At 44.7% G+C, this 72,089-nt stretch overlaps 1 protein-coding gene and 1 pseudogene across 2 annotated transcripts; one reads left to right on the forward strand and one right to left on the reverse strand.

Annotated features, from left to right (window-relative positions):
- Positions 1–13,967: 13,967 nt before the first annotated feature.
- On the reverse strand, positions 13,968–23,811 carry LOC143161184 (quinone oxidoreductase-like). 2 transcript variants are annotated; one of them, XM_076339894.1, is made up of 9 exons: positions 23,755–23,811; positions 21,047–21,171; positions 20,557–20,709; positions 18,674–18,837; positions 17,799–17,850; positions 15,566–15,715; positions 15,047–15,148; positions 14,858–14,953; positions 13,968–14,596 (listed from the first exon to the last, which is right to left on the reverse strand). In XM_076339894.1, the coding sequence occupies exons 2-9, from the start codon at positions 21,155–21,157 to the stop codon at positions 14,435–14,437; spliced, it is 990 nt and encodes a 329-aa protein (XP_076196009.1). In that variant the 5' UTR covers positions 21,158–21,171; positions 23,755–23,811; the 3' UTR covers positions 13,968–14,434. The 2 variants fall into 2 exon arrangements, with proteins under 2 accessions (XP_076196009.1, XP_076196008.1); XM_076339893.1 differs by lacking the exon at positions 23,755–23,811 and adding an exon at positions 23,297–23,363.
- A 155-nt stretch (positions 23,812–23,966) lies between these two features.
- Positions 23,967–36,636, forward strand: LOC143161185 (tRNA wybutosine-synthesizing protein 3 homolog; annotated as a pseudogene).
- The last annotated feature ends 35,453 nt before the right edge of the window (positions 36,637–72,089 follow it).

Genomic DNA, 72,089 nt, shown 5'->3' on the forward strand with positions numbered 1-72,089 from the left:
TTGTGCTCCCTTGCGCCAACAGATGACTATGGCACAGACGCGTGCAGTGTTGGGAAAAGGGCACCAGCAGCACCCTCTCGTGTTCCCCCCATTCTGCAGCCCAAGCGCTACTTCCTTTCGGTCTTTGCTGACTCACAGATCATGCCTGGAGATGAAATTCGGAATGCTGCTTACAAATGACAAGGGTGAAACAGACAGGAAGATGATTCAGACAGATGCGGTCACAGAACTGCTGCAACACAGATTTGGGTTCATTGTTTGCTTCACAGAATAATGCAACCTCTAACTTCTGGGGCGTTTCCCTTACAGCAAGTTATCTGAGAAATGTCATGAATTACCGAACTTGAGGACTGTCGGAAACAAGCTCTTCAGCAAAGCAGACCATTCAACAAAAGGATAATAGAAGTTCATGTCTGAGAAGTTTTCTCCAGAGATTTAAATATTTAAGAGCTATATACAAATGTCACCTCCAAATCCCCTACAACACATAGAGGTGCAGAACTGACAAAAATGCGTGTTAGAAAAACATACAGCAAAGGAAAAGCATCAGTCTTAAACAGTACTATACAAAATGTTCATTACAGTCATATCACACTAAGTCCAAAAAGTCCATTTTTCTGGATATTTCTGGGACTCCTTTTTCTCTGCCTGCTTATCCTGTTTATTCTTCTCGCTACAACTTCCAGTTTTTTATTAGAATTGCAGACAATTTTCCTGGCACAGAAGCTAGACTGACTGATGTGTAGTTTCTGGGACTAGTTTTGAAGCTCTTCTCAAAATTAATATCATATTTGTTTCTTCAGTATCACAGCCAGTGACTGCACATCACTGTTAGTGCAGTAATTTCATACTTAAGGATATTTAGAATGCTTGGATGTACACAGTTTGTTCCTGGAGGGTTTTTTTTAATTAATTTGCTCAAAATCCTCCCTCAGTTGCATCTAAATTTGAGCCAAGTTCCCCAAATTCATGCCCAATCAAGACTGATTCAAGTGAAGCAACCTCCTCAAATTCTTCAACGGTGATGTTCCAGACACAGGACTTTTACTACAGAGTCACTGAGAAACAGTAGCATCCTATTTTAACAATAACTTTTCAATGGACGTCCACTTTTTTTAAACAAATATTCTTTATCTTACTTACTATCAGAGATGAGAATACAGTTTACATTATACTAGACATCACATTTTTCAAATCCCTAAAAGCAAAAAGTCAACCGTCAAAAATCTCTCTGCTTCTCACCTGACCAGAATTTTAAAGTGAGGGACCACGTACCATAGGCAAAAGGAGAATTCCCCAACTTACACATACCTTTTATTAACTAGCCAGTTCTACTGACACAGAGCAAACCTCTGGAGCTCAGTTAACACGGATCTGCCAAGGTGGGGAAGATGTGCCAAGGAGCTCTCCCATCACGTGAAGCCAGTCATAATTCTCATCTGTGAAGCCATCTGAACACAAAGACTTTCTGGACCACCAGAAGGGTAGGAAACAGAGCCAGGTAACTTCCTTCCCCAGGGCACACCGCCTATCAAAGACCATCACGTGTGTGGAGTACATGCTTTCTATGGATCCCCTGGAGAAACTCCGCGCCTGAAAGAAGCACCCCAACTCCTGGACCAACCGTGGGACCTGGGAGGCAGGCGTGTCCCATTCCCAGGTCTGGCTGTGCCTCACGTGGGCACCGTGGCCTTCCGTCATTTGAGACAGGCAGCAGTCCGGGTGCTTACCACTCACACTTCAGTATCATTCACAATCCTAGGGTAACACCTTAACTGCTCATTCGGAAAAATAAATTGCTGTCACTGGAGCCAACTCTTCTTTTTTACCCATTAACAAAAGTAACAAATTCATAAAGGCAAGTGCAAATACCCAAATTAACAGGCAGAACAGAGCCACAGAAACCAAAAGAGCCACTATTTATTTTGCTTTAAAAAAATGTATTGAGGGCCAAAGTAAAACACACATCAGTCCAAAACACCCAGGAAGAATTACATTTGCAGCTGCGGGGACTCCAGCTGTGCAGATGACAGAGTACGCAAAACACAAAACATACCAGAGCTGATGAATAGGATTTTAGTAAATTAAGGAACTGTCCACTTGCAACTCAGTATTCTACAGGATTTTCATTGCATTATCATTGTCACTATTATTTATTAACAGTATCTGGTTTTTATCAGCTTATGGCGCACAACACACTGTCTGCAAAGCCAGTGCTGTGTATCACAATGATTTTTAAGACCATTCTTACTCATTTGAAAGGATATCAGGACAAAGTCACAGTAGGCGTCCTACATAAGTTTTGTAAAGCAAATCTTCACAGTTAATAATTTACAGTGCAATTAAATCAGTGACTGCTCACCAAAGAAATAATCTAAGAGAGCACCACAGCTTTAGTTATTGACTGGTAGAGTCACAGGGAATTATAGCCCCCATGTTGTATGTTACAGCTGGAGTTTATTGCCACTTCAGTCAAACAAACAGTCCTGCCCCGATGGAGACCATTCCTCACTCTAACAAGCTAACGGATCTTGCACTGTTTCTGCTGGGGACATAAACAAGAAAGGCTTGTCTAGCTTTCAGTCAGAACAAATCTAACCAGGCTGCCAACCACAAACAGCAAGTTCAACATCCCACAAGGCGGGGGCACCTGTCCAGCACGTTCCGTTTGGGAGAAAAGACTACTCTTAGGAGACTTTCCAGATACCCGGCCGCTGTCTGCCATTCCCTGCCTAAGGAAACTCTTCAGCCACCATGAAGTATATCTCACTTGCAAAAATAATGCTGTCAGGGTCTCCAGAGAGGTAAGCAGATGGTGGCAAAGTGGTTCTCTGCAGAACGGGAATTCAGCATTAAATCCTGAAGGTAAGGACTTTGTGAATGCTAGCTGGGAATGGCCTAACAGGCACACGTGGCCCTAGGAATCCAAAGATGGTACAATTCCACCACAGAGAACGAGATTCTGCCATCTACCCACCAGTACAGGCATTCAGAAGATAACTGCTGCCCTTATGACACTATTCAGCATAAATACTTACTTTGTTTGATGCCTCCAAGCTTAAGCCAAGTGAACATGGCCAGTGACTACGCTGTGCTTGGGTTCCTTTCTCTCTGAGAAAGAGGGCCATCTCTTCAGAAGATGATAAGCCAGGAAAACAATCCCCAGTCTCCACAAAAGGAGGCTCTTGCTTTGTCAGGAGACAGGCCTGTAACACTTGTGGACTGACTCTTCCAACTACAGGCCTTAGACCATGGCCCTCCTCCAACAACGGGAAGCTGCTGCCATGCAGCTGGGTCACTGACCGACCCTCGGCTGCACCACCTCTGGACTTCACCTCGAGGCACAGCTCTGGCTTCTAGGTTTATTAATTTCAAGTACTACTGCCGTGCTTATGAGAAACCATGCTGGAACACAACTACTGAACCAAAACTCACTGAAGTCAGCAGATGACTTGAAATTTTGACGGGACTTTGGATTCTGACAATAATTATTTGGTTTATTCCAAGCCCACAAAACCTTTAAGCACATGTACAGTTTTACTCAGGTGGTAATCAAGGAAGGAAGAGGCCACGGTCTCTCCAAATCACATTGCATGTCTGCTTAAATATTTGCAGGACCCCTTCAGCCCTGGCCATCTGACCTAATGAGACCACCAGTTGTCTTGCTCCATAGACACACAGGTCACACCCACCTGGGTTTTTGTTTCAAAAGCTTCATGCTGTTTTCTTTACTCTTTGTCTAACCTGAACTATTTAACTGCCAAACCACTGAGGATTCTTTGCCCAGATACTCGGTGAGAATTATTTTATTTTATGAATACTTTGCCCCAGGGGATGATCACCAAGCTCAAAGGCATCCATAGATCGAATGAGCAGATAGAAATGAGCTTGCTCTGCCTGTACCCAAAGGTAGCCATGATGCTCCGGAAGGCAGACAGAGGCTCGCTCAACACTGCCTGAATGCAGTCCAGGACCATTACAAAGTTCAACAAGGACAGATCACAGTCCTGCACCCAGGAAGGAATAACCCCATGCAACAGCACAGGCTGGAGACAGCCGGGCTGGGGAGCAGCTCTGCTGGAAAGGACCGGGTGGTCCGGGGAAGCACAAGCTGAAAGTGAGCCAGCCGAGTGCCCAGGCAGCAAGGACGGCCAGCAGCATCCTGGGCTGAATTAAGAGGAGCACAGCCAGTAGAAGGAGGGAAGCGATCGTCCTCTTTCATTGGCACTCTTCAGACCCCACGTGCACTGCTGTGTCCATCCAGTTCCAGGAAGCCATGGATGCACTGGAGCAAGTTCAGGGAGGTCACCGGGATGGTGAAGCCGGAGCACGTGCCCTGGGACGAGAGGCTGAAGAGGCCGGCGCAGCCTGAGCAGGGGCAGCTCCGGGGTCCCACAGCAGCCTGCCAGGGCCTGGGGGGTGTGCAGAAGACGGAGCCAGAGGAGGGACAGCAGATACAAGTTGAAAGAAGAGGGGCTGAGGCGGGTCTAATGAAAACGTTTTTCCTCATGAGGAGGGCGAGGCAGTGGAGGAGGTGCCCAGCGGGGTGTGCTGTTCCCACCCTCGCAAGTTTTCGGGATCAGTCTGGATAAAGTAACCTGGTCTAATCTCATAGCTGACCCTGTGAGCAGGAGACTGGACTAGAGACCTCCCACAGTCTCTTCCAGAGTGAATTATTTTGTGATCCTATGACTCATTTGGCTGCTGTACTAGGCTAGCACTGTTTGGTGGTTTCCAGAAGGGAAATGGGCTACATCCAGTCTGTGAGGAGCAGGGGCAAACCCCGCATGTGTTGGTCTCTCCCTATCCACTTCAGCAAGCTCTTCCTAAGTCACAGCTCTGTAATTTTCACTGTTTTCCATGTCAGATTGGAGGTATTCCTTGAAATATCTGTCAAGTGAATGCAATCAGCCACGGCATAACTGTTTCCCAAAAACTGAATTAACAAACGCCATCCAAAAGTGCCTTACGTGGTAACTAGAGTGAAACAATCTTCCAAGAATAAGGTTTTAAGTATTTTGTTGGGAGTTCTATGTATTTCTTCATGAAAGATATTGTCACGCACAACACTTTTTCAAAGGTTTTTAAATAATCAAATCATGCTACAGGTTCCAGCCTTGAACACCACTAGATACGGAAATGGGAGGCAAAAGACTCCTGTTCGGCTACTGATTGGTTCTATGACCATGAGCAAGTTATGTCATTATTTCTTTACTCAGAGCATCGCCCACTAAAGCAGGATGTGTCAAATCATGGAGATGGAGATCTGCAGAGGTCCTCGGTTCCTTAGTATTTGTAATTCACATCATCTCGGGGAAGTTTGGATACTCTGAAACTCACAGCCTGCAGATCTGAAGTCGGAGGACGACAAAGGGAAATGCCTGAAGTCAGTGGCCCCGTTCCCTGCGACTCCATCTAGCCGTTCACAGAATAAGGTAATTAACGTGGCGGAGGACTCTGAGATCCAGAGAGGACCTGGGTTAAAAAGCGCCCACCTCTGCACAGGCTGACAGGTACCTCCCAGGTGCACAAGTTGCAAAGGTCAGAGCAGCCTGACTCCACACAAACGTAACATCCAAAACCTCCGTTTTGCCCACGTTGGAGTGCAAGAAAACATCTTTAGGTCTTTCAAGTCGTTTGAGGCACTTAATTCGATGTCATTATTCTTACAGAATTAAAAAGGCAAATAATCATTAAAAAAGAGCAGCCGCCCAGCTCACGTTACCCCAGGTAGGCTGTGGGGCTGCTCGCGAGTGCGGTAACTCCCGAGCAGCCGAGGGGTGAGCCCGTTTGCACAGCGGCGCCGGTGCCCCACCTGCCGCCGCCCCCCGTCTCAGCAGACGGCCGTCTGTCAGACGGACGTCTCAGCAGACGGCAGACGGCTGTCCCTGCCGGGACAGCTCGGGGGGCGGCGGCTCGCTGGGCCCGGAGCCGGTCACCCCGGAGGAAGGCGCGCCGCCCTGCTCGGGGGCGGCTGGACAGCGAGGGACGCGGGGCAACGCCGCGGGGAAGGGACCGGCCCGGACCGGCCCCGAGAGCCCCGCGCCGCCGAGCCCCGCGGGCCCCCGCCGGCCGCCGGCCCCGCGCCCGCCTCCCCACTCACCCCGGCTGCGGGCTGCTCATGGCGCCGGCGGGCCGGGCGGCGGCGACGACGGGCGGCCGCGAGGGGCCTGGCGCCGCTCGCGTCCCCGGCGCTGCCGACCGCGTCCCCGGGCGTCGCTAGGACACGGGGGTGTTCCGCGGGGTTCCTTCAGCGACCAACGGCACCTGCCGTCAGCCCCCGCGTGGAACTGAGGCACGCAGACCCCGCTTGGCCACGCGAAAATGGCGGGGGGGGGAAACACCCTCGCCACAGCTCCGCAGCGCCGGGCCCTGTTCCAGCCCTGCCGCCACACAGCTGCAGCCCGCGGGCTGGCACCGCCTGAGCTCTGAACGGGCAGAAGAGGCTGCAAGATGCTTTTTGCCCTGCAGTAACTGCAAGCTTTCAGGGAAGGGGAAGGGGAAGGGGAAGGGGAAGGGGAAGGGGAAGGGGAAGATGGAGAAGGCATTTTGATACAACACAGACCTATGAACTTAAAAATATAGCACGAGGTGATAGGATGGACAATAATTTCAAATACCCAGCCTGATCTCCATTCTTTCAGTACAAATGACAGGAAAGCTCCATAGTATGCATTTCAGTGATCTCTAGATTTAGTCAGATAAAGGAGATGGAATCACCCTTCCATGCTCCTATTTTTCCCTTCTTCCTTCACCTCTTGTGAGTTCAAGCTGAAGCACAAATACACAGGTAATGCTTTCAGGAGCCACAGTACAACCGAACTGAGTGTAGATCCTCAAGGTGACTAAGAGTAGGGACAGCCTTCCCTCTCTGAGGCCCTTGCTCCAAAATGTTAAAGGACTTCCACTGTCCTCAGGTCTTCTGTGGCATGATCTACCCGCACTTAATATTGAATTGTCTCTTGTAAAGGAAGCAACTATCAAGAACATCAATATCCTCTTGATTTTTTTATCTTCCGAACCCTGTAATTAAAGTCTCGTTAATTTATTGTAGCAGGCTGTGGTACACGAAGAAGTCAGGAATACACACACGGGACCACATGATTACAATGGAGAGGGGATACTTTTAATGACTAGAAGATGCAGGCAACATTTATTTTGGGCACAATGAGATTAACAAATAGCAGCTGCTTTTCAGAACAATTCCACTCTTTTCTGTTTCAGAAACATGTATAGCAGCAGTTTCCAGACCGTGGCATGTGTACACAACTGCACACTTTGAACCCCAAACCTTGCCTGCGTATGCAAAGGCCAGCACAAAAGTGAGAGCCTGTGCAACCTTTCCCACCACCCACGGCAGCACCGAGCAGGCTACCAGTGGGAACCACTGCTTCAGAAACACCATCTGATTAAATCAGGACAAGTTACTCAAAAATAAACAACCTGACAGAATTACTCTGCCTAATTCAATTGCCTATGGTCCTCATCCTCTTCCTCCATCCTTCTCCGCTCTGCCAAGGGGATGGCATGTCCTAACCTAAAAGGAGAGCTGAACCAAGGACTCTCTAGGTTGACAGATTCTCTGGATGGGTGGCTTGCGCAGATCAGATACACCTGAAAGATTAGCCAGAAATGTGACTGCTCTAAGAAATTCAGCTGCTGCAGCAAGCTGAAAAAGTTACCTAGCCAAGATGATTTTCCCTCCACCGGACATTAGTGTCTCTCTAATAGAGAACACAGCCTGGAACACCCATGGACATCTCAACCATTCCCCCTTGCAGATCACAGTGAAGGTGGGTTTGCACTAATAGGCAAGGCTTGGACTACTGTAACCCGAGTCATGGGCAAACCGATGCCCCCCCACCTTCGGCATGACAGCGGTGACGAGATCTTACACTGCTACAACTACACCCACCAGCTAGAGCCCAACCTTATTTCTGCAACAATACCAGCAATACAACCCAAGTCTCTCAAATACGTATCTTCTGCCCGCAGCCCGAAAGCACCCAGTACAGCTCCCTCACTCCTTCCTGCACTTTGTGTTCAGTGCTATGTCATTATTTTTGTTCACACTACTTTTTCCAAAATTAAACCAACTCCTTCCATTTGTATGATACATCAAAAATGGACAAAAGAATTAAATGTTATATTACATTTCTTCACAAAGCAGTCTGAGTTATGCTGTCTTATGCTGCTAGGTTACCTTTGTAGAGAGAAGCCTGCAATGTAATAAAAATAGAAGAACTACTCTGACACCTTCTGGTGAGAAACCCCGTAACAAACACTACCCTTGTTACCAGCAGCGATGCGTACACAGACAAGAAAACTCTGCTCTGAATTTCATCTCTAAGCATTAGCTACAATGCAGAGGCAGCACTAAGTAAGAAAGGAGTCACTGTAAATCATGAGCCTCTCATTCATATAATACCCTCTGACCAAAGGCCAAATTAAAAAGAATTAAATATTTTAAAACATACAATGCATAAAGAAAGCATGTATTTTTAATATGCACATCATCTCCATAATCATATCCATCGTCAACTGTTACTCTTAACCTGCTATTTAGTACTTTAAGAGATGTTTTACTTTTTCTAACAGCGTTGTCAAGTGGAATCGCAGATTCCCTATGTGCCATCACTGCCTCAGACTGCATTCTGCCTGAATGAATAGGAATAATTGGCATCTTTTACCTGAATAATCAGCTAAAAAACTACCTACCCACATCACTTACTTACACTAGGTTAATCATTCTTAAACCTTCAAATTCGGACTAAGCAGAAATGCAGCTCCCTACCCCTATGGAAAGTGCAACATACAAGGAAACCAGCTTCTACCCATTGGGGCATCTGCACAGCCTCGAGGTATGAAGTATCCTACTGCAACTGGGGGGTCTAGGAAGCAGGGTACCAAGTTAATGCGTTACTACAGCTGAGTCTGCCTAATCCTTTCTCTTCCCTAGCAACTATTTTCAAAAGCACTTATTGAAATGTTAGTTTGAAATCATTAACTCCAGAAACACTCGGTCTTCTTCCCTGGCAAAACAATCCGTTTGATGCAATGGTTTTCAGGTTTATGAGAACAAGAAACAACTAAATGACTCGGTATAATAGCAAAACAACCTCACATTCACATTTGCACAGAAGAAACAGTACTTGCTTAAATCCTGCTGAATTAATATTGTTGGGAAAAGTATGTATATCTTTGTATACAGAGATGTGTATCTACTTATGGTGTGTTAAAAAAATTACTCACTTGTAAGTTAAAATTATCACTTGAGTAGCAGTCCCAAACAAAATTAACATGGCATTAAAAGAGATCTTTCCATACCTGAAAAAGCCTGACTTTGCAAACATGAATCTTGAACTTAGAGTGGTCTCCTATCTACTAAGAAGTTAATTTAAAACACAGGAGATGCACGTCCACAGGGACCAACTTGGTGCTGGACAAAGTCTTCCTTACGTTACTTAACCTTGCATTAGAAAAACATTCCTTCCTTATTTGACACTAAGACCTTGCTCTTTTATCATCAGTATTAATTGAATTAGTTTCAAAAGCCTCACTGTAAAGATCATCTTTCCTTTTTTGTGATACGTGCCTGGTTATTGCTCACAAGTTCATCTTCTTGAAAACCGTACTGATTTCCTCCCCAACGCACTACAATTTGCACAACAATATTTGTCTCCAGGATGTCACCTGTCTCAGACCTGAGCCTCCGTTCCCAGCTTAGAGAAATGATGAAAATACTACCCGATGAGACCTCACTAGTGCCTTTAATAAAAACATTAATCTAGGTGTAACTGAAGGACAGATGCCACCTGTCTTTCATCTGACACCGGTCTTTCCTATCATTGATTGCTAACCCAAAAGTGAGTGTGAGCATTAGAATTAATTTTAAAATGTAGAATATGAAAAAGATTAGTATCTATACTCAGTTATTTAGAAAAACTCAATGCTTCTTATTTATCTCACATTCTCTCAAATTAGAAAATAACAACATGCAGCTGGGCAAGGAACAGTTCCCAATAGTCTCATTAACTATGCTAGCTAGATTTGAAGTAGCATGAGCACACGTGCTTCCATGGGTATCCTGGGAAGAATACAAGGACGCTGCCCAGATGTGTAGGGATGGGATTAGGAAAGCTAAGGCACAGTTGGAGCTGAATTTGGCAAGGGATGCAAAAAATAGTAAGAGCCTTTACAGATACATTGGCCAGAAAAGGACGATTAAAGAAACTGTACCACCTCCAGTAAATAAGACAGGAGAGCTGGTGGCAACCAACACGGAGAAGGCTGATGTACTCAACAATCACCTCTCCTATGAAGAAAGGCTGAGAGAGTTGGGGTTGTTCAGCCTGGAGAAGAGAAGGCTCCGGGAAGACCTTATTACAGTCTTTCCATATATAAAGGGGACTTCCAAGAAAGGTGGAGAAAGACTTTTCACTGAGGCCTGTATTAACAGGACAAGGGGAAATGGTTTTAAACTGAAAGAGGGTAGGTTTAGGTTGGACCTAAGGCAGAAATTTTTTACGATGAGGGTGGTGAGACACTGGAAGAGGTTATCCAGAGAAGTTGTGGATGCCCCATCATTGCAAGTGTTCAAGGTCAGGTTGGATGTGGCTTAGAGCAATCTGATCTAGTGAAAGATGCCCCTGCCCGTGGCAGGGGGGTTGGACTAGATGATCTTTACAGGTCCCTTCCAATCCAAACCATTCTACAATTCCATGATACTTCAACTATTGTTATCCAAATCAACTACAATGACACAAAAATAAGTCTTTTTGCTAGAGCTCTAAAGAAAATTCTCTCTGGATTTCCATTCGCTTACCATAAATCATCCACTTTCCGTTAACAAGGTGCCAAAATATTTTCATCCATTTAGCAGTGATAGCACAAGTGACGTGGCTGTTGGAGAAGACCACATGAAGCCCAGGACCCACTTCTGGATCTATTGAGACTGCACTTGGAGAACAGGAGGAAGTAAAGCTGTATTATCTCATTTCCAAGCAAGTATTTTGCATCTCTTTGCATAGCTATGCGCAAGAGAAAAATCAAGCAGAAACACTGGGTATTTTCTGAGACAGGTTTCAAACAAGCTGGCACTGCATCAGTTCTAATGATCCAACTATGCCTGGTCTCCTCCAAGGAGAAGTCATTTGGCAAGAAGGAGGATCTTACAGGTGACAGATGCTATCACCTGCAACGTTTTCTGTGTAAATAAGTCAACAATTTTCTACCACTTTTTTTAGTATACCTAGTATTTATATAGAATCATAGAATCCTTAAGGTTGGAAGAGACCTCTAAGATCATCGAGTCCAACCGTCAACCCAACACCACCATGCCCACTAAACCATGTCCCTAAGCGCCTCATCTACTTGTCTTTTAAATACCTCCAGGGATGGAGACTCAACCACTTCCCTGGGCAGCCTGTTCCAATGTTTCACCACTCTTTCAGTAAAGAAATTTTTCCTCACGTCCAATCTAAACCTCCCCTGGCGCAACTTGAGGCCATTTCCTCTCGTCCTATCGCTTGTTACTTGGGAGAAGAGACCGACACCCACCTCGATACAACCTCCTTTCAGGTAGTTGTAGAGAGCGATGAGGTCTCCCCTCAGCCTCCTTTTCTCCAGGCTAAACAACCCCAGTTCCCTCAGCGGCTCCTCATAAGACTTGTTCTCCAGACCCTTCACCAGCCTCGTTGCCCTTCTCTGGACACACTCTAACACCTCAATGTCCTTCTTGTAGTGAGGGGCCCAAAACTGAACACAGTATTCGAGGTGCGGCCTCACCAGTGCCGAGTACAGGGGCACGATCACTTCCCTACTCCTGCTGGCCACACTAGTTCTGATACAGGCCAGGATGCCATTGGCCTTCTTGGCCACCTGGGCACACTGCCGGCTCATGTTCAGCCGGCTGTCAGCCAACACCCCCAGGTCCTTTTCCGACAGGCAGCTTTCCAGCCACTCTTCCCCAAGCCTGTAGCGCTGCATGGGGTTGTTGTGGCCAAAGTGCAGGACCTGGCACTTGGCCTTGTTGAATCTCATACGGTTGGCCTCGGCCCATCGATCCAGCCTGTCCAGGTCCCTCTGCAGAGCCTTCCTACCCTCGAGCAGATCAACACTCCCGCCCAACTTGGTGTCATCTGCAAACTTACTGAGGGTGCACTCAATCCCCTCATCCAGATCATCGATAAAGATATTAAACAAGACCGGCCCCAAAACTGAGCCCTGAGAACACCACTCGCGACCGGCCGCCAACTGGATGTAACTCCATTCACCACAACTCTCTGGGCCTGGCCGTCCAGCCAGTTTTTGACCCAGCGCAGAGTCCACCTGTCTAAGCCGTGAGCCGCCAGCTTCTCTAGGAGAATGCTGTGGGAGACAGTGTCAAAGGCCTTGCTGAAGTCCAGGTAGACCACATCCACAGCCTTTCCCTCATCCACCAGGCGGGTCACCTGGTCATAGAAGGAGATCAGGTTGGTCAAGCAGGACCTGCCTCTCATGAATCCGTGCTGGCTGGGCCTGATCCCCTGGTTGTCCCGCTCATGCCTTGTGAGCGCCCTCAAGATGAACCGCTCCATAATCTTCCCCGGCACCGAGGTCAGGCTGACAGGCCTGTAGTTCCCCGGATCCTCCTTCCGGCCCTTCTTGTAGATGGGCGTCACATTGGCAAGAGCACATACGCTAACATGTCTACAAGCTTGGAAAATATTTCAATTCCAACTACTCTAATAAAAAAAAACCAAACCAAACACCACTGTGCAAAAACAGAGATCAGGCATAGGTTTTTGTTTTGGTTTAAGTATGTCTGCCAAGTACAATGAAGACACTCAAATGTCAGCAAGAGTTCAACACGAATAGTGTCCAATTTTCTGAAAGGAGCCAATTGTTCCTACAGGACACACAGGTAAAATAACTAATCCATTTCAAGCTCTAGAGACAAGTAGTGCGTCAGGATTTGATTTCTCCCAACCACACACAGAACAATCATGGTCGATTAAGCACTAAAACAAAATGTGAAGATCTGATCGAGAGGCTGGTAAAGAGACAGATTGTGGGCCCCTCTCTTACCTTAATATTTTAACAAGGGATCATAAACATAGAGGAGAAATCCAGGCATTTCAAAAGATTTTGCCCATTATTTCCTTAGTTTAGATTAAGCAAAATGTCAGCAGAAATGAATGCCTGTTCAGAAAAAAATCACAACTTGGAAAATGGTAGTGTGATGAAGTTACTGTACATGGAAACTAACATGTACAGTTACTGAGGAAACTGTACGTGGGTTCAGAGAACGTGTGCTGATTTATGATAGTATGACACCAAACGAATCCAGACCGAATGTTACAAAGCAAGGAACCTTCACAGACAAAAATACTGCTAAAAAGTTTCTGTTTAGTAAGGACTCTCTATTCCTCAAAGGAACAGAAAAGCTCATCCTTGAAGTTGAGAAACTCTTCTGCAAGTGATGAATTCACTGCTCATTAGAGAATTATATCATTAGAAGGATGTGCCTGTAATACCAAACAGTATTTTGAGTGTAAAAACTGCCAACATATCAAAGAAACTGTCCTGCCTTAATTGGACTGTATTTGGAACAAGTCAACAATGTATACACATTCACTTACGAAATAACATGAATTCTCAGTACCCATGAAAGCAGTGCAGCCTCTCTTTTCTCCTCATTGTATCCAGGGATTCAGGTGACTTTAAATTTAATAAAAGTCACAGGAAGAATTGAAATCTTCGCTACCCAGCCATTTACCATCAAGGAATCAGCTGCTTCTGCCAATATGATCACTTACGAAGTAGCAAACATCAGCATGCAGCTTCAGAGTTATGGCCCCTTTGGATTAACCGGGACACTTTCACCTCAGATACTAAGTCAGGCACAGCAAAATGAAACTGCCTCTGCTTCCAAACAGTTCGTATTTGAGAGATTCTTTGGCCATCTTTTGAGCTGGAAAGTGAACTATTTTGGCAGTAAAAGCTTTTATTCCAAGTAAATTATGTGACAAAAGACGAACAAGACAAATTTTGTGGCTAAAGGATTTACAGAGTTCTAGTTATATGCGTATAGGTAGTTACATACATTTGTGTATCTGCTTAAAAAGCAGGCTTCATTTTGCTCTACCTACAGTGGCCTCACTATAACTTCACATAGAGCATGATATCAAATTCCAGCTTAGATATTCGTTTCCCCTGCATCACAAGGCCACACCAGCAAATTTATTATTTCCGCATCAGCCAAAAAAGCTACAAGAATTACTTTAAAGTATATGCATCTCTGCTTACTACAAAAAGAAAACAGATTGTTAATTAATTAATGTAATGCTGTTACTGTCAAACCTGATCAAAAGTATGTTTTATAACATACATTCAGTGAATCACGTAAGCAAATGTGCAGTTAGAACAGCTACAAAAAAAATGGAAAAAGACTTCATGGAAGGAGCACCATCTTTCCTCGAGCACCACTGCTATGAATAATGTCTTCATGAGCCTTAACTACTTTGTCCAGTGGATATTCAGAGCCTACAATTGGTTTCAGCCAGCCAGCTTCTATGCCATCAAGGAGTGCTGTTGCACATTCGTGCCTCTCCTCCTGCGTGTAATAAAGACAGCATTTACCACAAGGTCTCTACATTTTAGAAAAGTGTTGACTATTTATTTAAGTGTTACACCAAATTTCACAACCCAAAAATAATTTATGATGTTCTGAGATTAAATCAAAACATAAAGGAATGAACAAACAAGTTACTTACAGCGAAGTTATGCTTTCATCCCTACAAACGATTTTAACTGGAAATAGAGAGGTGTTGGAATAAGCCAACAAAACATTCTTTAAAATAAAAATATTTCTTACCTCAGTTGCAAGAAACAGACTAACTCCGATTATGCTAGATTCTTTACTCATAGTGTCTCTTGGATTTATCTCAACAGGACCCCTACAGCCCACAACCTGTTACAAACGAGTTACAAGGTAGTTCAAGTTATAACTGTTGAATTGCGTTGCTAAATGCACAAACTAAAGTCAGTGGCAAAAAATACTTACCATCACCCTTCCTGCACAGGACAACAGTTGCAAGTCAGTAGCAAGATTGATGTTAGAGAGCATTTCTATTATTATATCAACTCCTTCCATCCCTGTGTATTCCTATATAGAACACAATATGTTATTTAAATCACTCCAATTAGTGCTTGGGTACCACTGTTTATTTCATATGCTACAGATAACATACATTTTACAGTTTATTGTTTACATTTTAAATACAGCCTTTGTACTAAGGCTGACAGCTAATAACTTTAATTTTAGCATATTTTGATATGCTGAATTATGATATGCTACCATATTGGAATTTGCTGGAATGCAAGAGTTTCTAAATGCCATTGCCTGTGAAGAAAGAGCTCAGCTTTTCCAGCCTGGAAAAGTTTTTCCTTGTGTAGAAATGAAAAAGGCAGTACACTATTGCTCCTACATAAACCTACTTTAAAAAACTTCTGCAAACAACTGTTCACACTTTATTAGTAAGAAAAATACATACTGCATCACCTAGCCCTGATACATGCTTACCTTAATTTTATCAATGTAATTCGCTTCTCTGTGATTAAATGCTTGGTGAGCGCCATTTCTCAGAACCATGTTCATGCCTTCCTCAGTTCCCGCTGTACCCAACACCTTTAAACCACAAGCTCTGGCAATCTGACATGTTGCTATTCCCACCTGAGGGGAAAAAAAAAGGAAAAGAAAAAAAGAGAAAAAGGAGAAAAAAAAAAAAAGTCTTTTTTCTCTTTCTTTCTTAGCATTTTAAATTTTATATATTCTACCAGCAACTTGGACCTTACCCATTTAAAAAGCTGGCCTGGTAACATTTTTTTTTTTGCCATAATAAGTAATTTGGATCTTAAAGATAGCCAAACAGTCTTTTAAAAAAGAAAAGATATTTACAGAGGCATAGTAAAGTTTTGTGGTTTTTTTAATAGCTATCAGCATTTGATATAAATCCATGCAGAATATTGTCTATCTGTTAAAGTTGGGCCATATATATTTGATACAAAGCCAAGGAAATTCGTCTCTTCACAGAACCACCTGCTATTGATACCAGCATTATATATTGCAAAGAAAATCTGCAAGCACAAATTTTATTAACACTACTTTTGCACCTTTCACAAACAGATTAAATGGTATCTTTAGCAACCAAATTCTCCGTGTCTCATACCAGGTTTGCACTCCAGAAGATGTTTAGAGGTGAGGGATGCCTTCACAAAAACCTGATGTTGGAGCCAATGATCACTTGAGGCATACCAATGCCATCTCTTGGTTTTGCTTTGCGTCACAGCAACAGAATGCGAAAGCAAAACGAGGGAACAGCTGACATGTAGAATGCCTCCCTGGGATTCAGTCCCAGCTGGTCAGCTTCCTGAGGCTACAGATTCGGCAGCCCGCTGTACCGACCATACAGATGGATACCTCCTCCAGGATATGTTAAGATACACACGTTTTTATATTTTTTTGGGGGGGAAGGAAACAAACAAACAAATAAATACACAAACAAAGACGACCATAAAAACTCCATTCCGTGGCTCTGCTATTTAAATTTGTATGTATGAATAACACACAAAATAAATGGACAGGCTTCTCGAAAAAATCTACCATGACCATCTGTCTGGCCAGGGTCTACCCAAACTGTTTGCCAAATGTGACCTTGTTTTCTCACCAGCAGATCATCAGTTTTCAACTAAATGAAAAAACAAACACCGTTAATTAAAATACATCATGGCCAGACTGATTTTCAGAGAAAAATTCAAAAGGAGGCACATTTTTAAGAATCATTATGGCAGTCAGCATCACTTGAAAGAAAAGATGCAGCACAAACCATCTTTTCTCTTCAGCATGTGCTTCATACCTATACATATCTCACTGCTTTTACAAGTATTCCTATAACAAAGGTTACAAGTCCACAGAACAACAGATTTGCATTATATGCCTCTGCAAACCAAAGGCAATATATCTTTTCAAGAAACACAAAATAAGTAAGAATAGAAACACTACATTTAGTTTAAGAAGAAAAAAGAGGCTATGATGCTGAATGTCATTCTAGTATCTTAGAATGAGACCTGAATTCCTCCTCATATGAGACTGTCATAATCACCTTTTTGCTGTCTACCAAATAATTAAGGAAACTTTGCCTGTTTATAGCAGCTGCTTGGTGCATCAGCAGAAGCTAAGCAACAAAGTGCAGAGTATGGGGGATAAATTAAACTAGAATGTTGTGTGAAAGAGATCTAAAGTTAGCTTGTCGTGTAAAACCAAAGAAAACTGTATGTTCAGTTTAACGCAGTATTCAGCCATGAATTTATACATTGCAGCATCTCTCCTTGTGCAGCTAGCGCTTAGCTAATAGGTAAAAAGATCCCAGAAATGCATAGTTGCTATGCACCAGTGATTACTACTCAGAGAACTGAGAACAAGTTGTATATATTTTAAAACCACAGCTTTCTGCTATTGGTTTTATCTCAGGAAGACCAGTTATAAAGCTTCCAGACCAACTTCTGACTGCAGCAGTGTGTTTATTATGTGACCCTCTGTACCAGGGGCCTTACACAATCACTCATGCAGTTTCATAGTTGTTTGGAATAACAGGGTTTGCTCTAAGAAAAAAGTATCCTAAAGTGTCTGAAATAAAAACCTAATTTTGTTAATCCATTAATTGATACAAATGTGACCATAAATCATACCACAGACAAAAGCAGGTACAAGGACAGAAAGCAGCATTTCTTATAACTTGCCTTCTCAAAATACTTACTCCCCCACTCGCACCATGCACGAGCACACTTTCCCCTGCTTTGGCACGCCCTCTGAATGGAAAAACAGAAAATATTGGCATTATGATTGCAGTACATGATCATTAAGCATCAGATTGCACATACTGACATCCAATCTCATCTTTCACACAGTATTATTTCCAATCTACGTTATGGCTAAACAGGTATAATCAGCCTCTCTGGGAAAACAAGGAGGCAAAATAAACCATATCATATATGAATTTAAGTAATATGCAATTATGTCAACATGCAACTAGCAGCAAGTAACAGTCTGGTACTGAACCTCAGTTCAAGATCTTCACCTGTTACAGATCTTAAAATAAACCACACTAGTCCTAATCATTTGTTCTATCAAGCTAAACCAGCTTTCCAGTCCTAAACTCTCACCCAGCTGACACGGAAGGAAGTCTGGCTTTTACTCGTTATACTGTCCTATGGCAACAGCCAGGACTGTACACAGTCTCTCTGGCAGACACGCTCACAAAGAAAAGAGGTGGGTCTGCGCTACAGCACATTGTCCGTTTAATTAAGAAATTAGAACTATTCCTGGTTTTCTTCCCTAGCTAAAATACCAATGAGTACTGAAAGAGAGTTACACGTTTTATTACGTGATACTTATCGAAGAAGTCTTTCCAGGTCTGTTCTCTTAAGAAGAAATACTTAACAGGAAAATACAGTCTCTAGCTTCTAGGTAACAATTATCTGGCAATTCCATCAGTATAACAAATTTAACTTAAGTGTTTTAAACATTTCCCACTCATTGATCTCTCCCCATTTTACAGGACAATGAAAATACGGGCTTCAATGTTTTAAATATTCAAAAGCAAAATGCACAAACTTAGATTGGGCACCTTACTTTTGGAAAAGAGCGCGATAAGCAGTGAAGGAGGGTATTCCAATCGCTGCTCCTTGCCTAAAGTCCAATTTATCCGACAAAGGAAAGACTCTATTAGCTGCAGCAACTGCATAATCTGCATATCCTCCAGAGATCGTACCAATGGTAAAAACTCTGTCACCTTTCTAGAAAGGAGGGAAAGAAAATAGAGAAATTAATCATCTCCCTTATTTTTTCCTTAATATACATTAAGAACCAGTTCACAGAAGTTTAGGCTATTTCTAACAGCTCACATTAAAAATAACCAGTTATACTTGTCACAGGGAAGATTTTTATAAATGCTAATACATACAATCAATGCAACACAAACCATATAATGTCATATACTTAGATTTAAGTGTCATAATTATAACCCCCACTCTACAGTGTAACACACAAACCTACTGTCTCATTAGTATTAACATGAATGAACCTGAACACTAAAGAATTCCATCCACAGATTCCAAACGCAAAACCTCAAAAGCTTTTACAAACACAAAAGAACCGTTTCTCAATTATTTTTGTTTAAACGTGGAAAAAAGATGTACTCTTAATATACCCTAAGGTAACTAAATATTGCTGCTGTTCTTCAACAGGGAATACTCAAACCAGCAATTCAGTAGGTGATGCAGGAAATGCACCACCTGGCAGTGTGCTGTATGCGTGTGCGCCTAGGCGCTTCAGTCCTGCCGATGGAGCACAGCGCCAGCTGCGGTGGTCCAGGTCAGCACCCAACCTTGTACAAGCCCGCTCGGAGAACGACAGCAGTATCCGTTAACATTCACAGTTACCGAGCTCTGATTGTTCTACTATTTGTATGTTGATCTCAATAAATATACAGCATGTGGACTGCGTCAGTTTGGTTTGCAGACGTCGGGTATTAACTCCTGTGCAGAGGGCTGCATATCAGCATAGCTGTTTCTCAAGCATTATGAGTATGCAAATGAATGAGCCTGGCTACTCAGCATTTTCAGGATGTCTGTCTGTGGCACGTACTGATCTCATCATCTCTCTCTTTCATGCAAGCAAAGAGCATCACAATTTCCATAAGAAACAAAAAGCACACACAGCAGATATAGCAAACTACTGATAAGAAACTACGAATAAACGTGATTCTTCTCTCTAGATAACCAAATCTCTCATCTCTCCCACAATAGTTACATAAATTCCAAGTCAGGAAATGCCAACACCATTTTAACTACAATTTTTTCTGTTTGTCTGAGACCAACAGCCTAGTGACTTGAAAGGAAGAACAGATTTAAAAACTAGATAAATTTCATAGATATCTTTTAGGAAACTGGTAATTGCCTTCTCGTGTCCCAAGGCCTTCCCCCTGAGAAAATCTAAGTAAAATTACTAGACTGGAATAATAAAGTATTATTTGAACAGTTTTAACAACAAATAAGTAATTTATGGGGTTTTGTAAGTCACTAAAATAAAGGCTATTTCCATTTCCCCCAAAAAAAATTTACAGAAAATTTTTCAGTTCTGCCTGAAATTATTACCTCAAGCAGGAAGCATCCAACTTCAAATATTTCTGCAATGCCATAAAAATAGTTCTGAACCACAACTTTTGTACACCAGATATCATTGCTTTAAGCAGACAAACTGAAGTGCCTCTTCTGAGACCTTTTAACTCTTGGAGGTCAACAGCATTAAAGACTTCCCTACAGTTCTATCTACAGACTGGATTGCCAATATGATCTTGCTGCGTGCTTTTACCAGTCAATGAAGGTGATTTCCGCTCCCCCCCCCCCCCGAACAGATTACATGATTATAAGCAATAAAACCAGGAACAGTAGTATAGCAATCACACAAAGAGGATACAATAAACAATAATGAATTAAAACCCAATGCATAAATACCTTGAATGCAGTCACATGTTCCCCAACACCTTCTATTACACCAGCCACATCTGAGCCCGGAGTATAGGGTACAGCTGGTTTTCTAGCATGATTTCCAGACCGAATATATGTCTCGACAGGATTTACTCCACAGGCATGGACTTTAATTAACACCTAAAAGAAAAGATGCTTCTTAAGCAATAATTAAAAAGATTTAGAACTTGAATTCACAGCACAGTATCATGGCATTTTAACCAAATTCTTAAACAGAGTCAGCAAAAATTCAGTGTTGAACTGAAGCTATTCCATATAAAGGATTTCCTAAAAATATGTAGCCCATATAACAGTAAAAAGCCCACGTTTGTTAAACGTGATGTCTCAGGTAGTATGAATACACTGATCAAAAACTACATGTTCAAGATTAAAAGTTTTGTTTTGTATTCTTCATTCGGTTCTGAGTGTACCTGTATCATTCAGTATCATTATTTCAGTTCACAGAACTCATATATACCTGATTTTCTTTTGGATCAGGAATTAAGACATCTGACTGGAGTTTAAGCACTTCAGGGCCACCAAATTCAAAAACTCTGACAGCTCTCATCACATTTCTTGTGGCTGCCATAGCGATCAGAATATCTGGGGGGAGGGGGGAAACAGTAATATTGTATTGCCTTCGTAATTTATTTTGCATCTTCAAAAGAAAGAAATCAAACAACCGCCTGTCAAGCAACTGAATAAATAGAACCTCACTCCTGATTTACATTTGGGGTTTGTTTGTTTGTTTTGGGGTTTTTTCCCCCAAATCTTGCAAAAGGCAGAAAATTAATCCTACCATTTGCCAGACTTTATGGGTATTAAGAGAATCACATGCAAATAATTTATCCATAGAAGTATTTCTACAGCAGCTCCCATGAACACTGCACTGCTATCACATATGCAGAGATGTACAGAACTTTGGGGAAAAACATTGATAATTTACTATTACATCCTGGTGAAATAGCCTGTCGTACATTGGCTGACTGCGTAATCTAGCCAAGTGACATTCCAGTCACTGCTCCTGCTTACTATTAAACATCTATGCAAAAAAAAAGCAACAAAAAACTACTCATCAGCTATCAAAAACAGAAGATACCATAGGACATTAAAACAAGCCAGGAAAAACTGAAGTGCAGATATTCAAGATTCCAATCCTTAATTCCAGCTGGATTTCACCACTGCAGCTGAAGGTGACAGAGACCATGAACCACAGCCCTCAGCGGCTGCAGCTCAGAGCCTTGTATGCATTAACGGAAGCAATGACAATTTATCAACACGTGAAGCTGTAACTATTCCAACTGCATTCATTTGTGAAGTATTCTAACAGAACACTGCAAGCAAGCTACTCCTACTACTGGAAAAGTTATACACAATTCTTTCAGAAATCTGATCGATTCAGACAGAGGAGCTTTACTGGGTACACAGCAAATAATCACAGGACAGCAAACAGGCATACAGGAACCTTAATGACACCAAGAGATCATGCTTTTGGCCAACTCCAGCTAAAGAACTTTAGGGCTGTAGCCAGAGGTAGGCTTTTTCCCAAAGATGATTACAGCTTTTAAAAGTACCTGACTTAATCACTATTTTTTTCTCCTAGCTAATACAGTCTGTAAGGCTTCACATTTTTGGTTGCCTGTTCAAGTCAGTAAGAGTATTAGTCACAAGGATATACACAACTAACATTTCCCTTGGGACACGACAAAAATCTACACTGCGAAGTAATTTCTGAAGCATAGGTCACTTTTATACGTAGTGATAATAAACCAAATTAAAAGAAGGCTTCTATTCTGCTCAGAAAAAAAACTGGACCTGTAGGTTTTAATAAATGATTCTGCAGTATGATGACTGATCGTTAGGATGAGGCCTTCTCTAGACAACTGGAAGCAGCCCCGATATCCGCTGGAAGGGGCAACGGGTGGGCACAAGCAATCCAGGAGGCTTCCCGAGTGCCTCGGTGACAACGTCCTGGCACAGGCGATCGAGGAGCGGAGAGGAGAGGGGAGGTGTCCTCGTATTCACAAGCAAGGAAGGACTGGAGGGGGACGTGGAGGCTGGGGGCAGCCTTGGCTACAGCGACCAGCAGATGGTGGAGTTCAGGACCCGGGAGGAGGGAGCAGGGCAAGCAGCAGGACCACAGCCTGTCGGTCAGGAGGGCTGGCTCTGCCCCTTCAGGGAATCCCACGGGATTCCGGAGAGCCCCGCGGGGGTGAGGGGGGGCCCAGAGAGCTGGCTGAGAGTCAAAGATCAACCTCCCCAAGCTCGGTGGTCCCTCCGGAGAAGCACACCACCAAACAGGCCCGGGCGGATGCAGGAGCAGCTCCTCAGGCAGAAAGCGGAGCAGGCAACGAGAGGGGACCCGGGAGGCGCCCCCCAAGCAGGCGGGGATGGGGTCGGGAAGGCCACGGCCAGCTGGGGTTGAACTGCAGGGCACCAAGACGGGCTTCCGCGCGTGCCCCGGGAGGCGAGGGGAGGCGAGGGGAGGCGAGGGGAGGCGAGGGGAGGCGAGGGGAGGCGAGGGGAGGCGAGGGGAGGCGAGGGGAGGCGAGGGGAGGCGAGGGACGCGCGGGCGCGGCGGCCCCGAGCTGCGCAGGGTCTCCCCCGCCTCAGAGCAGCCGCCAGGAGCCCGGGCCCCGGGGCGGTCGGGAAGTGGAGCCTGGTCCTCCGTCGCAAGCGGGGGCACAGCCGGCTGAGAGGGGCCTGACCCGGCTCCTGGGAGGCTCACCGGCTGCTCAGGAGGGAAACGGGGCCGCACCGCAGGAACAGCCCGGGCCCGCCGCGGCCCTCGCCCCCGCAGCGCCGGCGGGGAGGCCCCGCCCCAGACACGCCCCTCGTCACCAGGCCCCGCCTCGGACACGCCCCTGCAGTCAGGACGCGCCCCTCGCCGGCAGGCTCCGCCCCCGGACACGCCCCTCGCGGCCAGGCCCCGCCCAGCCAGCCCTCGCAGCAGCAGCCGCCGCCGCCGCCACCGGAGGTCCCGGGGCTCCCGCTGGCAGGGCCGGCCCGGAGCGCCGCGGCCATGTCCGCCTCGGCCTGCGGAGCCCAGCCCCGCGCGCCGGGAACAGCCGGCACGGGCAGCGCGGGACCGCCGCCGGCCCCGCCGCCCTGCAGCGGCCCGCCCCGCTGCCCGAGGCAGAGCCGAGTCCCGGAGACCGCCGGGGAGCCCTCGCGCCCACCGCCTACCTCCGGAGCGCTCCTGCCCCCGCGGCGGAAAGCGGGCCCGGACCGATCGGCGGCGGGGGCGGGGGCAGCCAGGGGGCGGGCGCGGCGACGGGCGTGCCACAGCCCGTCCGGGTCGCCCGCCCCTCGGCCGTCGCGTGTGGAAGTTTGGCCCTCGCGGGCTCCCGTCAGGCTCGCGCGGCGGCCGCCGTAGGTGTGGCACGGAGGTCGCCGTTGCGGCGCCGGGGCCGCCGCCCCCCCCTCATGGCGGCCTTCCGGCAGTGGAAGGCGCAGCGCCTGGCGCGGGCGGACGCCAGCAGGAAGGGCGCCCTGGACGAGCGCGCCGCCGCCGTCGTGCAGCTCCTCAACGGGCGAGCCCAGTTCTGCACCACCAGCTCCTGCTCGGGCCGCCTGGTCCTGGCGCAGCGCAGCGCAGCGCCGCGGTGAGTCCCGCGGCCGCCCGCCGCTGGCACGGGGCTGGGGGGTCCTGGAGATCCCGCCGCTCCCGTCGCGGCAGCAGAAGCCTCGGCTCTCGGGGCCCTTCGAGCTGGCCGGGCCGATGCGGGTCGGCGGGGGCGGCTGCGAGCGGCTCCGGCGGCGCCTCTGCCCGGCCGCGGGCGCGCCGGGCTCCCGCCGCGCTCTTCAGCACCGGTGAGGGCCGCAGGTTTTCTCTGCCAGCGGCCACTTGGGTGAGGCGCGGGAAACTTGTGACTTTTCTCCTGTCGGTGCGGCGCAGACCCTCGATGCCGTGCCCTGCTCGCCTCGGCACGCCGCGGGGAGGCCGCTGGCCGGTGGAGGGGTTCGCGCCCTCGCAGCGCTGGCGAAACCGGGAGCGTGGCACCGGGAGCGCGCTGGGCACGCGGTTTGGGAGCTCGGAAAGCAAATCAGTTTGACGTGGAAGGTTTTGGTGTACGGTGCGGTAGAAGGCTGCTGGCGCTGAAAGCGGCATTCAGTGGTTCGCTGTCTCTGCTCCAGTTTTCCATCTCGATTGCTGGGACATAAACCTCTCTGATGCTAGACCTCAGTTGTACAGCTTCATCTGACTGAGAATGTATGAAAGCATAGATAAGTCAGTTTTAAACTACTTTTATGTAAATATATTTTCCTGCGTTAAGAAAGCATGCTTTTTTAAAAGCAATTTTATTTACTCTGAAGGACCGTTTTTTTATACAAGCACAAGATCAGACATCATCTATCTGTAGTGCTAGTTTAACCGTTTCTCTTCATTACTAGGATACAAACAGCTGTGAGATCCAGAAGAAAAACTGCACGTGGCTCATGGTAACACATGAAATGTGTATCAAAGACGATGTGGTAAGAGGACAATGTGATACAACTTTTATATTTAGTTAATGTAATGTTTCTAATGTCATGGAAAACACGTCATGTGAAATATAAAGAAATTTTTAGGTTTTTTATTTCTGTTACTGAGATGAGTTGACGCTCTAATTTCAAAATGAACTTTTCTCTAGGCGTTCTACTTAATAAATTCTTAAGACGTGTTTTGAAGAGAATGCTTTTAAGCTTAACGCTAAATTCTCTGCGTAGTTGTAAATGCAGCTAATATGAAACTCGAGTAATTTCTTACTGTCTGGAGTCGCATAATCTCCGCATCACGATAGCTCGACAAGAAGTCAGTGATTACTACTGCTTCTGTAGCAGAAGACTGTCTTTCAGAAAACGATTTCTGAAAATCTAAGGTACGGTGATTCTTATTTCTTAAAAACCCTTTCCTTATTCAGAATAAGCAGAAATAATGCTTTTCTAAGCAAGTGTTCTTCCTTTCCTGAAAGATTACTGTTAGTATAACAATGTGTTTTTCATTTCTACAGCTTTTTATCTGCTCTTTGTTCTCCCTTCTTGTTGGATTGCCAGCAAGGTATCAGCTGGAGACTAGATTTGATTTAAAAGCCTTCCTATCCAAAAGTAAAATAAGCTTAATTTCTGTAGAATACTTCCTGGTCTTTGGACAGTGATGCCATAGTCATTAGCAGATGACGCTGGGCTAAATGAAAACAGTACGCTCCTTGTTAATACCGAAGTAACAATTGCTGTATGAAGCTAGGCGTTTGCCTAGTGAAAGTTCTGTGTCAGGCAGCATCTGAGATGATGCTTACTCAAGCAGCAACGTTCCTGCAGGGGACAGATGCAGGATAATGTGGCCTTTATCCCGTTCTCCAACAGTTAGAGCCTGACATACACCTTAATGCAGTAATTGTAATACCTCTGTCAGAATGGGTCAGTTGTGATTAACAAATATTTTGTGTTGTCCTCATTAACCGTTTCATACGTTATGGCCATTCTTGCTTCGTTGTTTGGGTCAGCTGTTCCAGAAGCAACCAAAACGAATTCCTTTGTTTCTGTTAAATGTAGATGCGTTCAGGTAAGCATGCCCTTGGGCGTGTTCATTTTGTATGTAGTAACTCCTTCAAGACAGTTAAAACTGTCTTGAGTTAAAAAAACCTCTTGAATTTAAAACTGTCTTGAGCCCAGCTTGCTGTGCTAACAGCTCTTCATTTACAGACACCTGAAACTAGTGTAACAGTGAATCTCTTATACTGCATTTTTAATTTAGTGTCTTAAAATCCCCTGAAATTATTAAAAAAAAAAAATATATATATATATAAAATGGGGTTTTTTTCAGTATGCTTTCAAAATAGTCTGCTCTCTGCATACATCCCTTTGCTTTGTCTGTCCCAAAAAAGAAGCGGTTAGACCTTACCAGGTCTAAATTCTCTCACTCAATTCATAGCTCACTTTACCGTATGCATACATTCTCACGCATGCACAGAAAAACTCCTCCAAAATATTTGTCTTCATTAGTATTTGTTCTAGCAAAGCAGAGCTTGCTGAAATTTCCATCAGCAGATTTCAGGCTGAGTAGGACACAGTAGGTTGTTGCTGACTCTTATGAGAGGAAATGCTCTGATTTTTCCTGTTCCCTTTAACAGGTAGACGGGATTTTTTTTTAATGCATGAATTGCAAGTGTAAGAAAAATGTCTTTGACTGATTTTTAAACTACTGTACTCCAATGTATGATAAAGCTTTGTGAGTGCGGTATTTAGGAAATGAGAAGGGAAGTCAGGATCTTGTATGCTGTGTGTTGTGCTTTTCGGCTGTCAGATCATTTGACCTCACTGCGTATATTAACCGCAACAATATGAACATAGGATGTTTGTTTTGTAAATTATTTTTATCCCTGTATCCTCTCAATGCTTAGAGAAAAAGCATCGTGTATTACGCAGTACCTCTTTGCAAGGTTATTGATATGACACAAATACGATCTCATAATTACACAACAGTGTAAAACTGAAGCGGTGTACTTTTTTTCCTTGACGCACTATTGGCGTGAATCTCAACCACCTTCCACTTTGGATTTTTGGATGTGTGTACACCAGAATTTGGCCAGCTGCCGTTTAATACTTTAAGAGGTGCATGTGCAGACCGTTTGCTTCTACCAGGACCTGTGCACACATAGTTTTGTCCCCATGTCTGTGTGGACAGACCCGTAAGGTATGCAGTCAGCTGCTGGTTTTGCATATTGCTGACAAACCGTCCAAATGTCTAGCTTGAGTGTCAGTACAGCGTATCTCATGAGTGAGGTGTCATCTCCTCTTCTCGTGAGCGGGCTTTGCCGAATGCAGTGGGCTGTGCACTGCCCTCGTCAGACTGTAACTTCTACCCGAGCTAGTAACATGACTGCAGCTGTGCAGCGCCGTAGTGAAAGTGTTTGCTGTAGTACCGACATACGCTCTTTGTAGAATAAGGGCTGCGTTCTGCGTTACTGTAAACGTGCTGCCGTGGTCAATCGTTAAATGCAGTCAGCTGTTTTCTGCTTCGTATCACTTTGGCGATTGCTCCTGTGTTTGGAATAGAGGGATTTTCATTTGTGTGAGGTTTTTTACATATCACCGGCAGGTACTTTCTGTCATTCTATGACAGCAGTTAGACTTTGACTCTTTAGAGATGAGGGGCCTAATCCTATTCCCACTGGGTGTTTTCCCATCGGCTTCACTGGGAGCAAATCGGGGCCCCAGACCATTAGACTTAATAGAAAATTACTTTCAGTATTTCCCTATTAAACTGAGTTTGCAGGAAATTAATGATTTAGATGCAGTAAGATAATAAAAAACCTTTACTGAAAATATTTTGTTCCATTAATAAGCTTTTTGAGGAAACAAGTATTGTAAGACAGCTTTGGGACAGTGCTAACAGGCATAGATGATTTCAGTCAGCATGACTTTCTTAACTAGTTGTATTCTCGTTGAAAAGCTACCCCTAGAGTATCTGCTAAATTACTTAGCTTTGTCAGAGAAACAGAAACCCTTAAGACACCCTCACTGATATCACACACGCTGATCGCAGCTAGTAATGTGTTCTCTGTTATAATACTTGTCTCAGAGACAAGTCTGTCTAACTTGGCTGCCACAATGGATGCGGATCATTTTGCTGAATGCTCTGTTGGCCAGAACAGAGTTCTCAAACATGGGAAAGCGTCTGAAAAGGGAACATGGAAACGTGCCTGAAAAGGGAACACACGCGTCCATGGCAGGTCCCAGCCTGTGTTACGCACCATGCATGCCGACTGCCGCGTGAATTTGTGTTCCTCCTGAAATCAGCACAGCCCAAGCAGACACTACACGACACTACACAACGCGGCGGCCTCAGGAGTATACACAGCCAGCCTTGTGCTGTGCTGTGGTGCACAGAGAAACCACACGAACTCTGCAGAGCCCAGCTTTGGATAAGGAAGCTGTTTGACCGTGCTAGCCCACTCTCAGGCAGGGTGAATTCACCACAGTGGAGCACTGTGTCAACACAACTCATTTCCAGGCCCAAGCAAATGCTAAATAAGCTAGCTTAGGTATTTCTGTACAGCACTGCATTATGCAATGCTGATCGTTTCTGTTTCTCATCAGCTTTAGCACAGCTGTGGTTACTTGGGCATTTTTTAAAATCTGGCGCACAAATTACAAACTTAGCCATTCAGAAAAACCTGCTTTCAACTTAAAATAAGAATATATATGGAGGAGATGCTGCATAAATACATTTAAATACTTTTCGATGTTTAAAGGAAAGGAGAGAGTGTTACTTCAGCAGTTTTCTTTTATACCATCATGTCTTAAAAAACCATATGAATTTGATTATTTGCTGAAGATTTTATGGAATATTTTCATTTTAAAAGAAAGATGAGAAGGGCTAGACAAAACAACAAAGTATGGGAAAACAGCTGAAATTTCTCGAGTTAACGTAGCAAATTTTTTAGTGCGGTGAATTAAGCAAGTGAAGGCAAACAAGAAGGGGGAGCAAATAGTGCTTATGATTAAATAATCACACAATTGAATAGGTAATATAACTGCCTCAAAGTGACCTTTCTGAATGGAAGAAAGTAATACTGGACCTCAGAGAACTGAGGGGTCTGAAGGAAATCTCTTGAATTTTGTCATTACTGTTACCTCTTTTTTTTTTTCTCGTCTTGTGGGTTTATGCCTCTAATTTCAACCTCTGAATTTTTTATCTTTATAAGTCTTATACAGTAGGCTATGCATTATTATTTAAAGTAGGATTAAAATGTGATCAAGTACATTAGGCCATGAATTTAATCTGCTGAACCCCAGAAAGTTTCTGAAGTTGAGGAAGGTACTTCAGAAACTAAATGTCTTTGATTTTAAAGAACAGTTTAAAAAAAACCCCAAAACTAAAAAAACCTGCTTAGGTTTCATGTGATTGCAGTAAAACAGTCTTCTTCCCTTGCTGTACTGACTGTATCGATCCGTTTGAATGTACAAAGAAATAAACAGGGAAGTGCACTTTTTCAAGTTTTTAAAGTCTACCTTGTGATGAGTTTCTATCAAACCTAATCAGTTTAGCAAACAGAATCATGGAAATCCATGGAATTTCTATGTGCTATAAGCAATGAAAAATCAAAAGCAGCTGAACAAACCTGATTGCTTGGAACTCATTTGCTGCATTGTTAATGCTTGTTTCACACACTGACTAGCTGTTATTTTCTTTTTTTTTTTTTTTTTTTTTTTTGCAGTAACAGTACACACTTGCAGTATTAATATAAATATTTTGGTTTATTTTCCAGATGACAGCACTAGAGAAAGCCACTGGTGACGTTGTGCTCAAGTTTGAGCCATTTGTTCTTCATGTGCTATGTCAAGAGCTGCAAGATGCACAGCTTCTGGTAAAATTACATCAAGTAACAATGTTACATTGTTGTTCTGTTATATTCCTTGCTGTAAAAGTACTGGCTCCTGAGTAAGCTTTAGCACTTAGGAATAGTCCCAGATGTGCTGTGTGTTTAATAACTAGGGTAGTAAAAGTAAGCTGATGAAGAAAACACAGCTTTAAACTTAGTAGAGATTTTGCTGTACTTCTTAGAAAACAAAATTACTCAACTACAATTCAGTGTTGAAGCTGAAGCAGGTTGCCTGGTAAAAAATGTTTTCCCAGTGAGCCTGGGTTGCTTTCACTGGCTGAAAGTGATGGGTTTTTTCAGCTGTCATTTTGCTACCAGCCAGGCCATTTGGCTCCAGTGTTTCAACTAATTGAGTAGTACCTTTGCCTTCTGCTTTTCCAGAATGACTCTGGAGAGTAACGCATGATGGGCTTGTTCCTTCATTAATGTAGAAGAGAGTTGATTAGCTTCTTTTATAGTAGTGCTGCGCTTTCAGCTATAAAAGTGTTGCACGACTGTCTATATGGTTACCAGCTCTTCAAGATGAAATAGTACAGTGCCCAGAGAGACGTTAATGTCCCATCTGCGCTAATGGATTAAGATTAGACAATCAAGATTGACTATAGTTCTTTGAAAACCAACCACAATTTGTGATACGACATGGGTTTGATCTTAAAAACATTTTAGTGTAACTATTATTGCATTAATTTGGGGAGATGGTTTTGAATAAGTTTTTTTTCAAAACTGAGATTATAAACTGCATTGCAACCCATCCATAATTATTTCTTGCTGTGAAAGTGTATAAGACCTGTTTAAGGCATTTATTTGTTCTGCAGCATTCAGTGGCTATTGATTCTGGGTTCAGGAACTCTGGTGTTACAGTTGGCAGAGGAGGAAAAATTATGATGGTAAGGAATTTTCTACTTACCTGTAAGAAATGTAATAAAATCATATCATTACTGTTAACCTTGATTTTTTTACGAGCTAAGATCTGAACTGTAATGTGATTGACAGCTATCACAGGGCATGCTGTAGCAAAGAAATATCTTTCTGCTTTAGTTGACAGCACACTAACCAATTGTGTGGATAAGTGGGTTTTTTTTCCTGTAATGAACTCCCCATGTTATTTAAATAACCTTCATAAAATAAAAATCTTTATTCTAGATAAATCCTTCTGTGGGTGTTTTTAGGCTGTCCGGAGCACTCATTGCTTAGAAGTCCCATTGAGCCACAAGGGGAAATTGATGGTCTCCGAAGAATATATTGAATTTCTGATACATGTAGCTAATCGAAAAATGGAAGAAAACACAAGGAGGATTGACAGGTTTGTAAGAGTACACCAATCCTATTCATGACATCTAAATCCAAAAGCGAGAGAGGTTATGTAAAAAAAAACCCAAAACACAAACCAACCAACCAAAACCAGACACACCCCCCCCCAAAGTCTAAAATACAATTTCAATTAATTTTTTGAGCTCTGAAGACTATAAACTGTTTAAACAAAAACCTATAAACAACATGAGTTTGCAGACTGCTTTGTTACTGAGTAGGGTTTAAGTTTCTTTTTCTAATGCTAACAGCATTTGTTACTCTAACACAGTAACCATTTCAGAAGTATTCCGATTGCAATGCACACTTTAATCCACTAAATGCTTTGTATAGTTTCCAAAACTGATGATTTTATGAAGGCGGTGGAAGATTACACACACTTGGTGTCTTTACATTTGTCTCCCGCTGAGGAACAGAATAGGCAGAAGAGCCGAAAAGCCAAAAAGCATGAGGATCAAAAGGACGCTGGAGAGACGCCTACATGTACTAAGACCAGTTTCTTTTTATATGTCCATTGAAAATCTCTGTAGTTGTTAAAGTTAAAAGTAATTGCTAATAGTAGCAGTCCATCTGATCATTAATGCTATCATTCATCAGACGTTTAACCTGATACCATTTTATAGTTTCTGTAAGATTAACAGGGTCTTAATGGCACATGAGTACATCCACTAATGGATTTCTAACATACAAGCATTACAAAGAGAAGTGGCATGGCACACGCAAGGACGCTTGCTGATATTTCTAATCTTTCTTCCAGCATGGGCTAGAACATTTCAATGTTAGTAACGATTTTCTTCTCTTACACGTTTTGGTTATATTACACAAGCATTAGTTTCTCAGAGTAGTTTTACAGATCCTAAGCAAACCTACAAAAATAATAACTACGCAATTGTTTCTTTCTAGATTCTACAAATGCTTAGAGTTAGCTTTGAAAACTGCTGTCAGTGCAGACAACTCGCCTTCTGAGGAGACGGAGAAGAATCGCTCTGTGTACATTCACAGGAGAAAGAGAAAGACCATCCAAGAACAAGATGTACACACCTCTCCAAAGGATCACAATGAAGAATTGGAGCCTGAGGATGATACAGGAAGCAATCTTGATATTTTTGCTGAAATCATGATATAGACTAAGGCATTTGAAAGCAAATGGCAAACTGAGTAATAATTGCAATGCTCTTTGTAAGAGATATAAATACTGCTCTGTTCTAAGTAGTAACACTCTCATGGACGTTTACCAGAAAAAAAGGTAATTAAACAGAATTGTGAACAGGTTTAATGCCACAGAAGCACAGAGAACAAAACCGTAGAACGTTTTGGGGTTTTTTTTAACAGCACCGTTGAATTAACAATCTTTCACTCTGTCTGTCAGTTATCACAGAAATAACTGGTTTGCTAAAGCCTTTGGCCACGTGCTCTATGGAAGCGTTTCACTTCCAAATGCTGGGTTTAGGCCTTCTGATTTTTGCAGAGCAGAGAAACTCTAAAAACTGGGTTGTTATCCCTGAAGGTTGTTAAACCCTGTAGGACCTCTGCAAAACAGTGTGCACCAATATAGACGGCCCTTTCAAAACAGGCAGCTGAAGAACAGTACCTGATGTGGAGGTTAGAATAGAAAAGTAGAAGTTACGTACTGCTCTATGCCGGCTTCAGCCAGGTGCGTCCAGGATCCTTCCTGTCTCTTGCACCGGGCGGCAAAGTTGATGCCGTTTTCCTGCACTTTACTGTCTTTCAGGCTCCAGACCCACTGTGTTCATGTGTTCCGCTTCCCTTGGCCAGCGGCCATTAAGTGTTATTTTTCTTTGCATCTTTTAGCCAACTCTGTATGCTGATAGTTTGTTAGCTCACTGACATATCATTCTATGTGGCCAGCACCCATCTTCAGTTCCAGCTGTTGGGCAGGAAGTCAGCCAAAGTGTACAGTAACGGGCTTTCTTACCAGGCCATGAGCCACTGACGTGCAATAAATGTTAACTATAAAACAGTGCAATAATTTGTGCATTCCTGTATTGTACTGTTGGAAAAGTCACTCCATACTTGTATTTTTCAGAAAAATGGTGAATTTGTAAACCTTAGCAACAATGGATTCTGAGCCCACCCTTTTATGACTGAGTGATGGCTAACTGCAAAACAAGACCCTTCCTGAAGGAAACGGTTTATTTGGTACAGTAACTCCCAGTTCATATAGGTCATTGTTTCCATTACATAAGCCTATGTCTTGGGGACATTTTAATTCCACTGTAAAAATTTGACATACTAGGTGGCAGCCAAAGGGAAAAGTAATTGGGGGCTTTAAATAGATTCTGGAAGACCTGGTAGGCTGTGCTTCCAGTAGCAGGCATGCCAAAACAAGTAAACTTGAGCCTTTTGTGTTGCTTGTGTTACGAACTTACAGCTTGAACAGTTTGGTGTGCTTGCTTTCATCCTATTTCTGGTGGCTTGAAAGACCTTAGCAGCTGGTTGGGGCATGGGAAAGTGAGAGGCCAACACCTTTCCGTCCTTGCAAGAAGATTGCGGTTGTGTCAAGTGAGTTGCTGGGTGGTTGATGCTGTCCTTGGCTGTTGGCTGTGAGCACATATTGAGCAAATAGCAGAAAGAGCAGGCTCTACTCTTTTCCTCCTTTGTGGAGGGGGCGAGGCACTGGTGACAAATTTTGAACGTTCTTGTTTTCCAAGAACATCAGCTTGTGAGATGACCGAGAACATAAGATGTTGAAATACCACAAGAAACCTTCAAAAGTAATACGCTGCATACGCTGTTCTCAAACCTCGTGTGTATTTGGGTGGACTAATCCTTGTCTAATTCTAACTGAACCGGGGCAGGCGAGGAGGGGGGAGGATCATGTCTAATGCCGAAGAGCTGCTTGGTAGGAGGCATGTAGCAAGCGCCCGCCACCTGGCGGGATCAGAGCGTGTGGCGTGGATGCGGTGGGGCTGCCGCAGCGGGGATGTGGGTGAGCAAAGCCAGAGTCCCACAGCCCGTGTAGCAGCAGGCATGCGGGTGGGAGCAGCCGAGGGTCCCCACGGCAGGCCAAAGTGACAGCAGCTCCTCAGGGCATGGGGATGTGACTTCTGCCGCGCACATTATCAGAGTAGCGCCAGGGCAGGGGGCTTGCTTCAGGCCTTCGCAATCACAAGTTTTTGTAGACCTTCCTTTCCATTCTGAGGCACAGCTGCGTTTCTTTGAACTGAGCTGAACCGAAGCCCCAAAGCTTCCATCAACACAGAGCAACATCTGCTTCAGTGCGGAGGGGCGGGCGGACCTTGCAGGCCAGCTACTCTGGCAAAGCCCTGGTGAACTGCCAGCTGGCCGTCCCTGTCCCCCTTCCCGCTGGTGGGGGTCCCACAGTTGCCGCAGGTACCTCCTCACCACCCGGGGGGCGGCTCCTGTGTGCGAAGGAGGCAGTTGTTGCTTTTAAAAGCAGGGGGGTGGATTTCAGAGAGTTTGCTTAGAACAGTCTGAACCGTCTTCTGCATTTAAAGCAGTCCTAACAAGGTCTGGCTCTGGTCTGTTAGCAGTGACTGCAAGTGACTGTAGATGCTGTTAATGAACGTGAGCAGTTTCCACACGCTTTGCAGTGCTGTTATCTTGCACCACACGTGGAAAGCTAAAATTCAGCACTGAAAAAGCAGAGATGCAAAGAAACCGTATCAGACTTCAACCCCAGCCCAAAGAGTCCATATTTTGGAGACCAGAGGAGGCCTGTTTCAGAATTCAGCGAAGGGTAACTTCCAAGTCCGTACAGTCATGAATGCACCTGTGTAAGGTGGGAGAGGGATCGCAGATACTAATTTTGTGTATAAACCAGGACTTCGGTATGCTTTCAAGGGCAGAGCTGTGGGGCTATGTATTGGGAGGAAAGCGTATCAATGCAACTACTTCATCTTTTAGGAAGCTTCTTTTTTCTTTTTTTTTTGTTAAATGCAATCCAATGCACTACAATAATGGCCCAAATCTTTACAGTATGTAACAGCATGTAGAGGATTTACGTTCTTAGAGATATGGTTTGTCAGAAACTGATGTGTGATATGATCCCACGTTCCTCTGAAAAATGATACCAAATTCAGGAAGGTTTTTTGACAGTCTTAACCGAGAAAGGTTACCCTAACTACTGCCATCTTGTTACTTTATACCTGTTAACTCCAATTCTTGAAGACTGTTAGGGACCTCATACAAAAAACCAAAACAAGACCCTACAACAAGAAAAATAAACAGTTGCCTGACTCTCAGTGAAAGATTAGGGAATCATGTTACTTCAGTGCTTAAAATATTGAACAGTTTTTGTAAGGTTTTTCTGATTTTTTTAACCCCCCTGAAGGTTTCAGAGGGTGATACTGAGGTGGTGTTTCACTGTCCTCCAGCCGTGCCAGGAAGGTGCAGAGCGCCGGCACCACCCTGCTCCACACACCGCTACCCTTATTTGCCCATATACCAGGGGATAATCATGCTTTTCCCCAGTCTTACCCAAGTTTCACAAGTTCCTTTCGAGATTAATTTTATCAAGCTGTGTTTTATTTCCAGCTCCTATAACTAATTCTGTTACGCTTTAAATGCAATATTCAGCTGCAGACTACAGGCATCCCACTGGACAAAAAGGCTACACGCAACAGGAGGCAGCAGCCTTTGGAAAGGTAATTCTGGGGCTCGTGGCGGAAGAAAAAATTACCAATAAGCAATGAGATTCCTAAAATTGGCAAATCTTTACCATTTGTAAGTGTGCTTAGCCACTTAATTAATGAAAGGGTATTTTCAGCCCAATTTTCCTATTTGCTTTTGCTATGTTAAAGTATTGCAACATTTAAAATTACAGTTTCATTCACGTTGCATTCAGTTGTTTCTGGGGAGGCAGATGCATTCATTCACTCTAGTACCTGATCGTCTTTTCTCACCCGTAACATTTAGCATCCATACCAGAAAAACCACTTTAAGTTGTCATTCCTCAAATTAGAGCCAAAGGGTTAGCCAGTTGTGCTCACAAATGGCATCCAGCCGGCACTTCAGCATGAAAGTCACTTGACTGATTCACCAAGATAATTCTTTACATGCAAATCACAGGTGTCACAAGCACAAGTATTTGCTTGAAACAGCTTCTTCCTCTGAAACTTAAGTTCTTAAATCAGTTTACAAGAACGTAACAGTAACAGCATCAGGTTGCAGTGGAAATCATTGTTTTCAAACGGAGTTAAAACTCGGGATAGGACGGCGTACCAGCCACCACTCCTATTAATGCTTTACTTGAATTTGCCTGAGTCTATGCATTCAACAACATGCAATTGTATAAAATTTAGTCTCTTTTTTTTTAAATAACTTTGTACTATTAAATATACCATGCACTGGAGTTTTAGAAGGTCTTCGGTACTTTTGGTTACTGAAAATACACCATTACTTTGCAGTATCTTGTCAATTTGATTTTATATAATGTGATATTAAGGAGGATGTTTAACTTCTGGTCTTCCAAAGTTGAAAATAACACCAGTGCAGCATGCTGTGCATTTTCTAAAAGAACCTTTGAAAGGAAATTCGAGTCTTTCAAAAAACAGATAATCATGTGCCTAAGTTTGCCTAGCTGCCCGCTTAGTATCTTTACAGCCAGAGAAAGTAAAGCCTGTAAGAATTACTGTCTCAAACCTGCTGGCTCTGGTGTGACAACAGCAGACAACTATCTAGACATCAAAAGATCAGGGTATGTTCAGCTCTTTTTTAAAAACAGAACAATATCCAAATTCCACGCAGAAATTACACATAAGCTTTTATTCTTTCTGGATGCAGTTTATTTCTGGTAACTGAGCAGACACAATACTTTGGTCAACTTTATACTGAGGAAAAAACCCATCTTACTTTGTTTCCATTTTCTGCATGACCCCATGAAAAGAGAAATATTTTTCTCAAAACCAACTGAATTTTTATCAAAAAGAACATAATTCCTTTCCTCAGGTAACACTGTAATCAAGTTTTATGGTTATTGTAATTAGATTTTTTGAAGAATCCCAAAAGCTAACAATTCGACTGTTTAGTTGTTAAATCACTTTGTCTCGCTGGCAGACACGCCAATTCCAGCACCTCATCACAGGACCATACATGTCTTAGCTATTCTTCCGTTCAGCAGGCATACATTCGAATGAATGCTAGCGCTGCATCTGCGTAAAGATCAATACGTTACATTCAGTACAGCAGAAAGTGAAAATCTGGCCTCTAGTACACGGTTTTCAGCTGGTGGAAGGTGTCGGAAACAACCTGCACTAGAAGCGTGCGACAATTTATATGCCTATCGGGGTTTGCTCCATACATAAAAGAACAGCCTTTTTCATTTCTCTAAATAAGCACCTTTTAAATACAATCTTACAGGATTTTTAACGTTGTATAGGGAATGCAATAATCCGTACAGTGACGGCTCACAGATGTTTGTTCTGTTCCTTTAGTCGCCGGCAAGTTTTCAAAACTTTCTGGTTTTGCGTTGAAATACAGGGCTACTCGGTAGGAAAAGGCAAGGACCCGCACAGAGCTCTCAACTCCGCGGGTGGGAACGCCGCCGGGGCAGCACCCGGGCGGCTGCTGAAAGGCGCAAACCCGGGGGCTGCCGTGCCCGAGTTCCCCACCCCGCCCGTGCCCGCGGGGAGGCCCTGCGGGGATCCCCCCTCCCCGGACCCGCCCGCCCCGGCGCGACCCTTCCCCGCCGGCGGCGGCTGCGCGCCCCGCGCCCGCCCTGCTGCACCCAAACCGGGCGGGCCGGCGCCGGCCCGGGGGTTCGGCCGGTCGGTCCTTCGACCGGCTCGCAGCGATCCCGCACCCCGGCGGTGCCCGTCACCGGCCCCGCCGCGCTGCCTGCCCGGGCGCAGCGCTGCAGCGGGCAGGAGGCAGGAGCTGGCAGCCCTTCCCTTCCCTTCCTTTCCCTTCCCTTCCCTTCCCTTCCCGTCCCTTCCCTTCCCTTCCCTTCCCTTCCCTTCCCTTCCCTTCCCTTCCCTTCCCGTCCCTTCCCCGCTCGGCTCCCCGGCCGAGGAAGCCCGAAGCGCGGCGCGGCGGGGCGGCTGCCTCCCGGTGGCCCCGAGGCGGTCGGTGTGCTCCCCCGGGCTGAGCCCCCACCCGGGGTGACCCGCCAGGGAACGCAGCCTTGCCAGCAACATTAGCAGTTACGGCTTTAGTTTTGTTGTTATTACAAATTTTAGCAATAACACGTCTGTCCGTGGTATATAAAATGCACAGGCAGCTCCAGAAAATGTAAAGTATCGTGCTTACGGTGCTTGTAATTTTGATACTAGAAATGTCTGCAATCCGATTCCCCATTAAATAGCTTCATAAGTGATACCGGAACCTTAAACTGAGGGCCCCGGCCTCTGTAACTCGCTAACATCTAACTAAACCGACACATTTTTTATTTGGCATATTCCACTGAAACTGCGCTAATTCTCTGGGTTCATTATCCACGGAGCGAGCTGGATGCCATGTTGTCCCTTTCCGTACCCCAAGACGTCCATGGCACAGCCCAGCCTCGCTGCGGACCGGACTGCATCACGCAGAGTCATTTACTGACGTGGTATTTATGGCAAGAGAAAAAGATACCTTTCAAGTTACAGGAGCGGTGAACTCTCAAAGCAGATAAGCAGATTACTGCAGCCTTACTTAGGGCTACCCATAAAACCCGAACGATACAGTACTTCAGGTTCACAGCAAGTCAGTCGCTAGGCTACACTTTTGCTTGACTTGATGTACTCTGGGGTCGCTTTTACTCACACGACTATCTTTGAAGAGAAAAATCAGTTCTTCTGATTTGTCTCACACATGCTGCGTTCTGACAGTAGGAGTCATTTAAACTCCTGAAATACTAAACAGCTGGACTGGAAAAAACTGTTCTCCTTGGAATGACCACCAATTTTCCACTAATAGAGATGTAAATGGATCCCATTGCTCTCTAAGGAGTTTTCCCGTCGGTGATCAATTCCGTACCAATGTTGAACTGGCAGTACTGCCAGTTCAAATATTTAAATATTTTTGCATAACATTGCTGACAAAAATCAAGGAATATTTACAAGTGAAATGCGCCCAGAGTTTATGCGTATAATCTACTTTTTACCATTATTTTGCTTCCCTCAGTGGCATATTTTAGACAGAATTTTCTTCGATTCCACTGAGGCTGAACCTGGTTTTGTTTTCTCTCACTGAAAATACACTCATCTCAGAAATATTGCGGAACTATAGCAGTGATGAGAAAGTAAAATACAGCAGAATTTTATGTAGAGTTCTGTGCAGGATCTACATGTTTTCCCTGCTCCATCATCGCCTCGGAAGGATAGACAGGACCCAGGGACACGCCACTTTTGGAAAATATATGCAGGAACGCCGAGGCTAGTTGTACACGGGATCAGAATTTGGCCCAAAATGTGCAATATTCCAAATGACCGTTTCCCCCTCATTCCTATTACCTAGATATGAAAGTTCAAATTCAAGAATGTGCTTGCAAATCCACAGCACTCCAGGGTAATATGAAATGAACTCCATTTAATAAAACACATTCCAAGTTGTTATTTTGATTGAAGCAGTATACTTTCTGTCTTGCAATAAGTAGTTCAGATTTCACTGGGTCATTGAGAATTTTTGAATCAGTCTCTCTTCAAATCATATTTAAAATACGGACTTAAATAACTGTGGCAACAGATATCTTCACAATACAAACCAGAAATAAGGGATATAATGCTGCATTAAAGCTGTTGCTGCATTTATCTCCTGAGTCAGTGAATGAAATTTTGCCATCCTCCAAAATATACGGATCGTCCCTTTCATAAAACGTATCACGTTCATCCAGGGAAATGACGGCATCCCATTTGGTCCTCGATTCACTAAAATAAGAGGTATTTTGATCACAAATGCCTGCTATTATCAAAACACTGTCACGATTTCAACAGGATTAGCTAACCCAGGTGAAGCTGCGCACAGGCGCCCCTTGGGTTTTTTTGCTCCCCCTTGGGTTTTTTGCTCCGCGTCACATCGCATCTGGTTTTAAACTCTCTGTCATTTAGAACAGAGGCATCAGACAAAATCCCGTGTTCTGACCCAGGGCAACTGCGGCGCTCCCCGGATTCGCGGCTGGAAGGCACATTGTCCGAGTCCTCCGGTTCATGTTTTCCCCCTGGAAAATGCGTCTGTGGAAATCACAACAGCCTTGCAGGAGACGTTGGAATAAATACTTACCTAAACATTGAAATATTCACATACGCGGTTCTCCACGCTTGAAACACGAAAACGAGTGCAATACGTGCAATTAGGGTGTCGGGGTTCTAGGCTAAAATACCTTGCATTTCCCAGCCAGCCAGCCTATCGGTTACACGACGAATACCGTCTCTCGTTACGCTGCCTGCAACGGGGCGGTATAGGTAGGATTAGGACAGCGCAGCGTCGGGCCCCTCGGGCCCCCGGCCGCAGCGGGCGAGCGCCCGGGCGGCTCCCTCGCCGGGCCGGCTGCGCCGCAGCCCCTCCGCGGAGGCAGAGCCCCCCCGCCGCCCGAGCACAGCGGCAGCGCCCCGCCCGCCTGCAAGGGCGCTCCCCCAGCGCCGGGGGCAGCGCTGCCCCTCGCCCGTACGTTCGGGCAGTTTCCGAGGCGGCAGGCTTCCCACCCGAGGCAATTCACCCAAGAGCTGCCGGGTGGGAACCGCGGCCCCGCGCAGCGCAGCCCCTCATCCCGATGCAGGGCTCTGGGCGCTATGCGGTAACGAAGGGAAGGAGCCATTTCATCGCGCTCTCTGCGCCTTCGTATTAACTTTTAACACGCCGAAGCCCTGTGGTCAGAGTACCGCTCTGGGCTTTTCTTTCTTACGTATTTTCACCGTACGTTACTTTCCTTCTAGTATGACGTCAGTGAGAATCAGCGCGGTGGAAGTGGCAGAGCAGCAGCAGGAAAAAAATACCTGACAAACAGCAACGGCCTCCCAACACCCCTTTAAAATAATAACGATTTACCAAATGGTTGGGAAGTTGTTATAATTCCTTTTCCAAATTATTACTCGCCCTTTAGATTAGAAATGAGGCCAGGGTTAGCAATCAGCCATAAACGGTAGGATTTCTGAAGTAGAAGCACTTGTCTGATTGTGAAGTGGAGGCCATTATGGCCTTGATTGAGTCTTTTTTTTTCCTTTTTTTTAAGCTTGCTTGATTTGTGGCTGAGAGCGCACATTCACTACTGCACTAGGAGCAATCACAGCTTTCCCTGCTCTTTTTTGCTCAGCGATTTAGGGTCCACTACTTTGGCACAGCTGCCACCTTTTAGCCTCCATCAAGCAGAGATATTTTTAAGTGAACTGCATTCTGTGTTTTTCTTTTCTCCTCCCGCCCCTTTCCTTCCTCACCCTTTTTCTTTCCTCTCCCCCCCCCCCTTTTTTTTTGCGGGGGGGGGGGGATGAAAATATTGTGTGAACTTTAATTCCAAGTATGAAGTTGAAAGAAGACAGCTGAAGCTGGCTGCGGTGTCATCTGGACTCCACAGCACATAACAAATCTGCAGTTACATGAGAAATAGGGATGAAGTTACTTGCTCAAATGACTGAAGTCAACCAAAAGCACTGACAGGTGTCTAGGTGCTGGAGTTTAGAGTTTTGTTTGCCTGAAAACCAGATTCAAGCCAAGAACTTGTATTTATAGCATTTCTTTCCAGAAATCATCTGTTTTGCTGGCATATCGTATTTTACAGCTCCTCCCAAATTTGCTCTAGAGGTGTGCAGCACAGCTGAGGGGGTCCTGGTGCAAGGGATAAAACGCCTTGCAGACCACCGGGGTTCACCTTGGCACCCCCAGGCTCCTCCAGCCCACAGCCCACGCCATCGCCCCTGCCCGCGCACGGCAGCGGCGAGGCAAAGCCGGCACAGGAAAGGCAGCACAGCCTGCTCCGGGGCCAGCTCCTCTCAGATGCCAACCTGCAGAGCCCACAGGCACTTTGGGTTCAGAAACACATAAGCGCATCTGTAGGAAGCCACAAATACCTACTTTATTTCTTTAATTGCTAGTGCTCTGAAATAGATGAATTTTGCTTCAGAGTACATTTGCAGGCAGAAACTCTATGTCAACTAACCAAATAAGACATACTTCCATGGTCCACTGGCATATCCCTAACACTAGCCATTTAGCATTGAAATGCTACCAAATCCACAACTGCAATGGTGTGACAGGCCCTGGGAGTGCAGAAGCCAGATTGTGCTATGTAATGTAATGCTGCATTAGAAAGGTAGTACTTGCTATTGTGTGTAAAAACAGGAAGAGTAAAAATAACAGAACTAATATTTCCTGGTGCTAGAGACTGCAAATGCAGCAGAACAGATATTTTAGTATAGATTTGTAACTCACTTTCTGTTTAGCAGTCATTTGTTTTCCAAAGCCGTCATTTTGGAGGGTCCAGTATATCAAGGGGAAAATTAGCTACACAACCGGCTCATATTTCAGCCCAGTTAGCAAGCTTATGTGAGTGAGGTAATGGAAGACTCACAAAAAGAAATTACTTTAGAAAAGGGAAGAATCTGTTTCAGCATTATCCAGGAAAAAAACCACGTTAGACTCAGAGGGAATGCACAGCGAAGCCAAAATGCAATGACAGAAATTATTTGCTTTCTTAAACCTGCAGCTACAGTACGTTCTTCTGGAGCACCAACATGCACCTTCCCCTGAAAGCAGTGTCAGGACAGTGGTAGGGGGAGAGTCAATATAACCCGGATGAAATATTCACCCAAGGAAACAGGGTGTTTCTCTTGCCCTTGCTCACGCCAGCGAGCTGCCCAGCGCTCTGCCCAGACTTGTGGGGGGCACCCGGCTATACAGCAACCAGCACTGCCCATCACCGCTCCCCCCAGACCGGGAAGAATCGTCCCACGCAAACGCGTCTCTGCAGCGGCGGTGAACGGCGGCCCAGACACCCACTTTCCCTCCCAAGGCTTGGCAGCCTCGGGTTTGCCCCTCTCTGGCACCTTCCCGCTCGCCGAGCGCACCCCGTCCTCTCCCCGTGCTCCTGCTGCCTCCTTTGCCCCTCGGCCGGACCCTGCCCTTGCCACCCCGCCAGCCCCCAGGCTCCCAGGCAGGGGCTGGAGCTCCCACTGCTCGGGCAATCAAAAAGGCAGCATGCTCTTCTCATTTACAAGGGGTGGACGAGGAGCCCCAAAGACTGCCAGGGGGCAAAGCGGTGCCCTGAGCCCTTGGGAACAACGGGAGACCCAGCTCCGAAAGAGACAGCCGGGTGCATGATTTACCAGTGATGAAAAAAGGCATAATTCTGACCAGGACTTTACATGCAATTAACAAACCACACTTAAAACCAAGATATAGCCTCAGAAAAACTGTGCTGCATTGTATTTACCTTTTTAATAAGTACAAAGAGTCCAGAGTGAACTGCACCAGACTGATTTGTGAAAATACCAAGGTAAGACAAAGACAGAAGAGAGCCTTTGGCTTTAATTCATCCTTCATTTATGCTAGATATCTCTAACATAACTCTACAGGTGACAACTGTTTTATTCCCAGTCGATCCCAGTGCTAAGAACCAAACGCATCCACCCGCTTTCCTTGTACTTAGATAAATGTGCCTAGTTGCACTTGCCCATGTGAGCGGCTCACCTAGTTTGTAACGGGAGCGTTTCCATAATTAATTACATATATTCTGAAGTGCACTGGTTTCCAGGGAGGATGCGAGTACGCTGGGAGGAGTGAGGAGTTTGACCTCACGCCCACGCTTGCTGGTGAGGTTTTTGTGCCCGCTAAGCTGGCAGAGCAGCTGAGCTCCACAGAAGCTCTGGGGATGGAGAGCCAGACCCCACACAGCAGAGCAGAGCCTCGAGCTGCTGCCAGGCTCCCTGATGTGGCTATCTCAGCTATGGGCAAGGGCTCAGGAAACAGACAATGAGCTCTGTCCATTTATCACTAGCTTTGTAAATTGCGCTAATGCATCCATTACAAGCAGGCCAATAGAACCGGAGAAGAAAAAAAGATGCAAAATGATGCAAAACATGACCCAGAAGAATTGCCCTTTGTCCATCTCTCCTGTCTAAGGTAATTAAAATTACAAGCAAGTTTGGCATGACAAAAATAACGCAAGAGCAATCAAAACGTTGAAACATGGTTGGGAAGAAGCCCCAGGCTCGCGACTTTCTCAGTTAGAGGCTTTGCTCAGCAGTTCTGAAAAACCACCGGAGCTGGCTCTGAGCAGCAGGGCCTCCCGGGCTGCCCCTCGGGTGCACCGAGGTGCCTCTGTGACTCCAGGGGTCTGCCTGCCTCAGGCACTGCAGCCGGCCAGGGACGCCCTGCTCCCGGCCACTGCCCTGCCTGCCCAGGGAGTGGGGCGAGTGCTCCCCCAAAAGGCAGCAGGCTTTGCTAAACGCCTTGCAAAACATAAGGGAAACTGGGGTATCCACATCCTACACCTACTTTTGAAAATATTATCCCACATGAGTTGCTCTCATCCTGCACGAGCCCTGCGCCAGCACCGACAGCAGTCACCGTTTGGCCAGGACGGTTCGGTGGCGTGGCCTGGGTTAACCACAACTTTCACTCGCGTACAGAGGGTCCTCAGGAGAAGGGGATGCGCTGACGAGGGCCGCTGCCAGGCCACGCACATGGGGACAGGGACTGCGCTGCCCGGAGGAGCAGTGGGGGACAGACCATGCTGGGGCCGTGGGGCAGAGCCCTGTCCGTCCAGAGGAGGACGGCTCCACCAGCACCACTCAACGCCCCATCTCCCTGCACCTTGTCCTCCTGCTGTCCCCGTGCCCCTGCCAGTCCACCCCTCTCGTGGCCGGCTGCCGCGCTTCCGCCCACGCCACCACCCTGCCCTCCCGTCCCGTGTCCCTTCTCCTCTCTCCAGCCGCTCCGGGATCAGCACTTGGAGGTTTGACCACGTGTGTATTTTCTTTCTCTGTGCACATCTCAGCTCCTCAGCTGATCTGGCTCACCATTTCAACCCTTTGGCTGCAGAGCAAGTCTCTGGTGGAATAAGCTGTTTTATTTGCAAATAAATGTTAAAGTCCTTAATAAACTATTTTGGCCATCCTAAGCAAGTACATTGATGACCCCGTAAAGGTTGCATGCCACAGAAAACTTACTTCAGGACGGCTTAGACTTTTAAAAAGCTGTACTTCAGTGAGTTTTCTCTTTCACGTTGCCTGAGGCAAGATCAGATCCAAGAAGCCAGATAAAAAAAATATAGACAAACATTTTAGAGACTTAATCATGTATAGTATCTTAGGGGGCCCCTGGAGAGAAACAGAGAGAGATTCTGGTTTCTCATCTTCCACAAAACGCAGCTTTCACTTATCTGCCTTTTTCCCGTGGTGTCAAGGCCAGCGAGGGGGATGAGATAATGCTTGGGAAAAGGCATGTTTTTCATAGCATGCACTAGAGATTGGCACACGGCTAAACTTCCCCTTTGCGGATCCCATCCAAGCACAGCTTTAGAGAAATGCGAGTTCTGGGTGGGACAAGGAAGAAATCGCTCTGACAGGTTTGTGGCTCTTTCTAAGAAAAGCCTGCTTGGAGCTGCTGAGCGGACAGGATGCTGAAACAAGCCCTGCGGGGAAGAGGGCAGAGCGCAGCGACAGTTGCATTCACAGACCGTCCCTGCCTTTGCCACCTAACGCCACATTCCTGCAGGGTGTATCTATTCATTTGACAAGAACCTTTCATCAACTGAAAAAACGTTAAATTTTGAACAATCGTTTGGTTAACGTTTCAGCTCAAATGAAACCCTGGGGAAGAAAAAGCAGTTATTTGTCTGGTACAACTATCTATTATTTTTCTAGGGAATTTTTTCAAAATTTATATTTCAGGAAAGGTTTTGCTAAAAACAAACATTGAAAAATGTCAGCTAGTTGCCATCATGCAGCAGCCCACTCAAAGTCTTATCCCGGTGTATTTTGTCAGCTCTGAGAAAAGTTTGCCAGCGTGGTGGCACGCAAGATCCATACGTTTCTCGCGTACGTTAGCTAGTTTTGTGAACTGAAGGATGTTGCTCTGCAGGGACCACAGAGGGAAAGGAAATGATCCATTTCATACATGCGTAGCCATTTTCCTTGACTATAAAACCCCCCTTAACCTCCAGCAAGGCTTTGTGGCTCCAGTTACCATAGTGAGCTGGCCGGCGGAGGACCGGTAAAGCTCTCTTGATCAACCATGAGGTCCATCGCATTAGAGAGGAATGCACGTTTTATTTCCTCCCTGAAGTCTAAAGCTGAACACATTTGACTACAACGGTTCAGAACTGTCACTTAATATTATCAGCTACATCTACTGTATGCCCAAGCAACTCCCCCAAAACGTGGGAGGGGGAGAGCGCACGCTGCAGGGTGGTAGCATGTCACCGGTCCTCTAACGGAGAGGGATAACCATCTCTGTACAAACTTGACATCTATAAATTGATTACATAAGTGGGCAGTGGTGGTCCTTTCAAGTATGCTCCTTTTGTTTCAGCTTTACAGTAAAATTACCAGCAGCAGTTTACAATTAAGGGAAATAATAATAACTGCATATGCTTTCATCTGCACATACAACTACAATAAACTGCATGCTTTAATAGGATTGTGAAAAATCTGTGTTTGACCCATACAAAAAAGTAAACATTCTTGTTCTGGATACTATATCATTATCACAACAAAGGGAAACTCCTGAAATCTGATGATTTAAACATCTGGAGAATGTTAATCACTTCAAAATGACGGATGTTTTTTATTTTAGCTTTTGACAGACACACTCCTTTCATAGATAGATGATTATTTACATAAATTACATCACCAATGTGAAAAAAAATCCAAAATAACTTCAAAGGATAAAGAGCTTAATTAAAAGGAGACTTTTATACTTCTTCTCCTGTAGAACGTCGAATAAATAGAAGAATTTGCAAAGGGAAAAGGTAACTCCATCATTCTAAATATGACGCAGTTGCACTTTAGGATTTTCCCCCCCCACGTGCGTGGGCTTTGGAGGTGCACTTTAAATAGAGCTAAGGTGCAGCAACAAGCAATGCAACAGAGAAACAGGCTAACCCCCCACCTCAATGAGCAGAGTGTATTATGAGACAGGCATGGAGTCACGTTTTAGCTTAGTTTTTTAAGCACATCTGCAAAATGCACAGGTTTTGGTGCCGCTCTGATCAGTGCCTGCAGCCCTGATTGTTCTCTTACCATAAATTTCCTACAATCTAAAGCCACTAACTTCAGCGGAACTATTCTCCATCAACTCATATTTATTTGGTTTTATATATATACGTAAAATAAATAATGTTATATATATAACAAATATATGATGTGTTTTGTATAACATAATGTATTCTATATAACATACATATATATATATATGGAACAGTATCAAGTTCACCAAGATTATGGGATCTGCATCAGGTCCTTTAGTCCTGTCCCCCGATGTTACACATCAGGAAACAAATTCAACATTGCAGCTGTTGTGCAATTATGAGAGCAGATTCAGCTGCAAGGTTTCAGCTCCCAACTATTTGTAAGACAACGATTTCGAAGAAGGTTGCAGGAATGAGTGGGAGGGAAGGTGCAGGGAAAATTGCACCGTGTAACATCTGCAGAGAAACGTGACCACTTTGGACATGGCCAGGTAATTGCTAGGTTTAACACAAGGAGTCCAGGGGACCACTGAGCACGTCAACATTAAGCTGAAAGGAGCGCTATGCTGATCTAATTCATTGTCACCACGCCAGGTAAAATCATCAGACTCAAGGACGGCCTGAATTGGACAAACTACAGCATGACAACATTGGAAAGCCGAAGGGCTCTTGCTGCGCTTTGCCGTGCAGGGAGGGGCTGCACCCCCACGGTGCCTGCTGCTGACCGGCGGCATGCTGCCCAACGCTGCCGGCCAGCCCTGGTGCAATGTAGCTGATCTGCTACAATTTCCTCCTACACGCTGAGCTGATCTGCACGCTGACCTTAGACAATTTGTCTTCTTTCTGGCAGAAATGTCATCCAAAAGGAAGCTATTAAGTCAAGAAGGTAATTCTGCAAGAACAGTCCACTGTATAAACAGAACTTGACCTAGGGTAATTTATTTCTAGTCCTGCACAAAGGAACTTAAGAGAGATGATCAACACATTTCAAGATCTAAATACGTCAATGAAGGCAAGAATGTAAGAAGTTTAGGCAATATTTGTGAGAAGTTGTCTTTAATACTAGAAACTGAGAAACAAGTGTAAAACACAGCCTTTAAAATCTGAAGAGATTTTGTGTCCACATTTCACAGGATAAACATCTGTGGATAGTAGAGTTTGGTCTAAAGTTTTGTTGACCAGCTATCTGTCATTTAATTCCCCCCACAAATACATTAAACTGTGCTGATGCCCCCAACACTTAACACCATTACAAAGGTAGACCATTTACTGCCTTAATTCTTTACCAACTTTAGAGGGTGCTGAAAGTTGGAAATAATTTTAAAAAGGAGACAAAACAGTGAAAAAAATATGAATTCCTGCTTTACAATGTTGAAACAAATGACTTTGGAGTGCAGGAGGAGGCCTGTCTTCCTGATTAATACTGTACTAATATGTTGGTTAGTCCAAACCAAAGTAATTTCCTTATCCAAGACCGGTTCTCAACACATTCATGAACACAAACCATCAGCTTTTTCTTACAGGGAGCGTACTGGGTGCACCACACTGAAACCTAACAGTTGACAGAAACAAGCCAAGTCCCTGCTGAAGGCGGGGAAGCCGCCCCTGCAACGGTTGGTTCTCCCCAGGCACAGCTATAGGGGTCCCTGCCAGGACCACCTCCACCACGGGGCTGGCCAGACACGGTCCCTCTCTGTCCTGCTCAGCAGCCGCCTGCCGGTACATGAAATGAATCTGACACTTTTCTAAGTTGGTTCTAAGAAAGAGTTCAGAGGTATGAAGGCAGGGAACTCACCAAGATGAGTTCTGCAAAGAAACAGCTGGGAACAGCCTCAGGAGCAGGGGGTTTATGCTTTGTAGGCAGAAGACAGTTCAAGCATGGCTTTTGGTAAAACTATAGGCGGGCAATGTTGTCACAGTTTCATGTATCAGCAGTGTATAGAGGTGTAATGCCACAGGTTCTACGCCATTAAAAGCCTCTTCTTGTGTGCAAAGTGTATGAAATGGTTAATTGTATTTATCGTTGAGAAAGCACATGACTTCCCAAGCTATAAAAAGCAGTTCCCTTTCTTGCCTGGTATTTACACTTACATCAAATAACACACTTTCTAGAAGTACCAGCATTTGAAGTTCAAGTAACTTCGCAATATCAAATGTTTCCTTAATGGCTGCACCTGGATCTACATGAGCTCACTGTATACACCTACACCCAAGCTCAAAAGAACTGTCTGTTCTGTTTGTTTTCACCAGTGAAACATGAATATATGTGTCTGACCAACTTAGAATCTGCTTTTTGTTCTTGCTCTTGTCACCCAAAAGAGATTTTATAACATACTGTAGGGTCCTCAAAATCTACTTGGAAATTACTCACGCTAACCGGAATAAAAAGACAACTCAGTTTACTAACTTTTGACCACTACGCTGCTTTTGGGTCCCCCACCATCAGCTGGAAAGACTTCTTCATATTCTGTGCCAGAGAAGTGAGTCTGTTTCTTGGCATTATTTGTACATTCTTCCCTCCTTCCATATTTTCCACTTGAAATCGCAAATTCTTTTCACAAGGGGTTCACTTTGTCTGCTGAAGCCAAAAAAACAGTTTCCTGTCCAAACTTTATTCCTGACACAGTGCAACGAGCTTTTGGTCATTTAGGGTCTATTTCTGGTGGAATGACTCACATCACGCAGATACTTTCGCAGTCTGGCACAGAGCGCAAACCTTCATTTAACAACCAGCATATTGCTGGTGTGCTTTACTGGACCTAGCCCGAGTACTGGACAAGCCAGGTACTGCAAACTCTAACTTCTGGGTGCTTCCCCAGGAAAAAAACTCACATCTTTGCTTCATGGATCTGGCTGCAAGACAACTTTTATATTCTGCCAAACAACCTTTTCGATGGCGCAAGAGCCGATTCCCACCCCGCCTTGCATTCTCTCTCCCCTGCAGTGACTCTGGCGCCTCTTTACATGGAGGGTCAGTGCGTCAAAGGGAGGGACAGAGCGTGATGTCCTGGCCATGCCTGTTCGCTGGCGAGGAGATGCAGGTTGGTGTCTGCAGGTAGGAGAGCTGGCTGCTGGGTCTGCTCCCGCACAGAAGCACTGCCATGCAGGCTGGCTACAACTCAATTTTGGGAAGCGTGCTTCTAAAATACCAGTCAGATCGGACCCCTGACAGCTCATCTGCCTGGCCTGCCCCAGACCCCAGCTGGCTATGGGACTGCCATCCTGATCACGCAGAGCAGGCACTCTGCATTTACACATGCAGCAGGAGCATAGTGCTAGGTAGCTCAGCAGGGATGCAGTGCTATGCGCAGAGCAGGAGCTCTGCAGCTCCTAGACAGCTTCACGTTCCCAAAGGAGATGCCCAGCAAGGTGCCCATCAGAGGGGCTTCCATTTGCACCAATCCAGACCAGAAAAAAAAGTGTTACGCCAGAATCACTCTATTAAAGCTATTATTAACATATTACCCGATTTTTATCATAGTTTACCATGGTTTTAGCAAGTTAAGTGACGTTCTGGGATTTAAAGACATGCCGGCAACAAGAACCAGACCATCACCTCAAGCCTACCAGACAGGGAAGTAGTCCTTTGTTGGTTTGTCCTTGTGCTGTTTTCAACCAGTTTCTGAAGTCTATTTTAAGACTTAAGGCTTTTCTGTGATCCATTTACAGTTCTTGAGATACTCTTCGTTAAAGACATTCCTTCAAATGGTCAGACCTGCCAAATCGATTGTTGTCCTCACTTTTTTCTCCATTGGCAGTGTTCTACATACTAAGGAAGCCCAATCCAGACATTTTTAAGCAACTTTCCATTACGCAATTCATAACAAAAAAATTCACTTGTGCCAGTGTCTAAACATTCAAAGTTCAAAGACATGAGAAGTGACCCAAAAAAATTGTTAAGTAACAAATTTTCTGCCCCCGTTAGACTGAAAATCTGTTTTCCAAACAGCTCTTCCCATTAAGTGTTGCGTTGTCAGGCCAGGAAGGTAAGCAAGGCCCTGATCCTGCTATGCACAGAGGCAGAAATCCCAGGTCTGTGTGAGTACACACAGAGGAGCACGTTGGGAAGAAGTTATCAAGTTCTGCTGCACACTGGGATGATCAGTGCTGCCTGTTGGTCCACAAAACACAAGTCTCTCTTTGTGGGGTTCCACCTTTCTCCAGGACTACAGGATTTCAAGTGGCCACCCAAACTGCATCATGGCAACCCCCAGGATCAGCCTGTGCTCAGCAAGAACGTGCACTGTGCCCATGTTTTCTCCCTTAACCCTCGTTGATTCATTGTGTCATTTGCCAATTTGTTGCCCTCAACCGCAGTAGCTTCCAGTGGGACTCCTCTGGCTGGTATGACTTAGGAAGGTCATTATTCTATCAGTGAGGGTTAGCATTTGAAGAAGTTTGCCCATAATAAGTTATAACAATGTAATTAACATATCAGCGAGGCAGCACTCACACAGGAAGGGTAGAACCACGTCCACAGACACTGAGCACTTGTAACATCTTGGAGCAGGCAGGTTACCCAAGGCCCAAGACTGGAAACCTCACACAAAAGTAAAATCCAAACCAGACAGTGAAAATTCCCCTTGCTGAAAAAAGGTGCCATAAGAAAGGGGGCAAACCGCCCCTGAGCAGACAAGCACTACCAGAGACCGCTCCGTGCCATCACCAGAACGCACATCACTCACAGGGCTGGATGAGAAAGCTTGGCACTAGGATCACTCAGCTCATTTCAGAGGACAACTTACCTACCTGCAGCTGCCAGCACCACAAACATTATTTTCCAGGAAAGGCAGGAGAACAGAGTCAGATGTCCCAGTTTGATATACATGTTTGCACACACCAGTGAACAATCTGGAGAAGATGAAAGAGAAAGGCACGGAGCAGCACACAAGCACACCGCACTCCCCTGCTGATGCCTGGCTCACCTGGGGGCCCTTCATCAAAGGCTCCTCCCTCTCCTCAGGTGCAGGTCTCTCCTCCCAGCCACAGGCACCTGCCAGAGCCCTCCCCTGAGGACAGGAGCCTGCTTTCATCTATCTAGGTTGCACTCCTTTCTCAGCCTGGAGGTGCTTGGTCTCCCAGGTTATCCCCAGCAGACAAATACCAGTGTCATCTCTGGCCTGAGGAGTTTAAGTGCATGTGAACTCCTGGTGAGTTCACAAAGTCCCGACACGTTTCTCTGTGACTTGGGACTGCCTGACCCCCACTACTAAGCTGTAGTGCCAAAAGGCAGCGTGTGGGCTTTTAGGCACACGCTCTAAAGAGGGAAAGCGATGGCACTGAATCACACATTGACAAGGTCCGTGCGAGAGTCTTTTTGGCAGTCACCATGGGGAAGTAAGGGCTGCACCCCAGTCTCTGACAACACGGTCACAGCACAGGACTGAATTCAAGATAATTACTGTCACAGAGGTTAGATGTGGCAGCATCTGTTCAGCCATGCAGCCTTTTAACAAGTTCAAAACCAAAGGAGTATGTTTTCCCCTTTGAATAGGGGTCTTGGCGAGGAGTGCGCATTGGCATTAACGAGGGTTGGTATTGAACATTTGATTCTTTGAGCACCTGCAGGCAGAGCTCAAACAGCTGGAACCTGCACAGCAGCAGAAAGTTTCCTTAGGAAGAAGGGCCACAAAGTGTTTTAAGAAGGAAGCAAGAACACAGATTAGTCTCATATTTTGTACCATTGAATGTATTGGCCATTTCCAGCTTCAATAAATAACATGTGAAAAAAGTCTAGAGTGTATTTTCCTTTAATATGATAGCTTTACTTTGGCACTACACATAGTTGGCAAAGCATGAGACTGTTGACTCTCACCTTCAAATACCCTAACTCTTCTGGTAGCATCCACAATCCCTGTTGAAAAATAGGTCTCCAAATAGCTAGCAAAGTGTCAAGCCGGAGAATAGGTGAAAGCAATGAGCTCTTCGAGGATCAATCTGTCACCACGTATTTCTGTGTGGACTTAAACAAACTTCTAACGTAATATGTAGTGGCATGTAATGCCATCTGGAGTTAACTTGAGCTTAAAAAAAGAACTAGCAACTCTGAATCACTTTTCCGCTCTGATTTAACAAGAAGGTTCAGGATATCAAATGAACAGAAGTTACTGATCACAACAAACTGACCAATCCACAGGGAGTTAAAACATAAGCAAACACGAATCTTTGCTTTTGAGACTTTGAGAAGATCCATTCTCTCACCTTTGGTTTCAGCTTTTCTGGTTAATATCAGACTGAAAAAGTAACTGTTTGCTATCTTGCATCCTTCCAAAAGAACATGCACCAAGTAAGGCTGAAAATTCCTTGTAATGGTTACAGGTTATCCTAGTGAGTAGACCTTTATGATGCTAACTAAAGCGCTCTAATAAACACATTGCCTGAGTGCCTTTACAGTCGCTGCCTACACAGGTCTGAGAAAGTAATATAAGATAGGAACATGTATGCCTTAGCCAACCATGTAACATCAATGATGTTGTTAATCACAGGTGTCTACAATTGCATGTCATATTCTTGTTCATTGGGCTTCCTACAGACACAAGGAATTACTGGTATCACTAAAAGCCAGTTGCTGAAATTCCATTATTGGTGGAACAGGAGGTAAGGAGGCATGTCGCTACAAAAACGAGCTGATGTGCACAGGTCTCCTAAAAGATTTTGCTTTATTATCATCCAGTTCAATGTAAAAACTTGCAAAAGTGCTGGACAGCTTGTGGCAACTTTGCAATCTTACAGAAAAGCACAGGCATGACTGAAAACTAAGCTCTTAAAACTCTGTGATTGCCATGAATGTTGCACGGATGCTGCCAGTATTTGAAGAGCCATTCTGAATAACTCACTTTGGATGCTCGCTCTTCGTCTGCAGCTGAAGGACTGAACCCTGTGGTATTATCAGGCATAACTCCCTGTCAGGGTCGGGAGCAGGGACCTGATGCAAGAGAAACGTAACAGGACGAGGTACTCTGAGCAGCCGCCCTTGCTGCTCCCTGACACTCCCATCCACAGAAGTTACTCCTTGGAGCGACACACCAGTTGTAATTGCTGACTTCATCAGGAGCTTTGTGTCATTGGAAGCCACACAATTTGATTGTTTCCTTTGAGCTGCTAATGCCTAATCATAAACATTCCTAGGGTCACATGTTCCTTTGCATTATATTGACATAGCTGTGATAAAATCATTGTGATTATACCAGCATACCACAGGAAACCTGGCCCAATTCTTTAATTGCACAGCACTCACAGCACATAGTAATGAACCCTCATTCAATAATTTTGGATTTACTGTTCTAGGTCACTCCCCTTGAATCTGTGATTTACTGTTGCATTACCCTTCTTTTTCCACTTTCGCTAATTTTCAAGGGTCTGCAACATATCATTGTGGAGTTCTCCAGCCTCTTTGCAGAGTTGAATAAAAAACATTTTTAATGCAGAGTTGTTTAGGAATAGGATGTATAGCTACTCCATATCAAGAGTGTTCAGAGGGTTATATAAATGGCTTGCACTATTTTAGAGCTGGAACCAATAAAAAATTCAGGGTAGACATTTCAGACAGTCGGAAAGTGCCAGACGTTCTTATATATCTTTATAAATCTCTCAGCTAAGGTTATCATTCACTGAAGTTAATCTAAACAGCATAGCTTCTTCAAGTATGTCAATAGCAGACTCATTTCAGCCTAGTTCCCCCAAACATCTTCCCTCATCCTTCACTCTGTTTTAATCTAACTAGATTCTTATACAGCACAGGCATTGAGAGATCCTGGGACTTCCATACCATCTAATTGTTCATTGCCATTGAATTTAACCATTCTGGGAAAGAAGATGGAGTTTTTCAGCCCCCTGACTCTGGAATTACCTTCTGTTATTGACTGATGGGGATCCGGGTCTGTTGATCTTCAGGGCACACAGTAAAACCTATTTCCTCAGCCATTTTCCAAGAAGAAATCTTTGTACTGAGTTTGAACTTTCTGTCATGGAAAATTTCTAGCACGTGGGTTTTCTGTGGTCAGAAAGTAGTAAGGTGGAAACTTTAAAAAAAATGAAGAGGCAAACAATAAAGATAAATCAATCAAAGTGGCATATGGAGATATAAAACCTATCTCCAAAACTGAGCTAAAAAAAAAGCAAACAACCTTGCCGTGCCCTAAACACGCCAGCTAATTCTATCACTGCACAGCAAAGCTGTCTCAGCTCCAAACCCCAAATTCTTAATATTGACAGAAATAAATGGTTGAAAAGAAAGAAAAACAGCTTGATAGATGTCATTATTTGTCTTCACTATCTGCAGCCTATGTCATTTGATTTTAATTAATAAACAAAGCAATTGTGTGAGCATCCCCAGTTCACACAGTTATGTCCACAGTAGCTTCAGGAATGGGCTCTAAGGAAACATGGAAAGGACTAGCAGATTATTTTTCAGGAAAGGCAACACAGGAGAGATCTGAGCAAAAGCAGAAGCAGAGGGAGTAATTTGGGTTCTGGTAACTGCAGCTCATTCCACAGAAGTAAAACAGCTGAGGCTGTTGACATTGCAATTCAGACATCCGAGTCCCAGTGCACACTGAGAATGCTGTTAGTAGTTTTAAACAAAAACGTGCAATATTATTAACCTTGGGTAGAAATGACGTCAAGAAAATCAGTGGTCCTGGCAGCAGCACAGCGCTGTGACTCTGGAAAGTGTAACTATTCCACATTAAAAAAATGAGAACGGAGAGGCAGAAGTTGAGATCTCCCCTTCTCCCTGGGGCTCGTGGCTCTGCCTTTGCGCCGGTTATCTTGGCTGTGCACTATGAGAACTAGCCCAAAGCACAGCATCAGCTAACTTTTCACCACGGTAGCAAAGAGCTTTAGTGATGATAATTAAAATACTTCATAAAATTCTAACTTCACTTTTTGTTTAAAGTGAATCAGGCTGTCATCATGCCCTGAGGATCAACGTACTCCCACTCTAGCAACCTGACAGGGAGGAAACTCCAGAACGACAGCCAAGGATCAGAGTGGTAGAACTGTATAGTGGGGTTTTACCTTTCCAATATTAGACATGAATGTGTTTTTCCTCCAGAAATTAGCTGCAATTTCTCCCTTTGAACAGTAACCACTGTTGAGTAACACACTGTAAAGTAACGCACAGTCAAGTAACTACACAGACAGCCAAGTTCCAAGGCAATTTTTTCTGGAGTGGCTAGCCCACCATTCCCTTCCCCTTACCCCTCCCCAGATGTTTGGTTCTGAACTCAGGCTCCCTCCTTGTCTGCAGCATCATAAGCAGTTTATTCGCTATGTTTTACAGTCACATCAGTCCCTGTGTCATTTCATAAGACTAAATCAGCAGCCCATATCTCACCACTTTCTCTCAGCATATCACCAGGTGAGTACAGTGCTCACCTTATGCTGTCCAGCGATCTCAGGCTCATCTCCACCACGTGGCCTTAGACTGCAGACCCCACCACACCTGTCCAATAACGTTTCCCCAGTGCCTTTGTGCTGAACTGCAACTGGGATTCGTATGCCCAAATGCATGCCTTCTCACCCTGCCAACTCAGGAGACATCTTCAGTCAGTCTTCCTTATCTTGGGAAACGATAGAGTGAGAGCTGATCTCCAAAATCCCGGTGCCTCTGGTCAACCATGTCAGGTCTTTATAGTTCTCACCAGTGTTTGAAGTAAGTGCACCAAAAAAATCAAGGTGGGGTGCCCACCACTACTGGCACAGCACTCAACCTGCCTCACCTGCCCAGCTCCAGAAGGGAAGGTGCATTCCTGTGAAGACCGAAGACTGAATGCCCTCCCGGGCAGAAGGCCCCAGCAGCCACAGGCAGGGGACCTGCCAGTGTCAAGACCTAGAGGCAGCAGGACCCTCTTCCGAGAGAAGCCTCGATCCCAGAGACTTGGTCCGTAGAAGCCAAAGAAGCTGAGCTTTCTGCAGAGTTAGTTTCATAGCCCAGGAACTATGAACACGTAGAGGAAGCAGACGTTGCTCTGAGCAGGACAGACAGGCCCCCAGTCGGGGGGTTTAGCCCAGAAGTCACCTCCAGCAGCTTTTGCAGATACACCTACATTGGCTCAGCACTGGCAACACTGAAATTCAGAGAAAGTTGCACTTGTAATACTATTCTGTTTGCTTCTGGTGCAATTCTGCTTCTGTAGAGCTATGTGCTTCCCTGTCCGGGCTGCTTCTGGACTTGGGGCTGCTTGTTGAAAGCTAGTGCCAAGTCAGCTGACAAGGCACAGGAGAAATTATTTTTTTCTCTTTCTCGAAAGGAATTCACTGGTGATAACAATTAATTTCTCTAAGATGAAATTATGATATAGTCTGACCAACAGATGTGTAAGACACCACAAGACCAGGAGCTCCAGGTGATGCAGCAGTGCCACGTATGGCTCAGCATCTGGAAATGAGCATTGAACAGGAAGGACCACAGAGTGAGTTTAGGACAGGGAAAAAACACCACCAGGTAACAAACGCTTTAGGAACCTTTGAGATCTTGCAGCAGGAGAGGAAGCAAAGCCAGGGCCAGTAACACCTCTGGCTGCTGTGCAGGACCCACAGGACTGGCACAGCTGTAGCATGACCGTCGGTCTGTTTCCCAGGCAGTGACTCCCAGATACAGACAAAGCAGTGCCCGCTCAGGCTCTGCCAAGCCTGAATCCAAAAATAGCTAAAGGATCCAGGTGCATTTAGAGCTAGCTTACAACAATATCCTCATTACACTCCCCTGAAGATCTCTCATTGAGGCTGTCAGGAGAAGAGCACCTGAGTAATAAACACAGTGCTGTTGCTTGGGGGGCAGGCCGACAGCAGCTGCGGCTGACTTTTCTGTGCACAAGGAAGAGACGAGGCGAATCCAGCCACCACGAACTGCGGCACAGCCGGTGGCAGTGGTGGACCGATGGGCACCAGCTGAACAGCGCTGCCTCTCAGGCGAACACCATGCCTAGCGCCCCGGCCAAGCAGAAACGCTCACAGCTGGAAGCACCGCTCCCAAACCCACGCTGCTTCTCCTGTGCTTGAAACTGCAGCGTGAGACACAGGGATGGACAGGGTAACTGCCAAAATGAGCTGGTGCTCTGCCCTGTCGGGGAGAAAACAAAAATAAAACAGAAAACCACAGTTCCTGAAGCTTGGAGTGAATTAAAAATAGCATATGAGCAGTCCCCAGGCAGACTTAAGTCTCCTCCTCGGACCCTCCCCTCCACTGGCAGCACAGTCTGGGGCCTGGAAGAATGCCCAAGTGAAAAGCTACTCTCTTGCAGAGTTAAATTGCAAAAATGAAGTAGTGCGGATGAAAATAAAATTGTGAAATAAATTTTTCACAAAATAAATAAAAAATGAGGTATATGAAAATTAAGAATTACAAGAAATTGAACAGAGGTTCTTACTCAAATAGCCAAATCCAAAGCCACCTTTTTTGATTTGCTTGTCATATAGAGACATAATATTTTCAGTGAGTTTCATATCAGATATGCCTCAGATTCTTCCTACAATTGATAGTAACCACCAGTTCTTCATACTATTATTATAATAATTGTTTGGAATTATTATTACTATTATGTATGCAGAGGATAGAAAATTGAAGTAGCACACAAATTAATTGGAAAAATGCATTTTAAAAGATCAGAAGTCAAACCTGAAATGACAGGCACAGGCAACACTACCTCTCTCTGGAAAAGATGTTGATCTTCACAGCTACGGATGTGGCACTTCAGAAATGTTTGTTCAGCAGTTTCCATTTTAATACAAGCTTAAAATATTAAAATGAGAGCTGGGTGAAAACTGTTCAGCCAAATAATTTCAGGTCTATGTTCATAAATTCCATTATAGTTAGCAAAAGCATAAAAAAAATCCCAAACTAAACATTTTTCCATTTTCTTTTTCCTTTTTTTTTCCCAGTTTTTGAGTCCAATAAGGAAAAAGAAGATATCTGAACCTGAACCCAATTGTTTTCTGGTCTGACGCTGAAGCACACACAGCCGGCACTACAGCTGACAGAAGTGTTTCGCATCAGGTAGCTCATTTGCCAATGTTGCACCTTCATGGTGGCCTGCCCTGGAGGGGCCCGTGGCACGCCCCACAGCAGGCCCCCGTCAGCCGGCACCTCCCCTGGCGCAGGCCCGCAGCCCCCGCAGCCCCCACCGCCCGGCCAGGGGTCCCCCAGGGTATCAGGAGGGGGCATGGCACCCCGCGGGCCGGGCTGGCGGCAGGGGGCTCCGCTCCCTTGTGGCAGCGTGACTTGCTTGAGTCACATCGGTGCTACGCAGCACAAGCTCTTCTGTCCTCTTCTTGATCATCAGGCATCGGCCCCAGCTGAGGTGGCAATGGTGGGCCTCCAGCAAGTGCCTGGTGCATCCCCGGAAAGTGTGTTCCGTCTCTGTCTCCAGCTGTGATCAAACCGCTGAAGAAAACTGTCAGTAAGGAGCCCTGCGGGGCAGGCCCCCGGATCTCACGGCACCCTGGCTCGTACTGACTTTTAACCCGGGCTGGTGGGTCTGTGACTCGTCCTCCCATCCTTCAGGAACATCAGCTGTGCAGAAGAAATGTTTCCTGTGGTCAGTTTTGAAATCCTCTCTGTGTAATGGGTAAACTGTTCCTTGCTTAGGCAAACTACATTTTAAAGATACTGTTGCTGTCCAAGGAGGCACGCAAGCCAACTCCTCCCGTCTTTGGTATCTCATTAATTTCCGTGCTGTTTCTGGCAGCCTTCCCTCTTCCTTCCAGATCAGGTGAAAGAGCAGTGGCTGTACTTTCTGTAAAATTATTTCCGCCTGCATCTGAACACGGGTCACCCATTGTTATCAATGAAAATGAAAGCTGTGGCTGAAATAATTAAAAAGCAACAAAATCTTTGCTGACTCTTTAGAGCTTCACAGTCAGGAGCGCCCTCTGGACTAAACTCTCGTGAGGCCTGACTCGGCAAAGCCTGGCAGCTCTTCCAGTTTTTTCTTCTCTGAGCTTACAAAATGCTCGTAAGAAAACAGGTGACTTCCTAAACAGTTGTTAGGCAGAAAAATGCTGTAAGATAGAGCGGAGTCCAAAGCCCCACCTTTGACCAGGGTGGGCAACATGCTAGCAAGTGTGAAATGCAGAGCGCCACGCAGAGAGGCCAGGTACCTCGCTGCCTCCTTTAACCAGCAAGGCGGCAAGGGCTAGATGAAATTACCAGGTGGCAAGCTCCAAAAAAACAAATGGAGATATTCTTCACACGACATGCAGTTCTGCTGGGCAACTTGCTGCCAGTGTGGCTCTGGATGACAAATGCATTCAACGTAGGTTCAGAAAGTAGCTACTCACATTCATAAAGAAGAATACATCATAGGCTGTCAAACATGAAGATGGAGCCCTCAGACCAGGATTCTCCGTTATCTGAGCACAGGGTCCTTCCGAAGGGAAAAACACAATTTCCTTCACAACCAGAAAAAGGATTAAGGACAAAACCAAGAGTAGGACATTTCACAAACACAAATATTTCTTTTGTTCTGCAAATCTTACTGATCTTTTGTCTGACGTTGACGACGACAGCTCTGAATTCTTCCACTACGTTAGTAGCTTAAATCCATGTGCCACCAACAATCAACACACAACTGTAACAGAGCACGCCTGTCTGAGTTACCGGAACGCCGTACTAAATCCAACCTGGAGCGCTGGCGGAGTCAGAGCGAGGTACGCTTCCACAGAGACAGAGCCTGGGGGTTATACAAAAACACTCCTCGTGCTTAGGTCATTCTTTGAGTAAATTGAGGATAGATGGTGGTTTCCAGTGGGATATCAAGGTTTAGTTATTTGGCTGAGAATGTACAACTGGAGCAAGCAAAAGGAAACTGTAAAAAGAGTTTCCTAGGTATATAAATAAACATAAATGCTAACACAAACAATTATATCAGATTATGGCAAGTACAGCAGACAATAGTTTGTTGCATTGTCTCATTCTTACTATAGGGAGCACTGTGACCTTTAGGGATTTTAATAAATCAGCTCCTGATGACAATACAAGTAAACGAGAATGAAACAGGTTTGTGATTATAGCTGAGGCCCAGGACTTGGGAGATTTTACTTCTATCTTTCACTTTTCTGTAGATTCTCTGTGTGACTTTAAATGTATTCCCCATTTTGCCCATCTTTCAATACAGCAAACTACAGTTGCCCTTTTAACATGAGCTTTACCCTCAAAGGGTGACTGTGGTGCACCCAAGACAGCAGGTAAAACACATGCTAATAACAAGCGCAGTACCAGACACTTTACCCTTATCCAGTTCTCTTGCACTGGCACAGTGCTCTGTGAAGATGTCTTCAGAGCAGAGCTTCGGGTGGCTGCTTTGCAAGCATCAGGTATCAAAACTTCCCAATGAGGTCTTTGAGGTAAGCTGAGCTCTTACAAAGCGTATCCAAATTACAGTCTTATCTGAGGACAACCTGTGGGTCAGCCTGAGTCGTGGGTCACTGGAGTCAGTGGCTGGCATGGGGCACCACGGGTGCTAGCTGGGAAACCCCGGGGCCACCCAGGAGGAGACGGGGCGGCCTCATCACCTTACATGTGCTCCGCACTGGTACAAGGTACGGCACTGCCTTTGCACCAGACACGGGCGCTGAGCACCTGCTGACACACAAACATGTAATAGGGAATGACCCTGAGGTTTCTGCTGCTTACCCAGGAAAATACCAGCTGGAGTTACAGACATTTCTGAAAAGCTTACTACGTACCTACCTGTGCGTCCGCAGACAAAACCTAACCCAGAAAAACCCGGCAGCCAGACATTTGCAAATGGTGGGTTTTGAGCTGCAAAAGGCAACTGATACTCAAAGGTAACAAACCTAACACTGCAATCCATTATTATCAGCTATTCACTGTAGATGTAAATAGTGTGAGCTTACACTTTTCACACCATATTTTTACTCAATACCTGCCAAAGACTGGAGCCAAAATGCTGTCAAGACACTGTTCTTTTCAGTTTTGATTCCTTGAGAAAGAATCTGAGGGAAAAACATGACTAGGACTCCTTTAAACAAACTAAAAAATTATGCACTCTTACAAATGAATAGAAGAGAAATAGACAGTGAGAGGAAATGTCATCAAAATCCCAGGATCCCAACAGTCACAGAGATGTGAATGATCCTCTGGTAACCCTACAGCTGCATCAAAAGCAAGCGAGCAAGCTGCAGGCGGTATCACTGAAATGATTACTCAGTTGCTCTTGGAAGTTTACATCCAGTTCACGTCTCACATGCCCTATGCTCCATGTTCTGCAACAGGTAAAAGAAAACTCAGCCATGTGTTCCCATTTTAATTACAAACCCAGCCCTTTCAACCCATTCCTGGATGACTTAATCATGCTGGGAGACTGAGCAAAGATGAATGTAAGCGTACGAAATACGTAGTTGTTAATCTGAACCTTTCCTCAGCGCTGAGTGACTGAACTCCCGCTACAATCAGCAGAAGCAAAACGCCCAGGGGACCCAGGGGAGGCCTGATCGCGGTTCCAGGGTTTGTGTAGTGCTTTGCATTGCCATAGAAGCTGCACAACTCACCATATTTGGTATATTTTTCCTTATAAAACCCTTAAGAGGTAAGGTTGTGCACCATTTTGCAGGATGTGAATTGAGGCATAGCAAGTGACTGATTTACCTGAGGGCACATGGAAAGCCATGCCACAGCAGGAGACTGAACTTTGATGTCCAGAATCTTTGGCTTGTTCGCCAAACACAAGCCCATTCTCCACACTTAATCCGTGCCCAAAGGCATGCAGAAAAGCAGAGGCATAGAAATGTTTAAGGCTACTCTCCAGCTGTAACCATCAGTGGTCCAGCTCAGATTACTCTGACACACAGCGTGGTGGTATCCTGGCTAATGAACAGAGCTCCTTCTAAAGAAGGACTGTGGCAAGAAAAGCAAAGGGTGATTTTGACCTTATTCAGAATATTCCATCAAACATCCATTACCACCTACAAAACAACACTCAGTATGAAATGGAGATCTCCTAGCAGGTTGACAATGGAGTGTCCCAGGCCCTTCTCCTTGGGATGATAGAAGGCAGCTCTCTATTTCATCACTCAGACCAAAGCCCATGGGTTCAGAGGTATTTAATCTCTCTGCAGTGTGTCTGAGCTTTTTCTTTACCAATGATGACTCTTCAGTAAAACTTTGTAACTGCAACTTCATATCCACAAAATAAATCAATTCTAACTGCGCAGTCTAAGTATGTGAGCATTCTGGCAACCAATTGAAAACAGACAGGTTCCTACTCATAGCTCCATGGCAGTGAAAACCATGACAAACTGAGGAAGATATGTTCAGAAAGTAAAATCTCACACTAGCACTCATATGGAAACGATTTTTTCAAAACACTGTGGTATTGCAAACCCAGCCCAATAAACAGAAGGTCACAATAGCATTGTTCATCATGGCATCTCCTGTAAAATTCAATTTATTCAGCATTTTTGACTGCCAGGCCCCTATTTGCTTTTCAGTCTTACAAGTTAACATTAACAGCTGAACAAAAGAGTCATCCTCAGTCACCACTAATTATTTCTATTGCTTCTAAACCCCAGGAATTAGACTATATACTCCTGAGTGCTGCAACCTTACCTATAGAATAGTTGCCTAAATACCAACATGGAACATTGCGTACTTGCTACTTACGATAACAAAAAATAACAATTTTATTAGTTACTAATGCTGTCAGAGATTTTATCTGTGTGTTTATTTCTCAACACAAACATAAAGGCTTATCTTTGCTACAGGACACTACAAAGAAAAAAATGGAATCAACAGCGGGAAAGAAAATAAGTTTAGGTTTTGCACAGTAGTGCACACACAGCAGTACAAAATCCATGTTAAAAAGGAGCTATTCACACCTGAACCCAGTAGAGATGAATTACAGGACTCAGCACACTGTTTGAGAGCAGAGGGATCCCGGGGAATTCATAAGTGCTTCTCAGAAGGTGATGGTTCACACTGTCAGACTGTCACTCCGGACTATCTAGAGACTGCATTGTATTGCCAGGAGAGGAGCACGGCCAGGTCAATAATGCCATCCAGGGGCTCAGCCTTTAAAGCAAACTTGGCTCCTCATTCACTCTCTTCAAAAGTTCTTTGCAAACAGAACTGATAAAAGATTCCTTTTGTGCGTGTAAAGCATATTACAGAGTGACAAGAGTTAATTAAAGACATCTAAGACTTAAGTAAAGCTTTGCTTAAATAACGCTTTGCTGAAGTGATCGTCTGGATTACAATCTTCCATTAAAATCAACACCCTAAGTAAAATGTTGTTCCTGGAACAAGCTCCCCAGGGAAGTGGTCATGGCCCCAAGCCTGTCAGTGTTTAAAAAGTCTTTGGACAACGCTCTTAGATATATGGCTTAACTTTTAGGTTGCCCTGTGTGGAGTCAGGAGTTGGACTGGATGGTCCTCGCAGGTCCCTTCCAGCTCAGGATATTCTACGATTCTATGCATGTTGTTGGGCAAAGATAAAAGTACCCATGACAACTATGTTTAAAAAGCATGCAAACTTGTCGGTTTAGAAGGACATAGAGTGGTCTTGAGAACCTGTTGGAGCTGCACTGGATATTTCTCTGGCTAGAGACAAAGCCATGATCAAATGCATACAATTAACTTAATAGGCAGGAACAATTACACAAAAAATTCCTGAGTGAAGGCTAAATTTGGTCCACTTTGAGATTACATAAATATAACATAGTGATGAGCAAAAGCGACCACAAAAAAGAGACACTCTGAGGTATCTAACCATTCACCCAGCGCTGAGTAAGGTGTGAAAGCTGACCACGTTTAAGTGTTTAGGAGGATCTAGAGGCTGGCTGAGCATGCCTGAAGCTATCAGCTAGACAAGCAAGGTGGGAAGAAGCATTCCTCTCCTCATTGTACTCCAGCTTTTTGCACTGGGGGAATTTTTCAGCTGTTGCCATGCCAACCATTCTTTTGGCTTGCTCACCCTTATACAAGACACGTTACCTGTTTTCAATGGTTCCTAATCCAGGAAAGGACTTAAGCATGTGCTTAACCTTAAACACATACTAAAGTCCCATTGAAGCAAAGAGGGAAGCGTATGCCATGGCTTAAGAATCAGTGCCAAAGCAAGGAGAATGATTTGAGTGGTTTGGGAAACAACTTTGTGGTTTTGCTCTTCCCTCCCTTGCACAGAGACATAAGCACTGGTTGACTCCCCAGAAGGGAAGGGAGCATGCTGCAAGCTCTCTGCTATCATCCTAGGAGCTCAGCCTAGCCATCCTGCAGGGCCAGCAAGGGTATGCACCACTGCCAGTGCAGAGAGGTGGCTAAAACCCACCCTACAGTCCTTTGTGAGCAGCATCATGGGTATAACGTCAAGGCCTCATTACTTTTATTGTGCTTTTATCACAGACTGCAATGGCCCAGGAAGCCTTGAGTAGAGTTCAGAAATACTCAGGGACAAGGACTACATGCTCTTTGAAGATTGGGGCCATATTATTTCCAGTGAACTTAACCTGCGAGAACCATCAGAGTTCCTTCTCTGTTAATTGGAAAAACTACACTTTTACTATATTTTTCACTCAGTGAGCTCATTACTGAGCAAGGGGATGGTACCACGCAGGAAGAGGCAAAGGGAAGTCCCAGGAGCAAGAGGAGCCAGCTGTGCCTGCTGAGCAGGAGACATCAGCTTCGTCTGTAGCAAAAAGAGGTAAAGTATTGCTGCTACCAAACAATTCGTATGTGTGACTGAGCAAAGGGCAGAGGACTTCTTAGATATCTGGGCAGCCTTAGAATAAGGCTACAGTGACAGGTAGGTCTCACACTAGCCTTTCACAGAGCTGCTAGCTCATCACAGCCACAAGGAGCAGAATTCAGCTCGTTACAGCCCTGGTATCAGCAGGGGTCCTGGATATGCATTTTTTCCTCAAATGTACCTCTGCCATCTAATTAATTAGCAAATAATTAGCCTAAATTTTGGCAGGTCTTCAAGTGGTTGCAGCTTTCTATAGTGAGTAGCGTTTTCTAACAGCTCGTTGCTGTCCTCTCACTGAAATGCATAGTAAAACATGGGCAAAGATAGGGATTAAATCAGGAACTTAGTAACATCAGGGGTGGGCCAGGGCTGAGCACCCTCCAGAGACCCACCCACTGATGTGGACAGTCAGGGATCAATCGGTTCTTCCCCATACATTGTGGCAAACACTTACATGGCCCACAAGGGGCCTTGTTCACTGATAAATACCAGATTGCCTCAACATGGCTGTTCTGGGGCTTGAACTTCCTGAAAAATGCAGCTTTTACTAAAGATAATTAAGCATTGTTTTCTTTGGGGTGAGTCACTGAGCTGCATCATGTGCTGCTTTCACATTTTGGAAGATCAGTATGATGATACCGGGGAAATATAATCATTTTGATTACCACAGCAAGAGCAAGGGCAGCAAGTTCTGATCTTCAATTTCACAGCGAACATCTATTATTACTCCCATGTTAACAAAGCAGAGCCCTGAACACGTTCATTTGTTACGCAGGGCTCCTCGGGAATATTGGAATAACTATTGTTCCATCCCACTTGCTAGATACTATAGCTTTGCAGTTCACCAGTTCAAGACAAATTCATACTGACTTCAGGAAACTATTAAGATACTTTAGCCAATTGTCTTGTAGCAAGGAGTAATCACTTGTGAACAGCAAGGATTAAACTCTGTCCTCAGTGAGGTGTAGGCATCTTTTTAGGCACTTTTTCAGGAACGCTACATTGGAGAAGCCAAGATTCATAAGCAGTCTTGTAAAAGAAGCTTTTGCATCACCGATAAAAGTCTGTTAAAGTTAACAAAGATTTTGCTGCCATTTATTCAATGGAGCCAAATCTTCGTCACCTTTTCAGCAGCAAGGGCGGGATTCATCTCCAGCCATTCAGAGGAAGGAGACACTGCTAATTTAGGGCACATCCACCTCAAACACAAAGGCAGTTCTACAGGGTTCCAGTTCACATCTGAAAGGCTTCTGGAACACTGATGTGGAGGTGTTATGCCAAAGTAGATGCATAAATAATTTGGCTTTCCTTTCAGTTAAGATTGCTAGCTAATTCACTGGCAGATGTAGGCACTCTGGGTTGTAGATACACTAGAGTCCACCTCCCTCAGCTCAACAGCTGCACCAAAGTCAATGAAATAAGCTAATTAACAGTATCTGAAGATCTGGCCCTCCATTTTTCATTTCTGTCTTTAGTTTTACTTGGTTGAATTTCTATTAATTTCAAGATCTTGTGCCTATTGCAAAGAAAAAAAATCTGCCTATTAAGAGAAAATAAAAGTCTTGGGCATCAGAAAAGATCAAGCAGGCCTTCAGAGCCTTGCAGAGGCTCTGCTGGAGCATTTTCTTGTAATTTGTTAACACATATTTCATTCCCTGAGAAGAAAGTCTCTCACTTTGGTGGCTAAATATAGCTCAGACCTATAAAACCTGTAGAAAATATGCTAAATCCAAAATAATGCAGCAGTAGATTCAATTCCACTTGCATTCAGATTTTCTGAAATGTCCGTAGTCTGATCTCCAGCTGATAAAATAGGACTATGACCGTCTGTTTGAGAATAATCTGCTCCATAACATGAAAATTAGCTGTAGTTAAGAATGAACCTCAAGACTATAATTCTGTTTTACAACACATGTAGCAACTCACAACTTGCAGCAGTACAAAACAACTGAGCATATGTTTCCAGCTGAGGAAGCTGTTGTAGGATTGTTGTGGAAAGCTAGATTCTTGATTCCTTCTTCTTCCATGTTTAGATTTCAGAGGACTTCAGGGCTTTACAAGTTTTTGAAATGATTGACTGATTGCTTTTTTTCTTTAAAGAAGCTAGACAACGGAGACTGGAAGAGTGAAGAATCTTCTAGAAAAATAATTATAGTTGGTCTTAAGTATTATAAAAAGTATGAAGACGTACAGAAGAGTTAGATTTCTTGTGGAAAATTATGAATTATCTCTAAAACTTGATCACCTACAAAATACATCTGTTTGTGACAAAGCTTTTCAGATGAGTCCGATTAGTTTCCACAAGATGAAATCACAAGAATTTCTCAAGGGGTTGGTTTCTAAAGCTAATTTTTATTCCTAATACCTGCAATAAATTATTTTGACCGCTTTCTGAGTTCCAGGCTGCCACAAATTATCCAAACCACGCTACTGGAATAAAACACTTTAAAGCTTATCATTCCTACAGAGTATTTTGGTTATTTTATTCAACTAAACTTAAACAGGAGAAAAAAAAAAATCACAAGGGAAACTCTTGTGTGGTTTAAAGCCATATTCACCTGGTTTCAGCTCTTGGCTTTGTCTTGAGTTAAAGCTATACACATTAACTTGAAACAATAAACTCAAACTTTAACATATTTGGGTTGAATTTGACTCAGAGTCTTGGCAGCATCCCTGGTAGGGTATTATCCACAACCTTATTTGGCTTTCACAGATGTACAGCGATTCAAAGCTCCATGGACAATGCTAGTGCCTTTGAGATAGCCCAGGTATATTTAATTCTATATCAAAGCACAAACACTAGGCTGCCACAGCCTTACCAAGTGTGTCCCAACAGTGCCAGCATTTACACTGAAGCCCTGCTGTAAATACTGGGAAACCCTTCTGTGATGAAGGCAGGCGCAAAAAGAAAGGATAAATGGGTCATGATTTTCTAAATGAAATGCTAGATTTTCTTGAAGATGCATGAGTACGCAAAGGACATTTACCAGTAGGAGGGACTTTATAAAAGCACTCTTCTTGCTATCATCTCGTTTGAGTATGAACTTTGTAGATCTACAGTGTATGCCACAAAGCCTCTGCCTGTTGAGAAGAGAAAACAAGTCCTTCTTACTAGTATTACCTGATTTTCTGAACACTTCTTTGCCTCTGCTTTCCTTCCCATCCCCTCAACCGCAAACCAATGTTACATTAGTGTCTCAGTGCTGCCTGGCGTTACCTTGGTCACACACATGTCACTGTAATAAAAGAAGTATTTACTAACAGTTACCGCACAACAACGTCCAAGACAGTGCCATATTCCCCTGAATTTAAAGGGGGAAACGATTTTTGAAGTGTTGTGGCATCTCACAAAAGCAATTCAGCGTTGTCAGCATTGGATATTCTATTGTATTCTCCAAACCTTGATAAGAGCTCCAATAGTTTCAATGAAAATTCCCTGGAGTACATGTCTGATAGCATAGAAATGTAATTTAAACGCTGTTAGCTGATAACACACCATTTGTGAGAGAACTCTAGATTAATTGATAGGGCACTACTCGCTAAATGAAAGCCAACTTCTGCCAATAATCATAAAAATATAATTGTGCAAGTGTTTAATACAGGTCCCAGTAGCTAAAGGAGAAAAAAACCAGACTGTAATTCCATTGCAAAGACTGGGTGGAGGCACACTCTGCAGCCCAGTGAGCAGAGTTGCTGCTAGGATGATGCACCGTCCACAGGATACCGTGTCCCATCATTGCCAACTCATCACAGCGAACACTGCTCTGAGCACCTCCATGTTACATCTGGGTGTTGCAGACAGTGACTGTCGGTAACCTACAAACTGTCTGGCTGTGTTCAGAAGTCCCTGAGACTGTGGGTAGAAAAGTGGCATCTGTAAGCTGAGGCCAGTCATTAACGGCTGGCAGGATTGTTATGTCCTAACAAAAACACGGCACCAAGCCCTCGCCCCTCCACTACACGAACCCCCTCCGGTGCCAATGGCCCCCAGTAAGCCGGGCTCCACACTGCCCAGTCCTTCTGCTGTTGCTGTGCGTGCCACCACCAGGGGTGGAGCACAGCCCTTTTCCACCAGGCTCTCCTACAGCCCCCAGGGAGACCCAGAATCCCCCACAGCCGCTCACTTCGCAGGGGGAAACCAGCACCTCACCCTTTCTCTTGCTGTTCTCTGCAGTGTGCTTTCCACAGAAATGCTGTGTAATTTCACAACAGCAGGTATCACAGACACAGCACCTTTTATGCAAATATTAGGCAAGGTACACACCACCCAACATCTGAACTTGCAAACGCAAAGCTATTACTCCAAAATGCTAGTTTGAGTTATTTTGTTGATGTGGCAAAAAACACAATATCATGCAACACACAAAGGCAGCCAAAACAAGTATCTACAGAAAAGATTTGCAAAATAATTTTCACTCATGGCAAAACTGAATAAAATCCCAATTCCCACAGTACGCATATAGAATGGCCAGTTCCAGAAATAAATTACTATCTCTGCTTGCATGCTTTGCTCCATATACTTATATTGCTTGCCAAGACTTTTTAGAGAAATGTTTATTTTAAAAATATGCTGATTCATCAACACTGATTTTTTTATGTAGGGAAAAAGGTCAGTTGTGACAAATTGCCAGTTTCAATATCCAATTCAAAATTCAGTTTTAATAGTCTAAATGAAAAGTTCCAAGTTTTTTATTCAAAGCCAGATTTTTACTATGAAAATGTGATCACTTACAGTAAAAATGTAACATAAAACCAAAAAAATGAAATTCAGAACAAAATATTTAAAAATATTCTAAGGAAGTGGTTACAACTGACTGCCTTAATTTTTTTATTTTCAGTGGTTCCTCACATCCTAACCATACATCCAGAAACCTGGATAGTGGTCTTCAGTATTTTCTTATTTTTTCCCTGCGGCATTCTTCTAAGTACGATCCATAGCTGTCAAAGCTTCCTATTAGCACAATTCAGACAAACACAGAGGGCTCACGATGCAGATAGTCAAGCCAGCCACATCCCCGTGTGTAACAAGTCTGAGTACCTGCACTGACAAAAATTTCCCGTTACAATGCTCCTTACCTTGTCCTCTGCTAATGTTCCATCACAGCATGGCAGACAGGAGACAGCACTCTGAAACCCCCTTTGGATATAAAAAAGAAAGTTTCTTTTACCTCCCTCAAGCACTTATTTTGTTCACTTAGTAACAGCCTTATGCCGTACGATCATTAATTAATATTTGCTCCTTCTTTCTTACTCTCGTCTATCCTTTTCTCTCCTTCCTGCACAGAGGGTTAGCTGGGCTTCCCAGGGAGCCTGCCCTCCCTGGGGTCACCCGTGCAACAGCCTGTGGCCACTCTGAGCCCACAGCAGGGCTGGAGAAGAGGCTCCTCGCCTCTGCTGTCCTTACCGGGGGCAAGGGGCAGCAGGCACCAGGCAGCTTGCCCCATCAGCGCAGATACTTACACGGTGCTGGAGTACTTCTTGGCTCCTTGCTAGCAAGGAAATGGGCACCTTCAGGACATTTCAAACACTGAGGTGATCGTACAAAGTGGTTTATAGCTTTGTAAAATTATGCTGTGTTATTAAACACTGTGCAGCGTGTGTTGTCCCAAACCACCAGCAGTAGCAGCCCAAGGACAGAAGCCTAGACTAGACTGTAATTTGCTTCTACATTTTAATCAAGAAGTAGGACCTAATCAGGCTTTCTTATAACTCCCCACTAAAACAGCATCACGGAGGCTCTAACAGCATTTGCCAAAGTTTCTTTCTACAACTTTGCTTTAAACAAAACAAAACCAAGGAAAAGAGGCATGGGATATGTTTGCAGATCCAGGTTTTCAAGACAATCTCCTTCTGCATTAAAATCCCCACATTTCTTTACTCAGCAGAGCAGGGAAGACCCTTTTGTTCATAGGGAGAACGACAACTGGGATTTACTTACTTGTTCTCGCTGTTTGTGAGGCACCCCACTGACAAAGCACACCTACCTACCCCTGAATACACGCACCTGGGAAGGACTCTCCCACACTACATGTACTGAAACACACCCTTTGCTACCCACAA

Source organism: Aptenodytes patagonicus, chromosome 5, assembly GCF_965638725.1.
Source record: "Aptenodytes patagonicus chromosome 5, bAptPat1.pri.cur, whole genome shotgun sequence".
NCBI classification, from domain to species: domain Eukaryota; kingdom Metazoa; phylum Chordata; class Aves; order Sphenisciformes; family Spheniscidae; genus Aptenodytes; species Aptenodytes patagonicus.

Bases quoted from the DNA above. Each gene is read 5' to 3' on its own strand.
- LOC143161184 (XM_076339894.1), bottom strand. From the start codon at position 21,157: ATGGCAGCCACAAGAAATGTGATGAGAGCTGTCAGAGTTTTTGAATTT. The intron at 20,710-21,046 runs GTATATATGAGT...CTTTTCTTTTAG, and splicing joins CTGATCCAAAAGAAAATCAG to GTGTTAATTAAAGTCCATGC. The intron at 18,838-20,556 runs GTATTTATGCAT...CCTCCTTTCTAG, and splicing joins AACATGTGACTGCATTCAAG to AAAGGTGACAGAGTTTTTAC.